The 72,089-nt window shown below is 36.7% G+C and overlaps 4 protein-coding genes across 4 annotated transcripts in view; 1 reads left to right on the plus strand and 3 right to left on the minus strand.

Moving 5' to 3' along the window:
- Positions 1 to 1,056: 1,056 nt before the first annotated feature.
- Positions 1,057 to 29,083, minus strand: LOC141818591 (protein translocase subunit SECA2, chloroplastic). The gene is made up of 33 exons (XM_074706057.1): positions 28,837 to 29,083; positions 28,626 to 28,763; positions 28,450 to 28,519; positions 28,243 to 28,307; positions 28,021 to 28,141; positions 27,228 to 27,319; positions 27,076 to 27,141; positions 26,894 to 26,958; positions 26,735 to 26,822; positions 26,560 to 26,625; positions 26,375 to 26,490; positions 25,853 to 25,943; positions 21,955 to 22,028; positions 21,513 to 21,636; positions 21,316 to 21,408; positions 21,142 to 21,237; positions 20,986 to 21,071; positions 20,238 to 20,316; positions 20,018 to 20,131; positions 19,690 to 19,785; positions 19,523 to 19,586; positions 19,003 to 19,292; positions 14,802 to 14,857; positions 11,939 to 12,056; positions 11,771 to 11,851; positions 4,426 to 4,505; positions 3,803 to 3,857; positions 3,654 to 3,723; positions 3,389 to 3,578; positions 3,168 to 3,291; positions 1,784 to 1,858; positions 1,497 to 1,698; positions 1,057 to 1,302 (listed from the first exon to the last, which is right to left on the minus strand). Exons 1-32 carry the CDS (start codon positions 29,026 to 29,028, stop codon positions 1,534 to 1,536), a joined length of 3,300 nt encoding a protein of 1,099 aa, XP_074562158.1. The 5' UTR covers positions 29,029 to 29,083; the 3' UTR covers positions 1,057 to 1,302; positions 1,497 to 1,533.
- An 18,275-nt stretch (positions 29,084 to 47,358) lies between these two features.
- LOC141818602 (putative WRKY transcription factor 47) lies at positions 47,359 to 49,555 on the plus strand. Its single transcript, XM_074706067.1, has 5 exons — positions 47,359 to 47,603; positions 47,685 to 47,912; positions 47,998 to 48,189; positions 48,761 to 48,874; positions 48,974 to 49,555. The coding sequence occupies exons 1-5, from the start codon at positions 47,451 to 47,453 to the stop codon at positions 49,553 to 49,555; spliced, it is 1,269 nt and encodes a 422-aa protein (XP_074562168.1). The 5' UTR covers positions 47,359 to 47,450.
- A 1,852-nt stretch (positions 49,556 to 51,407) lies between these two features.
- LOC141821099 (geranylgeranyl pyrophosphate synthase, chloroplastic-like) lies at positions 51,408 to 52,703 on the minus strand. Its single transcript, XM_074708465.1, has 2 exons — positions 52,026 to 52,703; positions 51,408 to 51,946 (listed from the first exon to the last, which is right to left on the minus strand). The coding sequence occupies exons 1-2, from the start codon at positions 52,647 to 52,649 to the stop codon at positions 51,530 to 51,532; spliced, it is 1,041 nt and encodes a 346-aa protein (XP_074564566.1). The 5' UTR covers positions 52,650 to 52,703; the 3' UTR covers positions 51,408 to 51,529.
- A 14,545-nt stretch (positions 52,704 to 67,248) lies between these two features.
- The window catches only part of LOC141821337 (eukaryotic translation initiation factor 3 subunit F-like), a 5,741-nt gene continuing 900 nt past the window's right edge, over positions 67,249 to 72,089 (minus strand). The window contains exons 2-6 of the mRNA XM_074708753.1: positions 70,467 to 70,546; positions 68,756 to 69,003; positions 67,937 to 68,058; positions 67,745 to 67,858; positions 67,249 to 67,586 (exon numbers count right to left, since the gene is read on the minus strand). Coding sequence (XP_074564854.1) covers positions 67,497 to 67,586; positions 67,745 to 67,858; positions 67,937 to 68,058; positions 68,756 to 69,003; positions 70,467 to 70,546 — 654 coding nt within the window. The 3' untranslated portion in view covers positions 67,249 to 67,496. The remainder of the gene's footprint in view (positions 67,587 to 67,744; positions 67,859 to 67,936; positions 68,059 to 68,755; positions 69,004 to 70,466; positions 70,547 to 72,089) is intronic.

Below are 72,089 nucleotides of genomic sequence, written 5' to 3' on the forward strand. Positions count from 1 at the left end.
ATGATTCGGGCATTTAATTTCTTTAAACATCCTAATCCTAAGAAGATATTGACCCAAATAGCTAGTATGGAAGACTTATCGCTAAATCATGCAATCACACTCTCGATGTTAATACAGAGAGGTCTTCCTACCATAGACAGACAAGATTATATGGAGGATCGATGATGCACTTTTTGTAGAGAGATATAGAAGTCACAGGAGCACATATTCTTGGATGCCCCTATTACAAAGTTATGGAGAATAATCTAAGATTGACTACACATGCAATAGGAATCTTCCAAAGTAATAATAATTTCTAACAATTGCTCCCAAGACGTAGTACAGTCTTTGATGGATGTATGATATTACTGACATAATGATTAGGGATCGATTTCAAGAGGTGATGACTTGAAGTCGATTTACCCTCGTGATCGGTAGACGTATGTCATGCTCCTAACACCTGCGTACCTACATGAACATCCCTCCATATCTGTATAGCCGACTTTAAAAGAGACCATTGAAATAGCAAATCTATTTTTTTTTATGAGAAACAACTAAACTGTGAAAAAAAAATTAAGAATGCACCAATTCATATATTCGGATCCTTAAAAGGATACTCTAATCTAAGACTTTGTCAATCATAAACCGCTATTAAAGTCTATATATGTAAATTTTATCAATGCTAAATATAATATTTATCATCACATTTAAATTGAAATTATAATTCTCTTGACTGTTCTTCTGAATAATAATTTACCACTACGTAGCATGTGGCACCTGAGTTGCATGCATAATGAAGTTAGCATTCTTTCCAATAGCTTTGCTGAGGGGAAAAACAAAGAGACATAGTAGAGAGGACAACAGATTTTTTTTTACAAGAAAAAGAAACACAACTAGAAGAAAAAAAATTAATTCACTAGCTTTATTCTCAAGAAATGTAAAATTAAATTATTAGGGAGGTGATGTACTACTAAAATTGAACCCTAAACTTTATAAACAACTGAGACAAAATTAAACTCTTACATTAACTAACAATTTTAATTACTAATTGAAAGATAATTAATACATTGAGATGAACTACTCAATTAAACTCTTACAAAATCAAAACATATAGCAATTCAAAATTCAAATGGAGGATTGCTCACTTTAATTGAATTCAGAAAGAGTAAATGATAGCAGCCACTCCCAGTCTTAGATTTGGAACCAAAACATTGCTAGCAGTCACTACTCCCAGTTAGCAGCTATAGGGATCACTGCATCTGAAGCTTCATGGTACTGTGCAAGCACAGCAGCTTTTCGCATGGACCGATACTGCATCACAGCCTATGCAGGATAAGAAGTCAGGTGAATCTTCGAGAGGGGCGACAAGCATTAGTAGTACAAGCAGGTAGTCTTTCTCGCAAAATGCTTAGGATAGAAAAGCTAACTTTAAATACATAAGCAAGAAAAGGTGGAATTCGCCGCTCCAGCGGCCCCACACGAAAATCAATAATGCTTTCATTGAGAGTTGAACTCACAACTGGGATAGAGAAGTGTAAGTGATGAGTCTGAATCCTATGGTGCATACAATTCTTCAGCCTCCATCGGAGATGACCAATAATTAAGTAATGATTCTACAGTCAGTCTCCGAGTTGCACTGAGCATTGATATGAAAAACCTGCACCCATCGATCTTATATTCTTCCAGTGGATTTCTATGCCCGAAGCTCCGAACGTTCACCTGGAGAATTATTAAACATGTGATTTAGAGATCATATAGATTCAAGCAAAATGGCAATTTGCTATAGCTTAGTTTTAGAATATACCGCAGAACTGAGCCTGTTCATATTTATCAAATGGTCCCTCCAGAAGGAATCTAATGTCTTGACAATAACTTCTCTCTGATGTATGATGAGAATAAATTATTTTTTGCAAGCACGAATAGAAAACAATTTAATTAAATAGTGCTTAAGATGAACTCACAATTATATGTTCATGATAAATGAAATTATACATGATAAGTTATAGAACTATGATTCACGTAGCATTGAAGTTAAACTGGTGATAGAACCTCATCTTGAGATAGCTTAACTGGTTAATTTGGGATCAGATTTAGAGGAATTATGAAGAAACATTTACAAAACCAGACCTAGATTCCTAGGGCAGGAACATCTTTAATAAAACCAGTCTGACCACTCTTATTTCCACTTTCTTTTTGTATTCTATAGATGTTTTTCCCTCATTCCACTTCTTTACAATTTTTCCTCCTCCCTCGTATTTGCTCTTAGCCACTCTGGTGCTGATCATTCCAAAATTAACAGCACTGGTCTAACAACTGAGAGATGATTGCCCCTTTCTGTAGCATGCAATAATTTTCAAGAAAGATTGTAATTCGTGCTTGGTTGAATAGGTTCTGAACCTCATTTGCATATTTAGAATCAAGATGGAAAGTGATTTGAAATTCAGATAAGAATTCACCACCGAGGTAAAATAAGCTGATTGGATGATCACCTATTTCAAAATTTTAACCCACAAAAACTGTTGACCTATGCAATAATATTTTCAAAATCATCACTGTGTTAAATTTGGGTTGAGTCTACGTGACAAATGGGCACACTCAATGGCAAATATCATCAATTCTAACTAATGGCCGATGTATCTCTAAAATTTACACTAGTAGCTATTTAGGTAAATTACAACAGTAGTTGGTCCAAAATTATAAACACTAGTAGCTATTTACATTCATATTGCATTATGGAAAAATAGACAATTCATGAATTTCTTTCATAATTGCATTCAAATTTTTGTGTTCCCCTCTAGTAGCAGATTACACCGAACTGTAGTGACAAGGCTTTCATGATTATACTCAAATTCTATGTGCCCCTTTAATTGCAGAGCAAAAACTATTGTGGCCTTAGATAGTCACTGAAAATGCTTCTAGGATGGGAAAATTGACCAGAGTTTAAAGTTAGCATTATACACTGGATGCACACTATTCATCTCAGGAGTAGCCCCTAATGGCCGATTTTTGAATCATTTATCAAGTGAATTAAGGACACATAGTAGAAACGCTCCAAATGTTCTTCAAGTGGCTTCAAGATACTCATAATGTACTAAACAAGAGGGAATATTTTCATACGTAAAGAATAGCATGCACAAATTAACACATAGCAACAGAAGTACCATATTTTAAAGTATGATGTAGATTACCTCGATTTCTTGAATGTATGAATCATCATAACCAGAGTCTTGTACAACTTCTAAATAGGAAGCAATCAAAAACTCTCCTAAGTACTTGCGGAGAAGATTAATGGTCACTTGGTATCTTCCTTTCCTACATGGAACCACATCTTAGTATGTATCAAGTAATATTTATTGTGCAAGTGAGAGGATAGAAAAGCATATATGTGATTTTATCAGAAGGAAATTACTTTGTTGTCTCATCCGTACAGATGCCAAGCCAACGTTTCAATGAAGAAATCTTCTTGCGGATTCCTCTGAAAGTATTTGGAGGTACAGGCAAGTTTGGAAGAGAAAAGTTCCCCACATCCACTACATGTAACCTCTGAATTTGTTCAAGAGATGACAGTAGATCCTCCTCCCTGACCTTTGCAAATGATTCTAGAAATTTAAAATAAATATTCGTCACATTTCCAATCAGAGCTATTTCAAATTAAAATATAGCATTAAATATACCAGCCAAAACACTCCTGCCAATTTGAAGAAACTCATCCAAGAGCATTCCCAAACTCCAATTCCTAGGATGCTTGAGCATAAAGCAAGTCATTTAGATGAAATGCATGATAAATTAGAAACCTCTTCAATGTGGTGACTAAGTTATTTACCTTCTCTGCATCACTATTTCCCAGGACAATTTCATCAACTACTGCTTGCATGTACCTAGAAGGAATATAAAACTTTACAACTTTTTGATGGATTAGTTAATAATGAAAAGAAAACTAGATGTAATATTAGAATTGAATAGACTACTTTGATTGTATTAGCTGAGTCTGATTCCATAATGACTCTGATTTCAGTTTTACTCAGAAATTCTCCCAAGACCAAAATTTATTGATCATTTTTTTTCCAATTATCTTTTCATTTTTTTTTCTTTCTCCACAGGGTATCAGGTTAGGGGAAATAGCAGATTCTCCATTAAATGTGACATCATTAAGGATCTGAAAAGCTCACATATTAGGTCATGGAAGGATTTAGAAAATCAATAATTCACCAATTATGATGAATAGAGTTTGCAAAATAAATGACAATGAATGAAGTATTTGAAACAGATAAAGGTAAGATGCTTTTTAATTTGCAAAGAGGGGAGCAAGTATTCTCAAATCATGACTCAAGTTTCTGAATGTGATCCTTAATCACAAAATGAAGATGAGCAGACAAGAATAATAGCTTTTTCAAGAACGCATAATACAATCACCACAGTCAAAGGAAAATGGATTTAAAAACTCACTGGAATATTTGGTCGCTGCAGCTTTCAGAGTCACCAGACAATATCACTTGCCTAAGATTATAGACATGCTTCCTCTGGACCTATTTAGTCAAATGCCTTTGCTTAAAACCAAACAAGCAAACACTGACAAGTGGATGTTATTAATTATTGTCGTGGTAGATATTGTGGCACTGAATTTACACAGATCACTTAAGATTATAAAAGAATGGTTAGAGCACAAAAACAGGTTGTTCATACCCGATAAGGCAAGATGATATCATCCATATCAGCAAGTCACAAGCGTCAAACATTCACTCAGTATCAGTTATTTAGGTTTTAAACATTGGTTAATTGATTTCACTATGAGAATAGATACAAGCTCATGTAGGGTTCACTAAATCATGGCATTAAAGTACTTATCTAGGTTTAGTAGAATCGGTTCATCAATGGTTTTGGCAGACCTATGAGGTAAATATTCCTAAAGTTTTGAAGAGTTAAGAATATAGATAGTATACGCTATATAATGTTGAAGGAGAGCTTTAGCGCAATGGTAAAGTTGCTACCGTGTGACCTGGAGTTCACGAGTTCAAGTCACGGGAACAGCCTCTTGCAATATAGGGTAAGGCTGCATACAATAGATCCTTCCTCGAGACTCTGCATTGGCAAGAGCTTCGTGTACCAGACTGCCCTTTTATACACTATATAATGTTGCTCTAATCAAGGTTCTGGACACTGTTGTAAGTTGCAGTTTCGATGCCAACCAAAATGATATGGTACTAATGCCATGTTGGGTGTGCTGGCATGCGATGCCGAAGGCACCGAAGAGAATAGGATCTATGAGGCACAATCAAGATCAGACCCTAACAAAAAAAGAAGAGCAAGAAGAGGAGGTGGCTATGGATTACCACATCAAACATCAACACAATCAGCATGAACCCTAGCATTTGTGTTGCAAGTCACTCATTACGGAAGCTTTAGCCCTCACATCCTAGTGAGGCACATGGAATGCTAGAAGAAGCATCTACCTTTGGTCGTGGTTCAAGTATGTTGGAAGCTCATTGCTGAAATTTTGCATTTCATGGGTCAACACATTGTAGAAGCTCGTTGCAGAAGCCCCATTGCGAAACTGTAGCCTTCACCTCCAATTGTAGCTCATGAAAGGCTCAACATTGTATTATTATTGAAAGATAGAAAACTATTATATGATAGATTTATATATAGGACTCAACAAATTACCCTACAAAACACCCAATACAAGACTAAATCCACAACATTAGAACTCAAATTATCCAATAACCCGAACACTCCCCCATGAGAAAGAGCATAGTTATTGTTTATGTTCAAGTTGTTATATAAAGTTTGAAAAAAACTTAAAAAAAAAAAGAAAAATTGACTAACCTTCAAAGATTAAATGATGGGCAAGATACTAGTATAGCAAAATGAAGATGTGAAGCTCCAAACTAATCTTCAAAGAGTCAATGGCTAGTTTGTGATTGTCAAGAGAGTCCTTTGAAGTTGATGACAATCTTCAAAGACCTTGATAGTACACTCCTTACATTGAAAATACTATAGCATTATCAAATTACAGAAGGTGGATGACAATTTACAAGAGACTAAAGAGAGAGAGAAAGCAATTAGGGTTTCACCATCTCCTGTTGAAGTGAATGGTTAATATTAGACAAGGGGCTACATAGTGACCGGTATTACATCCTGAGAAGAGGATGTTAGAGAGACTGATTGAAGTTTTAACATCTACTTGCGGAAAAGATGGTAATAGAAAATTAACAGAGAACACACTAATCTATCTTCTCGATGTTGAAACCAACAAAAGGAAAATATAAAGAAAATAAATGAGATTAAAGTTTCAATGGTTTGCTGGGAGGGGAGAAATGTTAATAGGAGATTAACTTGTCAATCATTTCACTCTAAGAGGGGAAGTAGATGTTGTTCATGAAAGATTATAACTAATGTTATTTTCAATCATGCACACAAATGAAAAGGATGGTGAGATAGAAATTAGTAGTTACTAAGATGAAAAGAATTGAAGATCAAGATTCTGAAAATAAATGTTCTAGATCTCTCATCAAACTTTTTGAATGCTTCTCTCTTATGATTCATCATTGTCACCACTTCTTTAACTAATTTCTTCCCTTGTTTGAGCAACTACCTCCTTTTCTTTGTGTTAAATCAAGACTACTAAAGAGGAAGAGGGAGAAAACATGAGCATTGTTCACATTTTATATAGTGGAGAAATGGAAAAGTAAGACTAAGGTTGTTTGGTGGAGGGAGGTGACAAAATTAGGGTTTTATCAATGACCAAGGAAGGAGAGAGTTTAAGAAGAAGAAAAAGTGGAGAAAGAAAATTAGGCTTTATGATGGTGAAGAAGAGAGAAAATCATTCATGGAGTAGAGGAAGAAAAAAAAGGTTGGTGATGGTGGAGAGAGGAGAGGGGAAAACGAGCAATTATGATGATGGAGAGAGAAGAGGAAGAAAATTAGGTTTTATTATGATGAAGAGTGGAAAGGACAATGTTGTTCGGATTTAGAGCGATGGATGGGAGGAAGAAAAACTAGAATTTATGATGGTAGAGAGAGGTGTTTGTAAAGAGAGAAAGTGAAAAAAGGAAATAGCGTTTAGCAGTAAGGTGGAGGACGAGGCAGAAAGAATAGGGTTTTATTAACGTTAGAGGTAGGCGAGGCCTCGCCAACTTTATCAAACTCACAACCTCCTCAAAAGGAATTATAGAGAAAAACTCTAGGCTTAAGCAAATACCCAATCTAATACTAAGTTGAAAGGGATACATTGTTGTTATTAGTATTAAGAGACAACAATCACATGATATATGTAAGACTCAACAGAATGACCTATAACTATAATTAGGACATCTAATGCAAAGTAAATTCATAACATATAGAACATTCAAATCTAATAATCCAATAACTAATTCAATAACCTAATAGTTCATAAAGTATTAACCACATTATCTTATTTTAAACCTATATAAGTATTCATATAAATTAAGTTTGTTTCTTTCACATGAGCTGGGACATTTATAACAACCTTAACTTTAAAAAATTTAACTAATCAATAAATGCATTGTCACTCCCTGAGTGAGCATGCAAAGATGCTCAATAGCGCTCACAGTATGTCCTCTCGCATAACATCATCAACAAACAAAAACACAATAAAATACACAATATTTATCTTAAAATGTTATATAAGAAGAAACTATAATGTCTGCAATAAGATATCACTCAAAATAAAGAAACAAAAAGACAATTCTAAAGAAACGTCAGCCTGAGGAAAATTTAAAAATGTCGTGCAACACTCAAATCCCTATAGTAATAACAATAATAATCTAACAACTTGTCTTAGACTAATACGAGGATAAGTACAAGATAAGAAGTGATAGCACCAGTAGGAAAATCTCTTTAACAAAAACAAAGAATAAGCACAAAAAGTATAAGAGAGTACGGTAAATACCACCATCTCTCAACTCTATCCATCTCTACATCAACTTAGAATTGTCATGCATCTCTAAGTATCTTCAAGAGTATAGGTCTTTGTTTGGTGGATCACCAAACTCTACCTAAAGGGTCGCTTCTGTGGGAAGTCAAATCTGTGGTCTTTTGCTAAAGCCAGTTGGCTATAATCATGGATATTCATCACAACTTGATCTCTAAAGTCAATTGGTCAAAAATTATTTGAAACATCATAAAGTCGTAACCTAGGACATCTAAAGTTTGTCACCGAAAGAGGAAACAACATAACTAATGATTTATCTACAATGTTTCTTCTTGGGTTTTGGCATATAAATTCCCCTCTTTTGTTTTATTACTCCCTCAATTTATAAAAACAACCATGTTTACACACGACTCACACCATCAAATGCTAGGATATATATCCTCGCCTGAATTCTAGATGATGTCATGCTCATAGATTAGCAGTTCATGAGGCATCACATCTCACCATAACTCACCTCCTTTGAAGTCCTCCCCACCCATAACTATCAAACTGGAGGCATGCAGCCAAGAAATAGGCTAAGATCCTACCTCTAATAAAAGTTTCCTGTCTTCCAAGGAAATATGAAAATTTATAAAAAAACTCATACCATGCTCATTGTCCTAAATCGAAGTATAAGCATTATAAGGGAATATTTCAACGAGAGGAGAATAAAACAACTCTTGGTTGCTAATAAACCAAGTTGTCCAAACCAAGAGGGGAAGGGAACAATTGACTTGTTTTACTCCACTAGGAGGGAGAAAATCACTAGGCCCACTACTGGTTTCAAAGGCAAGACAACCTTGCATTAGTAAAAACACACTGTTACAATATTTATCATTTATTTTAATTAACATAAATTAATTAATTTAGATAATTAAAATTAATTTTATAATTAAATTAAATAAGATTTATTAATTTAATTTACTTAGATCAGATTTATTTTTATTAATTTAATTAAGTAAAATTTAAGTTTATTAAATGAATGTTATAAGATATAACTAAATTAATTCATTTGGTTTATGGATTAAATCATATTTAATTTAATTAAACCAAATTTAACAAGTTAAAGCAGGCCAAGCTTACACTATATTATATCGATTTAATTAATAAAATGAAATTTAATGGAACTAAAGAACATTAATCAAAAATTAATTTAATTAAATTAGATTTGATTATTGTTCTTAACTATTTATCAATTACATTTTTAATTAATTATATTTTTCTTTAAAAAATCTTATATGTCATTATATAAAATCACAATGGCTACTTCAAAAGGAAAAATATACTCTGTATGAGAATATGATCCATTAATAAATCCAACACCGAAGACTATTGAATGTAGATGATGCAAGAAGATAATACATGTAGTGTCATGTTTGAAGGAACATTTAGCAGATCATAAAGAAATGAAAAGGTTTCCACAAATTGTCTACAAGTGTTAAAAATGATATGGTAGTTCATATGAAACCAAAAAAGAGAGTAAAAAAATGCATAGACATTGACCGAGGTTACAAAGAGAAATTGTTGGTAACAGATGTGAAGAAGACACTTTTTTTAGGAGGATCTTCGAAGAAAAATGTGGAGTCCGATCTCCTAGCCATGTCCCTAGCTCTACTTCAATACAAATTTGAAAACCAACTGAATCACTAAGAGAGAAGTGGAGAAGAACACTAGTTTGGAAAGAAATAGCATCAGTGTGAGAACAATGGCGAACAATATCTAATGGTGTATTGATCAAATGCCTTTAAGGATATAGAAATCCAAATAACTAAGGATTAAAACGAAAATACAAAAGGATTAAGCCAAGGCAAGAACAGTTGAACAGTTAGTGTTAGTGTTGATTCTAAAACCCAAGTGGAAACACATGAAAGTTCTCGCCAATCAAGCAAAAATATGGGTGTTAGTTATGGTGGAGATGCGCCTTCTTACTATGTGATAATTGTACTATATATATATATATATATATATATATATATATATATATATATATATGAATATATATTTGATTTTACAAATGTATATAAAAGGAGACAAAAAAGAGATAACCGTGATTGCTGCACTAACCGTTAACTAATCAACCTCTAAAATGCCATTATAAAGTTCCAAAATTGAGTGGTGGTTCTACTCTTTATTATTGATAAGATCAAATATATAAACAAGGTTTTAGGGAGCCAAACAACAATAGTAATGTGCAAAATCAAACCTTACCGTTTAACTCTACGGTATTAAATTTTTTATTTTTTTGGTCTACCACATTGCACCACTTACGTCCTCATTATGCAGGATTTAATAATCAATGGTGAGATATTTTTTACTTCTTAAGATTTATTCTTTAATATAAACACACATAACGTGTTCACATTATTTTTTATTGTGAAATAAAATTTAAAAAAGATATAGGAAGTACAATATGTATATATAAGAGAGAGATATGGTAATGGTCAAGGTAAGAAAAACTATCAATTTTCTTTTATTAAGAACATGTGTACAATAATTACATTTTAGACAACCAAGGTCAAATTTACAATTATAGAGAAAAATAAGAAATGATTTTTCTTATATATTCATCACAAGAATAAGGTACACACCTTGCACAATTTTCAAATCCATAATTAATGCAAATCAAGAATTTCATTTCCAACGACTCTCGATTTTGGAAAATCCTCTTGTTTACGAGCATATGTTATTTAATTTAGTTTTTAAGATGGTAATTGTTTAATCTTAGGATGTTAAATAGTTTTGTTATGTTTTAGTTTATAAGCTAGGATAGTGTTGGTTGGGGACTAACGTATATTGATTTATTTTCTAGTTTGTTTAGAATATGGTATATAAAGTAAGGCCTAATTCTCCAACGTATAATAATCATTTACTGAACAGAAATGTTTTATTAAAACGCTTTGTTCCTCATGGTCCTTTGTTTTGTTCGAGAATTTAGTTCCTCTCAGTGGAACCTTCAGCTCACTCAACGTCAGAGGAACATAGTTGAGCACATAGTAGAGGGTTCATGAACCCCTTGCTTTCTGCTCATTGTCCTCTTGTATGAATCCCACATTGTCGCCCACCTTAATTCTAACAGGCTTCCGTGAAAAGAATCTGAGACTTTCACATTCCCCTTCTCTAATCCGGCAAGCAACACCCCGTTACTATGCATGAACCACTCAAAACCAAACGACAACTCTTAGCCAAAATTGATTTAAATTTTAAAATCAGATTTAATTAATTAAAATTTTTAATCAATTTTAGAATAGAATTAAATTATAATTAAATTTAATCGACTTTATATCTGAGCTAAATTAATTTGAAATCAAGGTTAAATTTAATCAAGAATTAAATTATTTTAGAATCAGCATATAGGGTGCATGATTTTTGAGCTTTCTTAATATCTATTTTATTTATTCATTAAATATTATTATTTTGTTGTTTCATTTTCTTTTCTTTTTATATTTTTTTGAATTTTTTATTGAGTTCTATCTGACCTATTAGATGCGGCCGATAACTAAATTTTTTGAAACTTCCAATACTAATACAGATCTGGAACCATAAATTAAGGTATAACAGCCATTGTAAGCAAGATAAGGGAAAAAATATAGGCAGGTCATTAATAAAAGTGGTGTTATCCTATTTTAATGCAATCTATGCTATTAATTGCAATCCATAAAAGTATAGAACCAATTGGTCATGAGATAGCTATAACAAGAAAGCTGATAGGACCTCCTATGACATATTATAGGCCAGTACAGTGTAGAGAGAACAAAACTTCTGCTTATTAATGAGGACTTTAGCATGCCTACTTTATCAAAAGATCAATATGATTTGAACAAAACCATACTTAAGCCATCAACAAAGCATATAGATTGATACCTCCAAAACTTCATCAAACTCCACGAGGCTCTTTCTTATGCCAAAGAAGTACTTCTCTGCATTAATTTGAAGGGCCAAAAGCTGTGCAGTTTTGCAAACAAAAATTGAGCACCGAGAAAGTTGCTTGTATCAAATAGGGTAATACAGAATGAGGGTTTCTGGAAAAACCTGCTTTACAATAGTTTGACCTTCAATCGGTATATCTTCATTGTTTGTTATTTTTGATATAAGTTTCACGGCCCACTCTGTATCAAAATTAAATTTCTGGAACATTTCATCCTGTAAGCTATTCAATACATTAAACTTAGTCTGCAGCAATAATGAGGAATAATTTTCCAAGAAAAAAGATGCACTGTTGATTATATAAAAAACTCCTTGTTAAAATGAAGTCTATCACTGCTTATTAAATTATTAGATTGAATGCTGGGGGTTATAAATATGGTGCAACCATTCACTTTAAATGAATTTCTCTTTTCATTTCAACAGCTCTAGATTGTCAACTACTCTTATAACAGGTCTATGCCAATCAAAAGACCCAGTCTCGATGCATCATTGACCTTAATGGTAAAAGTAGTAGCCAGACAACATTGCCTCAACAAGTTTATTCCCCTCCTCTCCTCTTATTGACTACCTTTACCCATTAACCACCACGTCTCTCAATCCTCCCCAAAATTCTCTAGTAGGATTTCATGAGTTATCACCTTAGCCACATTCCCAACAAGGCCAATCAACTCACTCTTCTAGATGGTATTTCTGCTACATCTCTGCTACTGATGTCTTCTACAAGGCAGTCAACTGACTCTTCTAGACCATATTTCTGCTACTGATGTCTTTTACAAGCCTGAATTTTCTGACAATTACAGTGCTAGTTGCCATCTCATTCACCATACAAAGGTTTAAATGCTCAAGCCATGCTGGAGATTTCATTAACTGAAACAGTATTGTTTGGTTTCAGTACCACACCGTATCATGCTAATATAATTTTGGCATTTATTTACTTTTAAATTTAAGTCTATATCAATTTAAAAAATCATTTACATTAACATTTTAGAACAATAAACTAAAAGTTTCTACTGGCATCTCGACTACCTTGCTAATAACAAAAGAAGTATGCTGTTTTGAATGGGAGCATCACTTCTTACACCATCCTCGAGAGATAAATCATATGGTTTTCCAAGCCCTAAATTAAATAATTCTCCACATGTCTATTAACATATCTTGGTTTATCACTAAGAGTTAGGCTTGAATTATCACCAGTAGCATAGGTGAACGATACAGATCCAGATATATCCTTGAGCTCTAATACAATAGATCACCTTATAAAGCATCAAAACCTTGGTTAAATGAGCAACAAATGTCCATTGGAATTAATCTCAACTAGGATCCTGCATATCCCGAATATGTTGGTCATGATGCCTCGCACAGCTCAAATTATAAAACCATGCTTTATACCAAGATTCCTCCTTGGCCCTGGGATCAAGAAAGTCCAACTGTGAACCCACCCACAGCTCAAAGGTCAAAAGTGAGAGCTACATGAAATGCCACCACAACTAGCTACATTTGTTCAGAGATTATCAAATTAGAGCTCCACTTTCGCATGAATGATTCAATATGCAACTTGCTCCCACCATCATTTAATTCATCAATAATAGTCAACCTGTACTATTATGTTTGGCAATTCAGAAACCTTCATGCAATTGTATCCCCTCTCAAGCAAAGCTAAAGTGTTTCTCCTTGTTGCATCACCAACACCCACTTTATTTGTCTATTGGTTTGCCTATGGGCTATAGGTTTAAAGAAAGACTAGGTACTCCCTGCTTCTTTCACTACTCTTTTTTAAAAGAGATGTTTGATTCCTATCCTCTCTATTTCCCAACAACACATCCTTGAGCTCTCTTTTATAGGATGAAGCTAACTCTCGGCATTTTCTCATTATCTCGCTCTTCATAATGGAAATGCTGGAATGTTACTGATTCTAATCCAGTAACATCTCCTTTTATCATAACTTTATTCTCTTGTAACATTCTCTACTCTGTTTAAATGGAAAGCTCTATTTATTTTTCAGTGTGCTTTTCTCTGTTAGGATTTTTTTTTTTTTTTGGGGGGGGGGGGGGGGGGGGGGGTTCAAGGATTTAAAAGATGATTTCAAACGATAGACCATCAGCTCACCACATGGCACTCAGACGCACCTAGGCCATTGTCATTAAATTAATATTAACATAAAATAGAAGACTAAATAAAGAAAAATGACATATATATAGATAAACGCTCAATTAACCTTTTTTTGTTTTTAGATGTCTTAATCTCAATATTTCACACATGTTTGTTGGTCCAAAGTTGTAAATATAGTGAGGGACTGATTCAATGTGCATTATGATGACAATGGCTATAATATATGTGGTAAACTCATATCTACAACAATGTACAAATAGATATATGAGATAGCATAATATATAGCATACATTATCACTAACAAAGTGTATTAATCAATAAAACAAACAAGTTTGCAATCAGAACTAAATAAATGATAATAGATAAGTATGCACATCACAGAATAATAAACCTGACCATATTTTACATTATGACGATAAGAATGCATAGCACAAACAGGTAAACATATAGCAGAAAGAAAAAGGGATGTGATAAAGATGGATAATTAGGGTGTTGTTTGAGTAAACCAATTAGATAAATAAATCTGTTTTCTTAATGAGCTCACCTAAGCCTCCTAGGTAGATCGCCTAGGCAAATCGCACAGAATGCCTAGTCAGACCACCTAGGATGTCAAGGCAAACCCATTTTTAGAACCACTTTAAGGGACTACTTAATCACTAAGCAAAATGGTCCCTTCCATATTCACTTACGCGGCCACCAAAAGTGCTTTTTAATTCAATGAACTTCATGTTCCAATAATATATTCTGTTCAATAATGGTTATGAAGAAGGGATATTGTGGATATCAACTTTTAGACAGATTGTCATCACCCTATATGATTGTCGTGTTTGCCTCAATTAGCATTCGAACAAGATAGTACCTAACCATAAACCTTGTTGAACCAGGATCACCTTGCCTCCCTGCTCTACCACGAAGCTGGAACAAATCAAAACAATAAAATAATTAACACACAAACACCAATTAGATACAATGAAGATGCAATTACATGTATAAAAACATAAGGTCAAATAGATGAATATCTTGAGTGTATTTTAAATTTAATGTCAGTCCTACAATGATAGGAAGTACTAACCTGATCAGAGGCTAGTTCTCATATTTTCTTTGTTAAATCTTGGTGGAAAAAAAAAAGCATGCTCTAAATATAGGTAGAGTTTCACCACTAAGTTACATGATACAAGAGCCTATGAAACAAATTGGAGTGTGAGCAAGTCTACATTATTCCTTAACGTCCTTGAAGGTGTTGTTTTTCATGAATCCCTCTCTCTAGGTACTTGCTATCAGTAATGGCAACAACAATTGCATCTTTGAGACAATACTCCACTAGCCAAACTTCTCCTAGATTCTTTAATTACTGTGAGTTGCATTGTTCTGGGTACTAAGGCCCCAACTAAAAACCAAGGTTGAGCTAGGCTCAATCTAACAGTATGTGTGATGCAATATAGAAGTGGATCAAAACTCATATAAAGATTTCATACTGTTTCAAACGGAGAAATAAATGATCTCTTGCACACACAGGAAGAAAATTCTATTATGCATTACATTCAAGTCTAAATGCTTCAAATTTCCAATCACTGCATGAAAGTTGTTTTTCCAATGGTGGCGCTCATTAGTGATTCCACTTAAGCAAAATGATGGGTGAAAGTTTATCTGCATTGGTAGTCCTAGAAATTCATCAAGTAAAATGTGGCTTAGCCATCCTTTACCCCATGAGCATGTGGCGCATCAGAAGAGAGGGCAACTGAAGCAATTAACCTAATATTTTTTTCTCATGTTTAACAGCAGTTAAATTAGTTTTATAATCCTAAATATATATAGATTTAACGGTTTACTTCAACTGTACAACAATCTTAACTATACATATATAGATGAAGGTTTGAGCCATACCGGATTTTCGAATTCTGATGGGAATGATATAGTTTGAATACCATATCATGTCGTGTAGACTTTCGATAATTAAATTATTAATAATAACATAATTAATTTTACTTAATATAAGTTATATATTTTATTTATTTATTGAATAATTTGATCATCTCGGTCATTATAAAAAGATAAAGATGTTTTACATAGGATACAAGCAGGCTGGTTAAAATTGAAGAGCGTAAGATATTCTTTGTGATTATAAAATACCTCTAAAACTTAAAAAGAAATTTTACAAAACAACGATTAAAGCTGCTGTGTTATATGGAACTAAATGTTAGGCTATAAAGCAAACACATGAGCAAAAGATGAGAATTGCATAGATGGGAATGTTAAGGTGAATATACAAGCATACGAGGATAGATAGGATAAGAAACGAGAATATTAGAGAGATTCAAAATTGTGCCTATTCAAGAGACGCATTTAAGATGGTGTGAATGCATACTTAGATGTCCAATAAATGTCCGAGTTAAATAATGTGAGATCATCACAAATATGCACATTAATAGAGGAAGACCAAAAAATACTTGATTAATAATAATAAATCAGCATAATTTCTTTTTAAATATAAATAAGAATATAATAGGGATCAAGCCCAATGATGCAAAAGGATCCATATAGCCGACCTCACTTAGTAGGATAAAAGATTGATTGTTGCTATTGTTATTTGTCTTTATAAAAAAAATAAAAAGTTTGCAACCAATTCAATTTTAGTGACTTGTAAAGTATGAACTTCTTCTATTTTATAATAATTTACACTTATAGTATATTCAACTTCAAAGGTACGGCACTAGAATCTATAATAAAAAAAAATGAAATTTTGCTTAGTCTTCTAGAAGCTATGGTATGCTTTACTTTCAAATTCTACAACATTAGATCTATTTCAGATTTGAAGGCCTGAAAAGTTCATTGTTGAGAATATAAATTTGCTTGAAAAAATATTTTTTTATAGGTTTATATAATTGCATTTGAAATTTGTTTATAAGCATTTGATAAAATCGCACTTTGTTTATTATATTTTGTTTAACAAAAACTTAAAGAAAATTCCTAAATGTAGTGAAATAATTCGAAACTCTATGACTTGGTTTTAGACTCATTTTAATTTTTCCATGTAGTTATAATTATTAAAGTGGACAACAATAAAGAGAACTAAAATTTTTAAAATTTTTGATCCTCAGATATTATACTTTAGGTTTAAATTAATTTTTAAATTTTGTAATTAAATTTATTTAAGTTTAAAACTTTTAAAAATTTATGAAACTCAATTCAGACTTGAAATCAATCAAATTTGAAAATTTTAGATTAAAGACTTTTTTGATAAAATCAAATTCAAATTTGAAAAAAATTTATACTTCAAATTAAACTAGATAAATTTTTCAAAAAAACAAAGTTAATCAATATGATAGTACACATTTACTCCTTTCATCATTTTAAAATAATAAAAAATAAAAAATATCTTTTTAAACTTAATCAAATAAAAAAAATTATCAAAGCATTGTGTCGAACCACCCTCATTGTTCCTTAATGCTCGTACCAAAGCTAAGAGAAGATAAAAAAGAGAGCAAGAGAAACTTTGACAATGGGAATGATCTCGCTAAATCATAATTTTCCAATCACATTTTCACGCACGATCTCTCTTAGTTTCCCTTGACATCACAAAAGATAGAACACAAAGAGAACCTTCATTGTTGTTAGATATTAAATTTTATCCTATTTAATTTTTTTTTTACATTTCTAATTATTTTTAATAACTAATTAAGGCAAATAATGAAATATTATTTTGAATTTCAAAGTCGACCAGAAGTTAGTTTAGACTTAGGTGGAGCTCATTGAGTAGACCTGATGATTATGATCAAGTAGTTTTAAACTGCACTCGAGTTGGGTTTATTTTAGTTTAGTTTAAGATTGAATCTAGTTTTTATATAGCATAATCTAGTTCAAATGTATTTAATTAAATAGATATATTTTCAAAAAGTTAAGAATTATCATCTCCCTCATGACCTGCTGCATTTGTTGTCCATCATCACACCCACCCCCTATTATTCTGTGTCTGTCGCTCACCATTTCATAGGTTGTCACACTCGTCGTGCATGTAGCCTGTTCTCTTTGAGGTAGTCTTCTCCTGTTCTCTCTAAGGTAGTCTTCTCCCCCTTAGTCTCTCTTCTCTACCTCTATTTGTTCCTCTCTCTCCCTCTTTGGTTCCACCGCGATCTCTCCCTCTTTGTTTCCACTACAAACCATCACTCCAGTACTAGTACTAAAGCATCACGATGTTCATGCAAACTAACACAACTTGACACCTTAATCCATGTATAGATGTAATGATTTGATCCTAGTATACAACGACAGAAATTTTTTTTTCTTTCTTTCTCAATAACTAATTTACATTCTTGGTAAACCTATCTTTTAGGAGTGCACGAAACAAATAGAGGTGGATTATTAGTTATTAGTTATTCATGATGTAATCATGACTCCTTGTATCCCTACTAAAAACTTATCAACAACATAATTTAACTAAGTTTTTTTGAGCATCCTAATTGAATAAGTTATGCTCCAACTAGAGGGGAATGTTAAATTAAACATGATTGATATCTATGCTCCAACTTGAGTACATTAAACTAGTTCCTATACATTGTTATAGATTCTATTTTCTTGTATTCTTGTATTCAATGAAATTTTTCTTCCAATTGAACAAATAGGGCCTTGCAGAATTTTCTAGAAACAAATAAGAGCCCTTTAAATTGTTCTTGAGAGTTGAGACAAAAGTGTGCCTTAAACGTTGATATCTCCCATCCACCCAGATGAAACTATTTAAACATCAACCACTTTCACCTAGATGAAATTATTTAACCACACCTTTTTGTAGCGACCAAAATAGTGTTAGTTTGGTCCATGATTGCTTCTATAAATTCTTAAACTAAAAATGACTGAGACTGTTTTTTAAAAGAAATACAAGTTGGTGACGCTACTTGTTTTCCAGTCTTAATAAATATTTGACCATACTCAAAATTTTTTAACTAGAATTCCTTATTCAGAGGAATAGAATCACTGGATATTGAAAAAATTCATATTGTATAAAACAAAATAAAAAAAGTTATATTTATGGTGACTTCTTCAGATTTTCAAGAATAGGAAGTTACTTGATTATCTATTCGGCGAGACTCGTGTAATGATGTCCCAATCACATGAAGCCCGCCCAACATTTTCACTTCAAGTCCTTCATTCAAACAATGTGCTTCACAATCCTTCAAAACAGTGAGATAAGCAAGTCCTATCATAGTATTAAGGGGATATATGGTTGGATCTTCAGCTAACTGTTTTTCCAGTTCTGCTACTCCAAGAGATTGGCCCATTTGTATGGACTCTGATATAATAGACTGTGCTGCCTTATATGACCAATCACATCCCTTGCGTTTGCACACTTGCTTTGCTACAAATATTGCAAAGCAAAATATATACTTTCTATTAGGAAGCTAATAATTCTATCTGGGCAGGACCAGTATGCTACATATTCAATGAATGTGAAACTATAAAAGAAAATACTTACAGATAACAGCGAGCAAAATATATACTTTCTATTAGGAAGCTAATAATTCTATCTGGGCAGGACCAGTATGCTACATGTTCAATGAATGTGAAACTATAAAAGAAAATACTTACAGATAACAGCGGCCTTTGCAACCAAAGCCAAGGATGAGGGTCCTATTTTTACTCTTGAGAAACTCTATTTCATGTTAAATAAAAATATTGACAAATCTAAAACCATATTTAGAAAAAGGGAATGGAAGCAAAGAAAGATAATTTGTATAAGGAACATGACTCAGCACCTGTTTAGATAGTTGCTCCATATCAGTTTTGCCACTAGGAGTCTCTTGTGACATAAAAGGAAGCAAGTTATCCTCTACAATTTCTTTTGCTAGCATCTTGAGGTGGCAAAAGAAAAGACAAAAGCAAAGAATATCATTGAAAGGTGTACAGAGATTTGAATATGCTAATCCATAAATTGATAATTGAGCAAAATTATGCAGAAAATGATCTGATGACTATTAAAATTACAAAAATTAGAGTCAATAGACAGCCATCTCCTACATATCATGGATGGATGTTCATCTCCATCCATGTTAGACAAAATATTGAATTTATAAAATGGCAGACCTTTGGATTACCACCAAGGATGATATCAGTGCCTCTTCCTGCCATGTTAGTAGATATGGTAATTGCATACTTTCTACCAGCTTGGGCAACAATTTCTGCCTCCCTTGCAGCATACTGGAGAAGAAATAGAACAATCAAGTATAAAAGAAACGTTACGTAGAAATTTTCATGAAAAAATTAGTCAGAATGATTATGGTAGATTCAAGACAACTGTTGGAACCTTTGGCCTCGCATTGAGAACATTATGAGGAATATTTTGTTCTTTAAGAAGATCAGATAGATATTCAGAATTCTCAACACTGCAATAAGAAAATATGTTCATAAACAATGGTATTGAAACTTATGCAAGCATAAAATGGTTAGTTTAGAAAAATTAATTCTGCAAGCTTATGAGTCAATATCATACAACATGACCAAACAAACATTATAATTGGAAACTTGCATTTCTTAAGAAAAAAGTAATCAGTATCACTCATTATTTAACTCAAATTAGGAATTGTTGGATGAGAGAGAACTAAGGTGAAGAGCTTATCCACTATAAAAGTGGTCTACCAACCATCTAAATGAAACCATTCTAGATTAACAACTCTTATATAACACCAGGATCTATCACCATTTTGCCCTAACCAGTTTGTAAATTAAATTGGCATAAGAGATCTTTTTTTGGAGATAAAATGCATATTACCTTCTTATTCAAATCCCTAATTGCAGCTAAAATGAGAATGTCGAGATAGACATGTTCAGTGGTAGGTAGGTCATTAAAAAAGATGAAATAAGAGATTGACTTTGTGGGTGGAATATGAACCATCATGTCAAAGTGAAAAACAAAAAACAAAAATATCATTAATCAAGACTGGATGTTTCAACAGTAATAAGGATATAACTGCATGTTGTCTTGCATTTATTTTCAAATGCATGGAAATTGAGATAAAGTAGCTGAGAGACTATAACTGCATCCCAAATTTTACCTAGTTGTTCCAACTAATACAGGGCGACCCAATTGATACATTGATTCAACTTCTGCCCTCACATAGTCCCATTTCCCACGGGCAGTCTGAAGTGGCATGCAATCATATAACCAAGCGATGTTCATTTACAAGGATTTGTCAAATTGAGATCCTTACAGCAAAAGCTTGAATAGGTAAATCACATCGAATGTTGGGTAAATTTGTAGGAACTTCAATAACTGGCATCTGAAACATTTTCAAGAACTCTTTCTCCTGCAGATGTCAATAGCAGCAAAGCGTGCTCAATGGTATAGGTTATAGCTTATGTATCGTTAATTATGTGGATCATACTTCAGTTTTAGCAGTTCCAGTCATTCCTGAAAGCTTAGGATAGAGCTTAAAAAGTGATTGGTACGTTATCTGAGCGACAACAACTGAATCAGCCTGCAACGACCAGAATAAATTCTCAAATGGTTATACAGCTTAAAACTGCATTACTTGTTACAACATTATGTTTGTCTCTATTTAGTGTTTTAAAATTTAAGTACCTGGATTTTCAGACCCTCTTTTGCAATTGAACTTTTGGTCATAGGTTGACTGCAGATGAATAAGACCACCTGCGTTTCCGACTTGTCCCATTTGGAATGGCATAGTTTTGACCCTCCCTGTAAGCTGGACCAATTTTTAGCTCTAATTATATAACAAGAGGTCATGTTGGCGGCCAATGCAGTGAAACATTATGCAACAAAAACAAGCATCATCTTTATCAATTTTCATGCATTTTTAAGTCATCAAAAGTTAAAATAAAATTAAAATCTTTTATGATGATATTTAAAAATAATTAGTCATGCATTACAAATAATCTGTACTATGAAGGATACTCTTCATCTTCCTAAATTGATTTGCTGGAGAACATTAAATCAAGTAAGAAGATTTTAGTTTGGAAAGGAAATGGTCTTGCAGTTCTCCACTTCACTTTCCTGAAATGACCACAACAGCAGCAGAAAAGCGCATGCTCGATGAAGCAGGCCGCCAGGCAGATAACACCCGCACCAGGCCTCCCACTAATAGAGGAAAGAAGCATGTGATAAAAGTTAATTAAGGTAGTTCCAAAGTTCTAGATAGAAGTAAGAAAAATGTGACAGAGATATTAGCAGTCGAAGGGGAAAATGAGGTAGCTTCAACATCTCCAACCACCAAAGGAATGATACACTTAACAAATACTGTAGTTGGAGGTAAGAAGCAAGTGAAGACATTAGTGGTTCTAGGGTCGAACAAGGTGAAATCAGCAACTTCAATATCAAATTGGATAGTGAAAGACAGTGATCTTAGCAATAAGGGATATAATTTTGCTAGCAATCAAGAATCTGAGCAAGCTGGAGAGCAGGAGGCAGAAAACGAAGGTCGAAGTGGTGAGCATCAAGCTATTGTCCAAGAAGAGGGTGGGATATAGCAAAATGTCAAAGAAAGATGGGGGACTTGGCTCTCACCTTATTGGCAATCCAATTCCAGAGGCCAAAGCTAACCAACGTTGGCTGGAAAGATACTAGAAGAAAAGAGTGGATGATCTGGTATTGTTAGCAAGTCAATATTATTTGCAGGCCATAATGGATGGAGCTCATTACAAACGTTTATGATGATGCATATGCTAAGAAGCACATGAAGGAGAGGCTGATTATATTGGTCATATAATTGAGTTTTTTGAAGTTATCGATAAAGAATGATATGGCTTAGTGATTTTTTAGAGAAGAAGGCATATGATTATTAAAGAGCATGTCCATTGCATGATTGGAACATGATTCAAGGAGAGAATTCTTTCTTGTTGGAGGGAAAACATAACAATGTTGTATTGGATGACATTATCTCCAAGATACAAATCCAACAAATAATGACTCCAAATATTGATTTGAAATCTAATAAGAAAAGCATCCCCGCCTTGTGAGCTTTATTGTGACATTTCTTATTCTTTGGCATACTCTACATTTACTAATTTGCCTGATTGATGAAAATGTTAGGAACAGTAATGGTTCTCCTAATTCTTCAAAACAAAAAAGCACAATCAGATTTTGAAGCTACATTTCTAACATATGCTAAAGCACATGAAGGAGAGGCTGATTATATTGGCCATATAGTTGAGTTTTTTGAAGCAATTGATAGAGAACTACACTTTATGGCTTAGTGGTATTTTAAGCAGAAGACAGACACGATTATTAAGGAGCATGTCCATTGTCATGATTAGAACATGATTCAAGGAGAAAAATAACAATGTGGTGGACAACATCATCTCCAAGATACAAATTCAACGAATGACTACAAATATTATTTGGAATCTAATAAGAAAAGCATCCCTTCTTGTGAGCTTAACTCTGACATTTCCTAGTCTTTGGCATTCTCTACATTTATTCTTTGGCATACTCTACGTTTACTAATTTGCCCGACGAAAATGTTAGGAACATTAATGATTCTCCTAATTCTTCAAAACAAAAGGCACTACCAGATTCATTCTGAGGCTACATCTTCTAATCAAAAGAATTGATGTGATCAATATTCTTGATTTTTATTCACATGATGGGGTAATTGCGAGGCAATATCCACAGGTCTATGCTTGGGTGCCAATTGTGTCTAGCATAAATTCTAAACATCTTAGGCAGTTGACTTAAATGAATATGCAAGTCAAAGCTTAAAGTTGAATCATCCAAAGGCTGATGTGCTCTTTTGATTAAATGGTAGGAAAAAATGCACACAAAGTACTGTGTATGCACTTAGCAACCAAATTTTGTATGGAGAAGAAAGTGATCCAAATGGTTTGGATGATGAACCTGAAGATTCTAATATGAACCATTTGAACACGTTCTTCTTCATGCAAACTTTGGACACCAAGTACATAATACATACTTCAGAGGTACAGATTCTTTTTAACACAGGTAGGATTTATAATCCTAGACCTCCTCTCTACTATGTTAGAGTTGATGGATTACCACTATTCCCAAAAGCTCAAAATGTTAGGAAAGGAGCCAATTTATATATTTATATTGTTATACTTGATTGGTCCAACCCTGACATTTTTTGACAGATGGGATTCAGATCTCTAACCTCTTGATTTGATATTATGGTTTAAAATTTCGAACCATATCGGAGTTTCAATTTATAACCAAAATAATATGGTTTCGGTTCCATATCATACTGTACCGATATGATTTCAGTATTTTTTAAATATAAAATATCTTAATTAAAAATATTTTTAAAAATAAAATTTTTAACTTAAATATTAATAAAATAATAAAATAATTTTAAAAAGAAAAAAATTGCATGGTGCCTCAGCAACCCCTCGGAGGTCGCCATTAGATCGCGGCAACCCACGGTGTCGGTGCTAGTATCGGTGCCAGGCGAAAATGCGGAATGATAAATTTTGGATATATCGTCCGACATGGTATGAGATTTTAAACCTTATTTGATATCATGTTGAATTTGGTTAACTAACTACTTATCCTAAAACCTTAAGTTATTAAAAAAGAGGCCAATTTATATTTATATTTAAAATGGATCACCTCACTTTTCCACGTGGGAGGAATGGATGTTGAACATCCTACAACAATCTTATTGGACACTAAGATTATATTCACTTGTCTTGGATACTCATGCCCAAGTCTAAGTTGCATAAAGCCTAGTTGGTACTAGATTTTCAAAATTGTTATAATTAAGTTCATTTGTCAAATTTACTATGCCAACCGACAACTACTATGGCAGTAAATAAGCATCCATGTCAATTTTGAGTCCCTAGAAGCAACATAATTGACTAGGTCAGTAAAGATGATAGGCTGGATGGAAACTGTTAAAGGGTGGATAATTATAATGTTCACTGCAAAACAATGGCTATCTTCTAGCGAAGTACATGGTAGATTGACCAAAGCTTGTAGCATAGAACCTGTTTTCAAGATGAAATATTAATGCTTTTTCACAATCATTTGTGAAAAAGGTTCTAAGAGAAAATGAACACATTCTACGGACTATGCAACTCAGTATAGGTAGTCTCAAGATAAAAGTCTCAATATAGGAGGTGTTTAAATATTTGTAATGGTTGATTTTCTTAGAGCAGAACAAAATTAGCTACCAGCATCAATCTAAACAAATAAATTTTATCATTTATATTTAAATAAATTGTCTTGTTTTATTATTGCTAACCAAGTTTTTTTGTCTTCCTCTTCCTCATTTGATGTGCACTTTTGTCATAGTTTCACATCATCTAATTGAAATATTTATTGGTTGTCTAAGTACATATCCATACCATCTTAAACGAGTCTCCCGAAATTTTCCCTCAATAGGTGCAATTCCGATTTTCTCTCTAATATTTCATTTCTTATCATGTTCATATATGTCGGCACATCCACCTTAACACCCTCATCTCTGCAACTCTCATCTTCTTCACATGTGCTCAAGTCATAGTCCAACATTCAATTCCATATAACATAACAGGTCTAACCGTTGTTTTGTAAAATTTTTCTTTTAAGTCTTAAATGTACTTTGCGATCACAAAAAACATCTAACGCTCTCATCCATTTCAACAATCTTACTTGTATTCTATGTAAGACATCTCGATCCCTCCATTCTTTTGCAAAAATGATCTTAAATACTTAAAGCTCCCAGTAATGATCATTTTTGCAAAACGATGGACGAATTGAGTGATGAATTTGCAAGCATAAAGTATGTTGTTTATGGTACATTTTCAAAAAGTGAAATTAGTTGAGTCAGCATCAATCATCACTGATAGCATTTGGATACATAGGTTCCTAAGAAAAATAATCAAGTTTCAAACAAATATCTAGATTAACTGAAACATAAAATACATAGTTCAACTACACAACATATCCCGAAAAAAAAAACTAATCACCTCATTTATAATTAATGCTCTTCCATTCCTAACAATGTATTGCACATCTCTGCGGTAAAATTCTTTAGCCTTCAAAGCATTCATCACAAATCTGCAAAAAATCACACAAAGCAATGGTACAAATGAAGGAACCAAAAGAAAGGGGCATAAACTATAGCAAATTAAATTAACAAATCTAATTTAATATTTACATTAATTTTTACATATTTATATATTTATTTGAATGATCAATTTATTTTGTTGGGCAATGTTAATCCATGCATCCAACTCAGATGGTCATAAGTTTTGCAATAGAAATTAAAGTTTCTTGGCTTTTTCTCATAAGCAGATTCAGGGAAACAATACAAATTCTTCAAATTTTAGAAAAGCAACATAACTACTAGTTCTATACCAGATTGAACAAAAATTATGTTCAAACCCACTAACAAGTGTCAAGCCAATAATCTGCAACTCCAATATGTACAGTGGGATATCAAATTTAGCAATGGAATATATAATACAGGAAAAATATCTTAATGACACCTTGCCCATGGATCCTTATCATCCCACAAGTCATTTGTTTCAAGAGCCATTTCAGCAAGAGCAACTCCTTCCTCAGTCAAATCCACTGAATTGTCTTTTAACTCAATATTGTAATGCTGCAGAAAAAAGTTAATCCGTCACAGCAAGCTTCAGTTGGCAAATGAGAAGTAGAAAATTGAACTTACGATGCCTCGTTCAAGCAGTTCAGCAACTTTTGAAGCGACCGGATATCTGGCAGCATCTTTCCTATCCTATCAGCAAAACATGATAGCATTTTCACAGCGTGACTACAAATTCTTAGTGATGAAAGTCAAAAATCAGGCAAACATGGAAAATAGATGAATGCACCATTCCAATTACCTCACCACTGATTAATAATGGATTTCTTCCCTCGTCAATAAGAACTGAATCAACTTCATCAACAATTGCATAATGAAAAGGCCTTGGCCTATTTGACACAAAGCTACCAATAATAGTTATCATTAATGAGAGAGAGGTTATGAAATTAAATATACAGACCATCGCATAACTAGTTGCCTTCTATTTCCTGAAAGATTGTCACGAAGATAGTCAAATCCAAGTTCCTGAGAAATATACAATGGTTGCAATTTGAATGTACAAGTCAAAAGCAATGGCTAACACATGGTCATATAAATAACTCAAAATGAACCGAAGCTAAACCATTTACTCCAGGCCCTTACTGAATTATTAGTGTATGTAATGTCACAACTGTAATTGGATCTCCTTTCATCTGCTTTCATCCCTGCCTGCAGTTATTTTCAATGAAGGCATGTCCTGCCTCTTAGTGCAGTGTAGTTTATCTAATATCAAACACTTAGAACAAGGAAGCTACCTGTATGAGACCCACAGAAAGACCAAGGAAACGATGAATGCTTCCCATCCACTCAGCATCACGCTGAGCCAAGTAGTCATTGACAGTCACCACTGTGGACATACGGGAAATAGTAATGGCATACTATCAGAATTTTTTTAAAAAAATGTCAATCATGTTCTAACTGAGAAATTTCTATCACTGCATCTCTAATCTCATCTGAGGCATTGAACTTCAAAGATTGAAGATAGACCTTAGGTGTGTCATTTGAAAAAACATGAATATCACAGCAGTTAAAGCCATCAATGTTGTTCCCAAGCATGAATGAAAAAGCAATTAAAATCTCTAACCCTATGAACATGGAGAGTAAATGTATATGTTAAATGGAGGGATGTGATTCAATGTACCCAACACAAAATAGATGGGCTTACACAGATTGCTGATCACTTCTAATGCCCTTAAGATCTCATCTGCTTTGTTATCTTATTGCAAGAATGAAGATTTTAAAAAAAAAATGCTAAGCCAAGAAGCATGAACTAAACAATATATTTTGAAATGTGCAAGTACAAAAAGGCATAATAGTTTTCCAGACGTATATTAATTGAAGAGGCAAAGCTTCAACTCATTTACAACCTACTCCATAAATAGGAGAGCTTATCCAATCAGTTACCCAAACAGAGAATTAAAGTAATAATAATAATAATAATAATTTCTAACTTAAACTGCAAGGATAATTGTGACAAGATCTTCTTCCATAGCAGCCAAACATGCAAGCCATGAAATTAACAAACTTTTTCAACCAATCATACCATACCATGAACTCCATTTCCTGTAAGCGCATTTAAATATGCAGCAAGTGTTGAAACAAGTGTCTTTCCTTCACCAGTTTTCATCTCAGCTATGCACCCATCATGAAGCACCGCTCCACCAATAATCTGACAGAATAAAGCAAATAATTAAGATTTTCTTGTAGAATTTGTTTTCCTGATCCTTACTTTCAGAATAAAAAAAAAAACAGAGTAAAATTACTAGGTACCTGAACATCATAATGTCGCATACCAAGCTTTCTTCTGGCGGCTTCCCGAACAACAGCAAATGCTTCTGCAAGTAACAAAGATAATTCTATGAAAGGCTTATAAATTGAGACGTTCCATCGCACAGAAGAAAAAGAATACGGAGTAAAATTTATCAAAGAAAACAAATGAGAAAACAAATAAAGAAACCAACGATACAAATCGTTAACCTGCTTGGATATCGGCAAGGGTTTCTCCTTGGCTCAACCGTTGGCGGAACTCAACAGTCTTTGCTCTAAGCTGTTAACAACAGAAATGTCAACGCGTACACTAAAAAACAAATGGACTATTATATCTTCTTTCAATCCCTCCCTCCCTCTGCTAATCTTTCAAGTATTCTCACAACCTGTTCATCGGTGAGACTTGTAATCAGGAACTCGAGCCGATTGACTGTTCTAACGAGCCGATCGTAATCACGGACGACCCAGCTGTTGAGGCTCCAGAGGTCGTTCCATTTGGCGCTCTGCAAGTGACCGACCGTCTCCTGGAACCACAGAGAGGAAAGTGTAACCTAGCGACGTGCACACGGTGAGGGTTTCAAAGAAAGAAAACCGCACCTTCAGCGACTCGACAATTGAATCGGAAGAAGAAGAAGAGCTGGGCGGGGAGATGGAGGAAATGGCCGAGAGCACGACAAATCGCCGCTTCTGGAGGAATCGAGGGGAAGCAGAGACTGACGAGATAGAGGGTCTGGCGAGGGAAGCAGCCGAAGGGCAGGAGGAGAGCGGGACGACGGACGCCATCGCCATGGGAGAAGGAAGAGCTGAAGTGGTGTCGGTGATCGGAAGCCAAGCCAATCCGTAGCCCTTTTCTACTTTCTTGGGAGAAGACCAACGGGCGGCAGGGTTAGAAGCAGGTTTTGGACGTTGAGATTCGGGAAATGCTGATCGAGATAAACGGCCATGATATGATAGAATATTGAGATTTTTATTTAGCCAAAAGTTTGTAAATGAATTTGCAAATTGAATTTAGTTTGCAAATTTAATGTTCAGTTGGGTAAGAATTTATCAATATTGATTTAATACATATAAAATTAATTAAATATAAGAGATTTATATTTTTTTTAGTGATTTAATACATATAAAATCCAAAATTAAGTGTCCAAAATTAGACTCAAAATCTGACTTGAAATATTTTTTTTAGTTAGATTGGATTTAGATAGATTCGAATTGACCTGGATTAAGAATTAAGAATAAAATGACACTTTTAATTAAATGAACAAATTTAAATAATATATATTTAATTTATTAATATTTAAAAAAAAAAGATTATAAATTATTTGTGGATAATATTTTTGAATAAAATTTATCAATGATATTCATCGATAAAACTTTTATCACTATATTAAATAAATAAATAAAATTCTAAAATTAATAAATAAATTTATATTATTAAATTTAATAATTAATTAAATAAATTTAAAATTAAAAAATAATCAATAAGGTTGAATTGAGAATTCGTTAACTTCTAAAAAAATCAAACTTTAGCCAAATTTGAATCAAAACTCAAGTTTAAAAAAAAAATCAAATTTGAACAACCATTTTGATTACTTGATTCAATTTAGGTTCGATTTAATTTAGCTGGACTATCTTATCAAATAAGTTTGAACATCATAAAGTTTAACTACTCTGTGTTAACTTGGATCTCTTATCCCTTTTATTAGACTTTGATAATCGCCAGTTATTTTTGAGGACAATTAAAAATGTGTCAATTCAAGTAAGTCAGATAGAAACAAAGGGACTATAAAAAATTTTCAATCCGAACCTGACCTAAACTCTAAACCAATCTAAAAGTTATAAACTCAAACCCGAATAAATCTGAATAATCCGATCATCCGATCTCATCTTTTACTATATGATATTATTTTTTGATTTTTTTATAAAATAATTAAATAAAATTTTAAAACACACAATAATAATAATATTTTAATTTAAAATACAAAATAGCCAACCTCACTTAAATATGATAATTATATTTAATATATTTAAATATTTAAATTTAAAAGTTTAATTGTATAAATATTATACAATGAAATTTTATAATATCAATATAAAATTAAAAAAAAATCTTCCACATCACAAAATAACTAACTTACAAGTTTCATACAATAAAATTTTATAATATCAATATAAAATTAAAAAATCTTCAGACATCACAAAATAACTTAGAAATTTCAAATTCTATTTCTTCATCATTTTACCCTTGATTCTTAATTGAAATCAACCTACATCAATTCGAATCCAATTCGATCCAAAAAAATTTCTAAATTAGATTTCACGTTCAATCCTATCTGACTCTAGCCCTAAAATCCTCAATATTAATTTAATATTTTTCATATCCTCAAGTCGGATTAACAGATTAGGTTTGTTTTTTACATCTAGTATTGGCCGCCGTTTGCGCTTCCCGATTTACCCTGATGGTCGGTGGAAAACTTCGTGGGGACCGATTGAGTACATGAGGCCATTTTTTTTCAATAGATGTGGCTACTGGGATTATCAGATTTTTTTTTTTTACACCCTAGTCATCGCGGATTGTTAGCAAGCTTAGCTGGGCCTAAGTGGGCTTTGCTAAATTCTATTTGTGTTTCTTACGGGCCGTTCTGTTTTTTTTTTTTAATTATTTTGTTTTTTTGTTTTATAAATAAATTAAGACTTGTAAAAAATTTGTTTAATTTTTTATAACAGTCTGTTAGAATTTATTAAAAAAAATAGAAATTGTCTTAGAAAAATCAGTTATTTCATAAAAAAAATATATATTTTTAAAAAAATTCTATTTGTGTTTCTTACGGGCCGTTCTGAATTTTTTTTTAAAAAAAATTATTTTGTTTTTATGTTTTATAAATAAATTAAGACTTGTAAAAAATTTGTTTAATTTTTTATAACAGTCTGTTAGAATTTATTAAAAAAAAGTAGAAATTGTCTTAGAAAAATCAGTTACTTCATAAAAAAAAATATATAGTATTGATCTATAAAAGGGGAAGAGAGTTTAGAATCGCATATACCGAACAAGAGTTTTGTGCTTCGACTTCTATTTTTCGAGGTAAGTATTATGCCTCTCTTTTCATTACTAGAATTGCTTGATAGGCGTTTCGGTTTATTGTAGACTAATATTCGATATCGCTACTGATTTTTTTTAGATTTTAGAAATAAGTCCAAGGGTTTATAAAAAGTTTATTTATTTATTTTTATAATAGTCTCTTACGTTCTGTTTAGATGGGGTGAAAGAAGATTCATTAACAGAAGGGGAAGAGAGAGGAAGAGAAGGAAAGGAAGGGAAAGGAAAGTATTTATATTCTTCTTATTTGAAGAAGGAAGGGAAGGTTCATTAAGGTAACATGTGTTACCTTGTTTAGGAGGAAAAGGAAAGAAAATGAAAATTAAATATATAAAATTATAAAAATACCTTTACTTCTTAAAATAAATCTACATATGAAAAAAATATGTATAGTTCATTAAATTAATATAAAATTTTTCTTATCAACTACTTTGTGAGACCAACTAAAATAAATATTTACGACTTAAATAAATAAAATAAGTTAAAGAAATAATGAATATACATACAATAAGCATGTGAAATATAAAATATGTATATTTTGGTACGATAAAAAATAAATCAGTATTTTTACGTATATTTTTATAAAAATTTATTTATGTAAAAAAGGAGTGAAAAGATTGTGCTCAACTAGAGAAATTTAAAAATTTTAAGCTAAATAAATTATTTGAGAATTAATATATTAAAACAGGATAAAATTGGAACAAATTAAATGATATTTAAAATTATCTTCTCCTTCTTTACACCCCAAATTGGAGTGTAAGCAAATCTCTAATTTTATGGATAAGAAAGGTGAAAACTTATCCTTCCTTACCCTTCCCTCACTCCTTTACAAACAACGTTTTAATGTTTTTATTAGAATAATTAGAAGTTTTTTTAGTTTCAATTTTTGTTTATCTTTTAGTATTGAAAAAACTAGGTGAGCATCTAGTTACTGGGCTGCTATTGGGCTTCACTGGGCCATGAGTGGGTGGTACTAAATCATATTTGGGCTTCTTATAGGCTTAATTGAATTTTAATTAAGCCGTTATTTTCTTAAAAGAAGTTTATTTATTTATTTATATTTTAAAAATAAATTGGGGCCTCGTAAAATGTTTTTTTATTTTTTAATAAAAATATGTTAAATTTTTTACTTTAATTAATTAGGATTTTTATTAAACTAATTTTCATTTAGTTTTTATATTTTAAAAATAAATTAGGACCTTATAAAAAGTCTGTTTATTTTTTTGCAACAGTCCGTTAGTTTATTAACAATAATTAGAAATTATTTTAGGAAAATCAGTTATTTCACAAAAAAAAATTATTGTATCCATCTATAAAAGGAAAAGAGAGTTTAGAATCTCATATACGGAACAAGTTTTGTACTTCGACTTTTATTTCTCTAGGTAAGTATCTATAATCGATATTGATTTTTAAAAGTTATTTTTTATTTTTTATAGATTTTAGAAATAAGTAAGGGTTTATAAAAGGTTTATTTATTTATTTTAATAATAGTCTCATAGTGTTTTTATTAGAATAATTAGAATTTTTTTGAGTTTTAATTTTTGTTTATCTTTTAGCATTGGAAAAGCTAGATGCGCATCTAAGTACATCGCAGGCTGTTATTGGGCTTCATTGGGCCATAGTTGGGTGGTACTAAATCCTATTTGGGCTTTTTATGGGCTGTATTGAATTTTTAATTAAGCTGTTGTTTTTTAAAAGAAGTTTATTTATTTTTTATATTTAAAAATAAATCGGGGCCTCGTAAAAAGGTTTTTTTAATACTTTTTAAAATAAAAGTCTGTTAAATTTGTTACTAAAATAATTAGGATTTTTATTAAACTCCTTTTTCTGTTAAAAGAACTTCATTTAGTTTTTATATTTTAAAATTAAGTTGGGAAGAAGTCTCTTAGATTTTTTGTTTGGATAATTACATTTTTTATTAGAAAAATATGTTAGAATTTTTATTAGAATAATTAAAAAAATTATGAGAAAGATTTATTATTTATTAAAAACAGTTAGGTGTGCTGCATAAAAAAAGCCTTTATTTTAATTTACAAGTTTTTTTTATTTCATCCTATTAATTTTATTTTCTTAAAAAATATTATAACTAATCCATTTATTTGTTGTTGCTAGGACGAAAACATATCTATTGAAGAAGATGGCAAATTTCAACAATTTCAATCCATACTCTTTCATGGATGATCAAGGATTGCAACCCTCGCAACATAACGATCAAAATGCCCTCTTAGGAGCCACTACTTCGTCTCAAATTCCTCCCGCTCTTCAAAATCAAAATCAAGTCGCGCTTGTGAATTCCAATTCTCATTCAGCAGACATTCACATCGACAACCCTCAGTTCTCAAACCAAATCACATACTATCGGAATCTCGATGACTCTTTGGTAAAGATATCCAAATTTTGCTCATCAATTTGCATACGATAACATTAGGTATTTCAAAAACAAGTGGATGCATTCACTAACTAACCTCTTTTACTGATTTTCGTTTTTGTAGAACAATGGAATCGGTTTCGATGATGCATATGCTCAAAGGATGCACTCCGATGAGCTTCTCGAATCGGTATTCACCCGTTGTAGTTTTCGGTAGCCTTGCCTTGTAGAATTTTGTGTAAAGTTAAGTGTTTCCGAAGAAGCTTATATTTGATTGATCAACAGGAACAATATGCACTAGCTATGCGTGTGGCTGTTTTGCCGGAGCAGACGCAACACGAAGAGTACAACAACGATAACAACAACAATAGTGAAAATCAGCTCGAAAATCAGGTTGTGGGCGTTGTCGCTGAGCCATTGGCAAGGGAAGTTTTGGAGGGAATCGGGAATCCACCCTCGGACGGAGAGAATTGGAGGAAATACGGGCAGAAAAAGATTAAAGGCACCAAGTTTCCGAGGAGCTACTACAAATGCACAAATCCGGATTGCAAGGCAATAAAGAAGGTCGAATACTCGGCCGAAGGCTATGCCGTGGAAATAATCTATAAGGGCTTGCATAATCACCCCCAAGCTAACCCCTCCGACGATCTTGTTAGTGTCTATTTAGCGCAAGCATTGGCCTACAATCTCGACGGAGAAGATAATTATGACTCAAGAAAAAGGTTAGTTAATTAGTTAGTTAGTTATTTTAAGCCCTTTTCTCAACTTGTTTGATTGTTTTAGGATGTTGGATCGATACGTTGCTACCGCTCAAATGAGCTCATCTTCGAGATCTGCTCGCCAACAAAAGTGCACGATTGCAACGGAAAGCCGCCATGAAGTGTTGGATGATGGATATCGTTGGCGAAAGTATGGAAAAAAGATTGTGAAAGGAAACTTAAACCCAAGGTAACTATTATACAACTACTTAATCTCTTAGTATATTCTCATCTATATTTAAATAAATTTTATCTTATTTTATCGTTACTAATCAAGTTTCATAAGTCGAGCAAGAGATTAGCTTCTTATATTTTGATTTTAGAAAGATTGTTGATTCTAGTTTTGGATATTGCAGGAGTTACTACAAGTGCACTTATACTGGATGCATAGTGAGGAAGCACATCGAGAGAGACGTAGATAACCCTAACCTACTATTGACGACCTACGAAGGCAACCATAACCATGGAGTTCCGACGACAAAGCACAATAACAACAACAATCAAGCTAACAATCTACAGCTCGTGACGAGAGTTGAAGCACCAATAATGGCAAACCAAGAAGGGTTCATGAGATTTGAATGCCCTAATCCTCTCAACGTGGTTCGTGTAGAAACAATTAGTGTGGACCAATGTCCTCGGCCTGACTTGGCTTTTCGGCCTATCGATACGCCTTATGTGGGCCTCCATGGGCCTCTTGGGCCGAGCGTGGTAATGCCCGCAATGCCAAATGTAGAGCGCACACAAGAGCTCAATGCTTCCTCCTCGAGGACACAATTGCATATGCAAGCTAACGTTCCCGAAGGATCGATATGGTCCGACGGTGACAATGGCACACCTCGATCATGTCGGATGTAATTTATTTTATAAATAAAAAGTCATAAATTTTTTGTATATATATATATATATATATTTGTTTTCGCTATTGGTTGAAAAACAATAATTGAATTTTTTTTATTAACTAGTAGACTATTAGCAAGAAATCAATTGATTGTGAAATTGAAACATTAAAAAGTTTTAGTTTTCCACATGATCAAGTTCCAAAATTAATTATTTTATATATGTAAAATTATTGATACATCCTTAATTTTCTCATCGAACTAAGACTCACATCGAAAATTGACTAATTCTAAGTAAATTAATCATTATGATTTTGGCAAAAAAAAACTTTGTGGATAATAAAATTTGAAGTTAACTTAGTTTCGCAACCATTGCCCCCATCTAAAATATTTTCTATCTCTATATTTGTATTTGAGGGTGGAGAACTTGCCGATCGCATTGCTATTGATATCGATTGAGCATCCACTATCACGAGTACAATCGACAAATTTCGCAAATTCTTTACATCTAGAGTACATGATTGGTGCTAGCTTAAGATGCCTAGGGCTCAATTTTATTGGGACCCATATTTTTTAATATTTTAATATTATTTATATTCATTTATTTTTAAAAAAATGTTCATTTTTAATTTTATCTATTATAAATTTTTTTAAATTATATATCTTATTTTTTAAAAACTAATCTCTTGATCTCTAAACAAATGTGTGCCATAGTCGTCTCCGATGATCTCGTATTCATTTACTTGGTGAGGACCTCAAATATAATTGAGACGAAACAACACATTGTGGGGATATGGAGGGGTGGGTCATGGAGGACTACTTAAGGTCCCTTTTCCCGCCTTGTCCGCGACCGACTTTTACGCTTTGCTTGTTTAGAACGGCTAGCACCTTTTTTTTTTTTTTTTAGCCTTCCGCATTCTCAATGACAAACCTTTCGAGCCCTAGCACAATGCCTTAAAAGAGAAAACATTGGGCCATAAAGCCACACATCCTTCTCCAATGTCCACTTCAAAGCATACCTAATTTTGTTCATTTCTCTCTGTCTTAATCTCACCAACAGAATGAAGAACAAAGAAATTAAATGCCTTGTGCAGTTTGATGGATTCAAGCTACCTTGTCGCGCGTATTAAATATTAAATTGTTCCTGTTCGTTCGTTCGTTCGTTCTTTCTTTCTTTATTGTGTATATGATCAGGGCTTTGAGATCCTTTTCATGTCAAACTTTTGAGCCTCAAAGTCTCTCCTATCTTTATCATTGATTTTGACAAATTTGTACTTGCATTAATCTCTAGTTCTAGCAATTGTTTGAGAGGAGCTTTCAGTCGTCACCCTTATCGGAAATAATGTGTCGATCGACGTATATAAATGTCGGAAAAGTGAATAAAAAATGGACGAAGTCGACTCCAATAATGAAAAATGGGGCAATAGTTTCACATCGGAAGTCTCATAGCAAGAAGGCTAGTTTATGTTGAATCACAACTTTGAAATGTTATGAATATGCTTGGATGAGAGGCTTCTACTCGTGTGTGTGTGCGCACGCTAGAACTTGGATTGTACTAAACTAAATTGACTCGTATGCAACCAGTCAAAGCAAAAACTGCAATGTATCTTAGCTTATGTTTCAAGCCACAAGAGACAATTAATGGTTAAATAATGATCATTAAGCGACAAGAAGCAAAAAATTAACTTGTATTTTGATCCAACAGAGGTAGTTAATGATCGAATAATGATCATTTAGTGACACGAGATTAATGAAAAGTGATAACAACTAATTTTTGGTCGTAACGTGGTGTAGCTAGCTCTTGCATCCAATGAAACAGACGTCCATTCGAACTTCTAATCATAATTAGAAATGGGACAAATCCTATTTATCATGAGCTCCGACTCAACTTTCGAGTTATCTTGCAATTCTAGCTACCTACTAGCTGTAGGCAGTTACCGTAACTGCCCACCACCACCACGCTCGTCACGGAGTGCACAACGTGGAGGATGCGGCCTCTCCCTATTAATAGGGAGAGGAAAGCCTTGATCGAGGAGGAGAGGCAGCGCTGTGGATGCGTCCAAGTCCAAAGGTGCTGCGCCGGAGAGAAGAGGAAGAGAAGGAACACTACCGATCGGAGGATTTGGTTGGTGGAATCCGAAGAGCTTTCCGTCCTACGTGATCGTTCCTTCGACGCGAGCAATCCCAATCGGAATCACGCAACAACAGATAAAGATTTACACTAGCTCCTCTAGAGTCGATTAGCAGTTCGGCCTCTTAACTATCTTAGTTCAGCTCTCTTGGGCAATTGCTAAGCAAGTAATTTTGTATTCCCCAGTCCAATAAACAAAATGATAGATAGGTAGAGTGATCATTTAATCAAACTCTTGGATTAAAAAGAAAATGGTTTAAGGATTTGGAAGAGGACAAATTAAGAGTTGTGTGGAGAGTGATTGAATAACTTGCTTCCAACACAACACATGCAAACTAAGAAGAGGATGACTAGAAACTAACCAGACCTAGCTATGAGTCTAAAGTCTAATTAATGATGCTATATATTTCACAGTAGTCACAAGGGAAGGGAGAAAGAAGAAGACAAAGAAGAGTTGCTTTCTAGCTAGGTCCCCTACCTCTTCAAAGTCTTGTGGGACAAGTTCATAGAGAGAGACAGAGAGAGGTCTGTTTGTATTGTTCAAAAATGTTTATTCCTGAAACTTGTAGTTTTTGCATGTGTACAAGAGGATTGACTAAAGAAATATTCTCTCCTTTTGTCCCTACTCTAAGCTTATGCACCATTGCAAAGCACACAATGCCTTTGTCTTGAAGGTGGACGATCTTTTCTCCTAATTTGTTCATCTGATAAATCTGGAAGCATGAGTAGCTTCTAGTTGTTCCAATAGTTTGAGCATTGTGGACGTAAGATTGTCCTACATGAAAATCGAACCCTCCATATATAGGAAACCACCGTACCTATTACCGTTACATATGACAATAATAATAAAAATTAAATTTCTATCCTATTAAATAAGATCAGCTATATATAAATACATTTATATGATCCTTTAATAGATTTTTATTTAAATAAATTTTATCTTATTTTATTATTATTATCTAAGTCTTTTTATTTTTTCTTTAATTAATATGTGTATTTGTCATGGTCTAATATTGTCTAATTTGAATATTTATTTATCGTCTTAAATGCGTCTCTTAGAATTTTTTTTCAATGGATGCAATTTTAATCTTTTCCTTAATATTTTCATTTTTTAGTATTCTTACGCATATTTTTTATCCTATTCATTCTCGCTTACACATGTATATATATCTTATAACATCTTCAAATTTACAACGGATTTCTCATCTTTTACTTGTATTTTCGATTCATAACCTAATATTTAATTTTATATAATATAATATGTCTAACCTAAACACTTACGTTCTCCTTCATTTCAGCTATCTTTCTTATATATATCCTATGTAAAGTGATGTGGAGCCTATAAAGCGAACTTTCAAAAATCATAACTTTTGACTCGGGTGTCAGTACGAGGCTCTATTTTTTCATACGCGGAGCTCTTTTAGATATCTACATTCATTATCAATGGAACCCATAACCACCCACTTTCGGGTGCAATCAGACATCGTTTAATGTCTTTTTAGAGGCTATGAATATTTTATTTACTTTTTTTAGTATTTTTTTGGATTTTAAGATTTAAGGGTATTTTTATCTTTTGCAAATTAGGGTTTGGAGTCTATTTAAGTATCTATTTAAGAGTTTTGAGATAATTTTATTGATTAATAATATTTTTGCCGTCTTCTTTTTCGAAAAGCGATGAGTTTCTTTTCCTAATTCCTAGTATTCTTCAGTAGAATCAACAAATTTAGAAATTAGAAGATTACTTTCATATTCATGTTTGAATCAACGGAATTCAATAGTTTCCGTTACGTCATAAAATATCTCTATCGACATCTCCATCCTTTTATAAACATAAATTTAAATACTTAAAATGACGAAGGAAACAAATTGCATCAAGGAAAAAACAATACACTTCCTGAAAAATGATGCAACAAGGTCTTAGTTCATGAGACAGATAGCTAGGCAGTCCCTGGAATTAAGGTGATAGCATGAAGGGCGGAGCCAGGTATTATTCTACCCGGAGCTTTAGCTGGGGGCCCGACGGATTTAAAGAAAGAACTACCATTTAAATTTATTATAAAAAATAGAAAATATATGTGAGAGAGGAAGATTGTCTGAGGACTTTCGATCAAATCGGGATTAGCCCAGAGGCTACAAAATTCCTTGACTCCGCCATTGGATGGCATCATCCATCGATCGATCGATCAGAAAGAAAGATGGGCACACAGGTGGTGACCGAAAGCTACCACTCAGAACAAATTCTTCCCAAGTTGGGAAGAGGAAGAAGACAAGACAAGAATCTGTATACCTGTAAATTATATATGCAAATTAAAGTCTCCAAGATCAATCAATGCATAAGCATGTTTCATGCCTAATCTCACTGTTATCCAGTTGAATGCCCAGTTGGCAACATGTTGGCACCCATGCAATTGCTTCCTCACAAAAGTCATCATTCATCAAGCAAGTAGCCAGGGAAATTAAAGTTATAGCGGCGAGAGCAAACAATTATGCTCCGGATTTATTCGATAGACGAATCAAAAGAGACGACCGTCTATCTTCAGAATCAATCAGGAAAAATCTGGGCATTTAGATTATCAAAAAAGTTTGTGTGGCCTTGTGTCTCTTCTTATTCGAGAGGTTGAATTAAGGGTGAGGTCCAAGTGCTACTTCTAAACTAGTGACAATCAAGGTGATCAACTCGGAAGACCATTTTGTCGCGGAGTGTCGTTACTTGAGCCATTTGCTTGCTCACAAAAGTCATCATTCATCAAGCGAGTAGTCAGGAAAAGTTATAGCGAGAGCAAACAAAGGTCAACCTATACGTATAAGTTGTGTTTCAGATTTACTTGATAGATGAATTAAAAGAGAAAACCTTCTATCTTTAGAATTAGTCGCGAGCAAACAAAGGTGAGCTTGTAATTGTGTCTCACCTTGATTGGAGGAGAATTGAGTTGAGTGAATTCAAATAGAAATACTTGCATGGAACTTATCCATGCTTACTTTGAAGGCTATGAATAGAAGAGCAAAAGGGTCCTCGAAGACAAGAAATTGATAAGAACTCAAATACTCAATTACACTCATTCATGTACTACATGAGCACTCTCGTAAGGTTTTCTTTCTTGTTTTAGTGTTGTATCTCTGACATACTTATTATTAAGATCCGTGTGAACTAAAGGAGTGAATAGTTTCGATCGCACAAAATAAATGAATTTTATTCAGTTCACTGTCTCCCAAGATAATTACTCCTAGACCTAGGCCTAGTGATCTACTACTACTATGATCTTCTTTTTCTCAAATACCTTTTGGAGACCGAGAAGTCTCTTACAACACCTATTATTACAAGCAAATACAAACAATACAAAATACAAATGGAAATGAAAGCGAAACCACTTTACAATTGCAAAATTTTATTTTGGATGTTTACTTATTGCTTTAGATTGTCTCTTAATGGTAGAAAATACGGCAACACTTCGTCTCCAACACTTCAAGATCCAAATTACCTAATGTCAGATGAACTTCCTATTTTCTAGAACTTCCTCGTCTTTATCCACCCTTGCATTTCAACTTGCACTGACTTCCTTTTGTCAAAAATTTCATCCCCAATCTTCTTAGACTTTCCTTACCTTGTATCCGGTCAGAAGTTAGATCTCATCTCAATAGCCTTACCTCAAATGTTAATTATCAAACATCTAAATTATATTACTTGGATATGATTGCATCAACACTTATTTCATTTTATTCTTCTAATAGAAAAAGAAATAGATTTCTCCATCTCCGAAAGTAATTTATTTTTATAGTGATTTTTTTATTAGAAGTGACTCACACAATAGGACAAGGTTCTATTTCTAGCTATCCCACTCCCCACTCTAGTTTGTGCAATAACTTAACCTCTTTACCTAATACATCAAGGTGTCTTAATTATCCCTTGGAACACAATTACACCAACATTAATAACCATTAACATAGGTCATTAAATAATCTTAAGTTTGAATATAGGTCTCGATTCAATCGACTTGTTCAATCGGATTTCGCCACGTCGGACAAGGATAAGCTAATCAAGTCGATTAGGGCAGGCTAGTACAAGGAAATTAAGATGAGTCAAAACTATTTAGGTGGCCATTGTTTCTATTGTTTAAATTAATTATTTTAGCCAAATTAATTAATGCTTTGACAAATGCCATTTTATGTTAGATCATGATCACGCCAAGGCAACGCCATCGAGGAGCCTAAGCGGCCTCTAGTTAGGTCTTCCACTTGCAAGACTATTTGGAAGAAAAAGACAAATTTAGGCTAATAAAATAAATTAAATTAAAAATAAATAAATAAAATCTTTAGGTGAATCGCTTGTCACCATCTGAATATCTTGCAAAATTTGACAAAATAAATGGCTGTGGTTAACGGTCAAAACAAGGAAAATGTTACGGAGACTGTTCGATATTAATATAGAGATGTTCTACATTAATTGCATATTGCCACAAAAGTAAAAGATTCTGTGCATAATGACGGAGCCAGAAATTTTGTAGCCTCCAAGTTTATCCTGAACTGATCGAAAGCACCCAAGCTATCTTTCTCTTCCACATAAATTTTTTATTTTATCTATAGTAAACTTAAACTATAATTCCTCTTTAACCCTTTTGGGCCCCCGGGCTAGAGCCCAGGTAGGATAATACCTGGCTCCGCCTGTGTCTGTGCAGCCCTACGGAAAAAAATATCTATCACTTCATGAAGTGAATATAGAAAAAAAAATAAATGTAGATACAAAGGTAGAAGACTCATGGTGAAGTGAATGACAGATCATGAATTTTTATGAGATTTGATCCCTAACTGTTATATCAGAAATATCATACGCTCACCGTTTACGTTGCACTCTAGGAGCTTTTGTTCAGCCATGTAGAAATGATACAACTGTAGATTCATTGATTGATTTTAGAGTATTATAATTCAATTCTTAACTGGTATATATATTTGATGAAAAAATTATGGGATGCGATACATATATATATATATATATATATATATATATATATATATATATATATATATATATATATATAGAAATTCTCTGCCGCGCGACAAATGCCGCGCGACGCCGTACGCGACAGCCGACCTTCCTCCCTTCATCGTCGCCGTTCGTCGCCGTCCGATCACCGTTGTCCACAATTTTGGACTCGTTGGAAGCGCAACTCGACGGCGCACACATTGGCATCGGATTCCGGCCGGATTGTGGCCGGAATCCGGCCGGAATCCGGCCAGAAACGCGACAGAGACGCTGTTGGCCGGATTCCGGCCGGCGCTGCGACCGCGGCCGGTCTCCGGCCGCGATTCGGCCGGATTCCGGCCGATTTCGGCCGGAATCGGCCAACAGCGTCTGTTGGGCGATTCCGGCCGAAATCGGCCGGATTCCGGCCGAATCACGGCCGGAGACCGGCCGCGGTCGACGCGCCGGCGCCGGGCGCGTCGACCGCGGCCGGTCTCCGGCCGTGATTCGGCCGAAATCCGGCCGATTTCGGCTGGAATCGCCCAACAGACGCTCTGTCGCGTTTCTGGCCGGATTTCGGCCGGATTCCGGCCACAATCCGGCTGGAATCCGGGCCCGGCCGGAGCGCCGGCGAGTTGGCCTTCCAACGCATCCGGTCCGGTGGCCGTTGGTGGCCGGACGACGGTGAACAGTGGCGGAGAAGCGGCGAACGTCGGAGGAGAAACCGGCGTCGCGGACGGGCGCGCAGGGGTTTGTCCGACGGGCGCGGACGGACGCCGGTTTCTCCTCCGACGTTCGCCGCTTCTCCGCCACTGTTCACCGTCGTCCGGCCACCAACGGCCACCGGACCGGATGCGTTGGAAGGCCAACTCGCCGGCGCTCCGGCCGGGCCCGGATTCCAGCCGGATTGTGGCCGGAATCCGGCCGATCCGGCCAGAAACGCGACAGAGCGTCTGTTGGGCGATTCCGGCCGAAATCGGCCGGATTCCGGCCGAATCACGGCCGGAGACCGGCCGCGGTCGACGCGCCCGCGCCGGCGCGTCGACCGCGGCCGGTCTCGGCCGTGATTCGGCCGGTCTCCGGCCGATTTCGGCCGGAATCGCCCAACAGACGCTGTTGGCCGATTCCGGCCGAATCGGCCGGAATCCGCCGAATCGCGGCCGGAGACCGGCCGCGGTCGACGCGCCGGCGCTGGGCGCGTCGACCGCGGCCGGTCTTCGGCCGCGATTCGGCCGGATTCCGGCCGATTTCGGCCGGAATCGGCCAACAGCGTCTCTGTCGCGTTTCACGTCCGGCCGGATTCCGGCCACAATCCGAGCGAATCCGATGCCAATGTGTGCGCCGTCGAGTTGCGCTTCCAACGAGTCCAAAATTGTGGCCAACGGTGATCGGACATATATATGTTTTTTTGGGTAGATTGGACTACCATCTAACGGAGCGGTTGTGGATCTACAATTCTAATATTCAGATATGACGTTGTACAACGATGGATCAATTGTGAAAGTTGGTTGTTGGTGATTTTAATGTGAGTACTTTTCGGATTTAATCTGATAGTCGATAGGAAATTTCTGTAGGTCAGATGAATCACCTTAAGGATTAGTCGGTTCGAACAACTGAAAACCTAAGTTATAAAAAAAATATCTATTATAATTTGAATAGGGATGAATATTATTATAGAAATCAGGAGAGAAAGTTTTGAAGGATGAAACTTGAAGGATAAAAAAATAATTCTCATAAAGTTGTATTAAAATTGTTCTAAAATCGATCATAAAATATATATAAATCTTGAGTGGAGTGTTATTATTATTATTATTATTATTATTATTATTATTACACAATAATTGAATTTTAAATCAAGATGTATATCTATATATTATTATTATTATTGAACGGTGGCCTTTCTTTTTCCACCACGATGAAAATATGAAGTTTTCTCACGTGCAAAAAAAAAAAAAATGTCTCTAATACCACTTGCCTACCCTAAAAATATCAAACATGCTTAATTATCAAAATTATTTCACTAAAATTATTAGGACAAAAATAAAAAAGATGTTTTTTGCTTCAAATCATTAAAGGGGTCACACTCGATCTCACGACCATTGAGGAAGTAAATTAAAAAATTATAGTTGGTTTATTGTCTTTTTATATCGAAAAACTACAGTTGGTTAAAAATATCCCACTCCATCAACAACTTATATACAATTACTTAACTGTCATCTCATACTATTCTTATTATTATCTCTCATTTAAATTTTCCATCTAAATCTGAATCGATTAGGCATATTACAGAAGTTACAGTTTTGTAACTACTACAACATGAATATTAAGTGAGAGGATTGAATATGTGTTATAGCAGATACAATTTTTTAGTTGGTACAACGTAAATGATAGGTGAATAAGATTGAATCTATATTGTAACAACTATGAAATTACAACTGCTACAACGTAAATATTTTTGAATAAGTTAAATATGCATTATAACAACTACGAAATCGTAGCTATTACACATGTTGTAACAACTATGATTTCATAGTGGCTATAATATGCTTGACCGATTCAGAATTTAAGTGAAAAATTTAGATCTAAGATAATAATAAATAATAAAAGATAGTTGTGAATTGAAAGACATACAATGTGAACCATCTTTTAACTATTGTTACTTTTATTAAAATTATTATAATTAAAAAAATAATTTGAGAAAATTAGGGTGTTTTTTTCCCCTTAAGGAATCCAAATGATCTAAATATTTTTTTTAAATACTTATGATCTCTATATTCACATTATCAATCAAATATCTCCTTTTTCAAATATCTTAATTAATTTTATAATAAAATATATCACAAATCAAATATCTTTTACTCTCATTTTTATTTTTTATAATATAATAATTAAAAATCATTGGACAAAATTTTTTATTCGATGATTTTTAATGCCTTGAGAAATATCCCCTCTAAATGAAGGATATTTGATATTTAGAGATATTTATTCAAATATCCCTATCAAATACCTCATGCCCTTATATTATTTTCTATCTACAAACTCTTTCATATATTTTCTTATTATTTTGATCTTAATTTAATACTAAATCTGATATAAAGTTTCGATATTATTATTTTAAAAAAAGATTAACTGATGATTTATCTACAAGTCAAATCATCCTTTAATTTATTCATGTCATTGACATGTGGTCAGCTTGTAGGACCCACTTTGTGTTTTGGGTCTAAAAGGTTGGGAATTATCTACTAATTATGGTAATAATACTATCAAAAACACTATATTATATTTTTAAAATCATCAAAATGTAAAATTAACCTCATTTTAAACCCCTTAAAAGTATTGATAATTTTATCATTTAATTTGGAGAAAACAACCTTATTTATTAAAAATCCTATCGAATTTGAGCCAAATTTAAATTGCTTTATCAAACTCAACTAACAATATTATTATCCTTATAGATTAGTTAAATATCTATCTAATTCATATAACATATATTATTTTTTATTTTTTTAATATATTATGAATAATTTCATATTATAAAAAATTAAAATTATTTATAAACTTTATTTATAAATATTGTTAAAATTTGGTGCAAAATTAGATCTAAAGCACATGAAAAAATCATTATTTAAAAAGGATTAAAGATATCTCCATTGGCATGAGGCCTTTTGGGGAGAGCCCAAGAACAAAGCCATCAGGGCTTAGGCCCAAAGTGGACAATATCATGTCATTGTGGAGATACGAACATCCTTTTGGACCCAACAAGTGGTATCAGAGCGAGACCACTCTTCACCGGACTAACCGCCGGATGAGCCATGATCCATAATCTAACCATGTGGTTTGAACCTTAAACAAAAGAAGTGGGTGCTTGTCATCAAGAGGACCAGACACCAGATGAGAAGTCCTAGAGGTCGGGTGGACCGAGGGGCAAAAAGTCCTAGTTGCGGCTAGGTGGAAGTCCTAGTAAGTCAGGTGGATCGAGGGACAAAAAGTCCTGGTGGACCGAGGATTCAGACCGGGGGGCCTGTGGTCCTTTGTTTGAGGGGGGATTGTTGAGTTGCAATGGTGCAAATATAGTCCCACATCTAAAGTACATGGAAAATATCATGGGTTTAAAAAGGATGGAAGATATCTCCATTGGCATGAGTCCTTTTGGGGAGAGCCCAAGAACAAATTTGAGGGCTTAGGCCCAAAGTGGACGATATCATGTCATTGTGGAGATACGAACATCATTTTGGACCCAACAAATATTAATAGTATAAACCTGTAATTAAACTACTAATAAAATTTTCAATTAGTTAAAAAAATATGATAAATTTTATTTAAATATAAATGATAATATACTAATAATCTAGATATTCAATTTTTTGAATTTATTAATTCTGAAGGTGATTAATTCGATCTCTCATAAAATTTTCATTGACTGTTTAGGTAAATTCGAGGAAATGCTCGTGTCATGCTTTAGCAAGGTGGAATCCGCTACCTCAACGGTCCCACACTGTGTCAGCCTTACGACTACAATTGATCATAACGGGGAATGTATTGTCTCGGTTTTACTGAAATTCAATTCTTACCGACCTACTTTAATAAATTTATCTCGTCGTAACCAATTCAACTACTCAGCTCGGACATTGTTTATCACCGAAATATGTTATGCATCGTGCACGAGACATTTAGTCAAAAAGTTGTACTTAGAGATATAATTTAAAGCAGTTTCATGTGAGACAAGTCTAAGTTCATGACCATCCATTGAGACTGACTCACCAACGTAAAAGGCTACCATTTAAGCTCATTTTCTTCCCCCCTGACTTATCTTTTTCCCTTTTCTTGACTTTTGTTAGATCAAACAAATCGACTTTAACCAAAACAAAAACAAAAACAAAAAAAATCAATAAAATTGGCGTGCAGGAAATTAAAAATCAATATATAATCTGTAAAAATGCTTTTAATTTGCTCTTCTTCTTCATCTGATCACCTACTTCCTCTCCTCTATCGTTATAAACCTTCTCTTCCTCTCTTCCCCATCTTTCTTTAATTTCTTTGTCTGATCCACTTCATATATCGATCTCCATGGAGACGAAGACGCTGTTCCCGTTCCATGACGCGGCTGTAGGCGAGCCCGTCAAGGAGCTGGATCTGTTCTCCTGTTCCACGCCCACCTCCGCGCCGCCGGAACTCCTCCTCCTCCGCCGCCGTCGCCGTTCTTGTTCCCCCGACGTCGATGTGGGTAACGTAGATCTGTGGATAGATATGTATGTATAGGTGATTAAGCAAGCGTGGATATATCGATCGATGTTTTTGTAGATTGGGCTGAATCTGGCGACGATTTCCGGTACTGGTCGAGTCGTAGAGGAGGAGAAATCTACCAAAAGCAAGGTGATCGAGGTTAAAGTGGAGCTGAGGCGAGTGCAAGACGAGAACCGGCGACTGAAAAGCATGCTCGATCAGCTCGCCGGCCGCTACGCAGCCCTGCACAGTCGTCTGGTTCATCTCCTGCGGCAGAGAGATCGCCGTCGAGCAGCGGAGAAACCGGTAATTATTATGCTTTAGCTGGTTGATCGATCGAAGATCGATCGATGGATTTCGTGAGCTTGATGCGTCGTTATGCGAATTGAAGGATGCCGGAGGGAGCCCGGAAATGATAGTACCATTTCCAGATCATGATGAAACGGCGAGGACGACGACGGCGGCGGCGGCGCCGACTAACTTGGTGCAGCAGGAGAACGACAAGAGCGACGTCGGTGCAGTGCCGGAGCTCCCTCGCCGGAGGGCTCGAGTTTCAGTTCGGGCGCGATCGGACGCGTCGATGGTAATTAATGTTAAATATAATTATGACTCCGATTATCACAAATTAATTATAATTGACGAAGACTAATTCTTATTATTATTATTATAATCTTAATAATTATGACTCCTTATCCTGCGCTCCCCGTGCGCATCATCCGATCTATCGCCGCTGCCGGCGCTCCCGCTTCGCCGTCTAACCACCTCCGGCCGCCGCATCACGCCCGATGGAAGCGCGACTCACGGGTGCACCGTCTGGCACCGGATTCCGACCGGATAGTGATTGGAATTCGACGAATTCGATCGGAAATAGGCTGCCACTGTCGAACGACCAATTTCGACCAAATCGCGGTCGAAATCCAGCCAAATTCTGACCGGAATCCGGCGCCGAACTGTGCACCGATGAGCTATGCGTCCATCGGACATGATGCGACGGTCGACGGTGGCCAGACGATGAAGCGAGAGCTATGGGTGCGCATAGGGAACGCAGGATAAGAACCGCAGACTAGTATTTTTTTAATTATAAACTGCTATTTTTATATATCATCTTTAACATTGATATAGAAAGTTCCATTAATAGAAAAGCTAATGTTCAGATCGGCGATGGATGCCAATGGAGGAAGTACGGACAGAAGATGGCGAAGGGGAATCCTTGTCCTCGTGCTTACTACCGCTGTACCATGGCCGTCGGCTGTCCGGTGAGGAAGCAGGTACTGTACTGCGTCCTTTATCTTAGAAATTTTCTCTCTCCTTCGCCATGGATGGCGGCGGCGGCGGCGGTGGTGATCGGAGAAACTGTGAGTGTGTAGGTGCAGAGGTGCGCGGAGGACAGAGGCGTGCTGGTGACGACGTACGAGGGCATCCACAACCACCCTCTGCCTCCGACGGCCGCCGTCATGGCGAACACCACCGCAGCAGCCTCCGCCATGATTCTCTCCGGCGCCGCCAGCAGCAGCCTGAGCGACTCGATCATGGCGGGCCTGCAGCAGTGCCCCTTCCCGTACTACGCTGCTGCTTCCCCTGCAGTGGGCGGCGCCGCCACGCTCTCCGCCTGCGCGCCGTTCCCCACCGTCATGCTCGACCTCACGCAGTCCTCCTCCTCCACCGCCGGCCTGCTCCGGAAGTTACAGCAGCAGCAGATGCCCCTGGACTTGCGATGCCTCCTCCCGCAGCCGCCGCCGATGGCGGAGACCGTCACGGCGGCGATCACCGACGACCCGAAGTTCACCGCGGCCTTGGCGGCCGCCATGGCATCCATCGCGAGGACTCCGAGGCCGAGCAGCGCTGGCCCAAGTAATTGGGCCTTGTCCTGGGCCTTAATTGGGCCTGGGCCTGGGCCTTCAATGTTGGGCCGCATCAATTTCCCAACGCTTGCACCCCCTTTTCCTTAATGGAGGCACGAGAGTGAGAGAGATTACAAACACCCACCTTCATTTGTTGTGTTCTTCATATGTATAATATGTATAATATAATTAATATTAGCTCGATCAATTATTATAACTTAGCTAACTTCGCTAACATTCAAACACAATCGATAAACTACGATGATCGTCATAGATGAATTCCCCGTGCGATCTACTTGTGAACAAGTATGGGTATGTCGATCGTTGCAAAACTATCACTAGTGATATCCAACCCTAACAACAAGAACACTTCTTGGAGTAGTATGTTGTTTGTGATTTGCAATTTACAAATAATCTAATTTATGTTATCACCTAATGAACAAAAAATACCCAAAGATGAGATATATAGATAGATAGATAGATAGATCGTTACATGATTAGATTCAAACATAATATCGAAACACTTTTCGACATAGAAATTACCCTTCTATGATTCATACAAATGTAATGTTCAAACTCTACTTTGTGTTAAGATGATATGATAGATTATTCTAATGGAATCTAAGTCTCCTATTTATAGAGATTATTCTAAAATCCCCGGGGCCAGAGACATCCAGGTTGTCACATTCTAATTCAAAATTTCTTTTACTTCCCGATTTAGCCTGGTGGCCCTTGTCACTCAGGGATTGAGTCAATTTAGATTATCATTTTTTTATTCTAAAAAATTTTGGGCCTTGATCTATATTTAATTAATTAAAAAGTAAACACATCGAAGTCTAAGTTAGCTAAGGATGACTTGATACTTAGCTGTTAGAGAAGTCCAAATATGTAAAAGGTGATTAGGTATTTGATGATTAAAAGTCTTATAAATCAAGGTTGATTAGATATCCAATAAATAAGAAAGACCTAGAGTAAGATAGATTTCTTACCAGATGAAGAAGTTTCAATGAAACTTTTGGTGGATAAGAAAAATCTAGAAGTAAGGTCTCGAGTTAGGGATGACAATTTCCTCTGAACACAATGAAGAATCCGATACTCAACCTGAATGAAGGAGGGTACAAAGGAATTTTTTTTTGACGTTAGACACTTTATTTGATTTGCAGATCAATTGTCTATAAAAAGATTGAGTCGAGTGAAATATCTATTATCATGTAAAAAGCTTATGTGATCATGAAATCAGTCGATTGGAATCATATAGAACAACATATCAAAACTTATTTGGAGACAACTTGAAAGCTATAGATAAAAAAAAAGCACAGGGAGCTCATCAAAGCTAGCACAAGGTGTTTAAAATTGCACATTTTATTGCTCTCCTTATTGAATTTGTAGTCATTTTTTTATAGCTAAAGGTCTACTTTATTTATTTTTTTCATTAAAAATAATAAGATAATAGAATTCTAAGAGTCGACTCTCTCAGAATTTGAGAGCTTTTATTTTTTTCTAATTTTATTATTTAGTTCTTGCAATTCAATCTCATGAAAATTTTCTATTAGCATAAATAAATCGAAAAGCACGAATAATGCATCATTCTATAGCCAACATTCTAGAGTTGTTTTTCCACTGAAAGAAATTAATCCGCAATGCACCGTAATTAAAAATTGGCTCATAGATACTTGATTAACTACAAAACCACTTTGTCATTGCACTATAACCCAGGATACAAAGAATTTGAGAGCTTTGAATCATATAAGATATCCATGTTTGCATTGTCTATTTTTCTTGTTGCTTACTATTTTTTTTATTAAACCAGTCATTTACAAATAAGAGTGGGATATCTCGATTATCGCTCCTGAGAAACAGTAGAGTTGGTTATTACAGAACAGATTTATTGAAATGGACAATAGTCGAATCTCGATGAAGCTGAGATAATGCCCTCTCTTATAACACCTAACTGTAATTGTAATTTTTCAATTTACTTTCTCATTTTAGAATCAATAATAATAATATAATAATTTTGGTGACCCTTTAAATAATTTTTTAAAATATAGGGTCCTCTTTCTCAATTTTCCCCCAATAATATCTTTAGCTGTGGCGGGTGGCTATGAAGCGGGCGAGGTGGTAGAGCGGCGCCGCCCGGGCGGCGTCGAAGGCGGCGAGCTCCCCCTCGGCCTGGCGGACCAGCGTGTGAGCGAATTCCCGGGCGCCGTCCAGCCCGAGCAGCTTCGGGTAGGTGGTCTTGTCGCTGGCCAGGTCCTTCCCCGCCGTCTTCCCCAACTCTTCCGACGTCTTCGTCACGTCCAGGATGTCGTCCACCACCTGGAACAGCAGCCCCACGCTGCGCGCGTACCGCCGCACCCGCTCCACCTCCGCCTCCTCCCCGCCGCCCATGATCGCCCCGCACACCGCCGCCGCCTCCAGCAGCCGCGCCGTCTTGTGGATGTGGATGTACTCCAACACGCCCATGTCCACTTCCTTCCCCTCGCAAGAAATGTCCACAATCTGCGAATTCAGAAGAAAAATTATTCATTTCTGAATAGAAATTTCAGGAGAAGATCTTGGAATTTGATCGATCGATAACCTGGCCAGCCACTAGGCCCTCGGATCCGAAGGAATTGCCGAGCTCGAGTACGGCGCGGACGATGCGCTCCGGCGCCACCCCGGCGGCGTTGGCGGCGACGTGCTCGAAGGCGAAAGAGAGGAGGGCGTCGCCGGCGAGTATGGCGGTGTCCTCGCCGAAGAGGACGTGGTTGGTGGGCTGGCCGCGCCGCAGGTCGTCGTTGTCCATGCAGGGGAGGTCGTCGTGGATCAGCGACATGGTGTGGATCATCTCGGCGGCGCAGGCGACGGGCATGGCGGCGGCCTCGCCTCCGCCGACGAGCTCGCAGGCGGCGATGGCGAGGATCGGGCGGACCCGCTTGCCGCCCGCGAGGAGGGAGTGGCGCATGGAGCGGTGGATGAGCTCCGGGTGGCGGAGGGGCACGGCCTGCTCCAGGGCCTCGTTCACCCTGCGGGCCTTCTCCGCCATGTACTCCTTGAGGTCGAACCGCTCCACCACCAGGCGACCGAGTTCCGGCGGCGTCGAGACGCAGTGCACCGCCGCGGCCAGGGGGCGGCGGGAAGCGGCGCCGGCGGCTGCGGTCCTGGCGGCCGGCTTCGCTGCCATGTTGGTGGCGTAGGAGCAAGCGGCGGTGGCGTAGGCCATGGCGCAGTGTGCTCTTGCTCTGTGGGCAAGGGGTCGATTGAAGCATTAAATAGCAGTATCCTCCTCCTTATCCTTCTCCTTTGACTCCATTGTGGATAATTAATATTCACCTGATGGATTGGAGCTAGAGCTTCTGGCGCTCCTCCTCGGAGATGGTGGCGAAGGTCGCATCGCCCTGCTGCGCGCCGTCCTTGATGGGGGTAGTTGGCGCCGACCTCTTCTTCTGCAGCGAGTGCAGCTTGTCGATGGTCTTCGCCTTCACCGGCGGCCCGCTGGCACAGATCGAGCGGCGGACGAAGGCGAAGGAGGCGGCGGCGTCTTCTTGGTCTTCTTGCGGCGGACGAAGGCCCAGATCGGGCAGCGTCTTCGGCCTCGGTGTTCTCGGGCGCAGATCTGGGAATCGGGCAGGGAAGGGAAATTTGGGAACGGGATTCTTAAATTTGGGCGCCGCGAGAAAAATTTAAGCTCGTCGCCACGGAGGAAGCGGAGAGGAATTCTCGTTGTTTCGGCCAGTTTGCCACGGCGGACGCGACGCGGAGAGGAATTCCCAGCCACGTAGGCAGTCGCGGACGAGGAGCGGACGAAGCGGCGCGCAGCAGAGAACTAATATATATATATATATATATATATATATATATATATATATATATATATATATATATATATATATATATATATATATATATATATATATATATATATATATAAAATTGATATTCTGCGCGACTCCGTACGTGATATAGCCGACTTCCGTCGCTTCCAGCCGCCCTCACCGTGCCGTTCGATCACCGTCGGCAGCCGACCGGACCCGATCGACGTGTCACTCGCTGGCGCGTCGATCGACGTTGGATTCCGATCGGATTGTGATCGGAATCCGATGCCGGCCGACGCGTTGGCGAGTGGCGCATCGATCGGGCTCGGTCCGGCAGCCGACGGTGATCGGACAGCGAGGTGAGGGCGCCTAGAAGCGACGGGAGTCGGGCGGGGGTGAAACACTATGCATTCCCACTTTTGGACAGTCAGATCCAACTCACGATCGCGTGATAGACGGTGGATCACGAGTCGCGCATGGGCACGCACGAGGCAGTCGGCAGAATATCAAAATCGTGTATATATATATATATATATATATATATATATATATATATATATATATATATATAATGAAAACAAATATCTTCTTTCGAAAATGATCTATCTCTTTCATCGTCAAAAACTTCAAAAATAGAAACCCTACATATCTAGTTCTACTCTCATCTCACGGCAAGTGAGTTAAGAATTTTCATCGAAACACACCTAGTGATAAACTTTTCCTCTCACATTCAAATTTAAGATTTAATTTTGTCTTATCATCGTGTGTCTCGACACTGATGTAGCTCATCTCCCTCCTTATTATAAACTATATTTCTGTTTCAAAATAGTGTTAGAAGGTATTTCAACCTCTTGATCATCTACAAATATATGTATTTAGTTCTAATGTAGCCCTCATTTATTGCACATATTTAAGGTTTGTCTTTCACATTAATTTGTATTTTTTGATATTTTATAAGGTTTAGGGTTTTGTAGTTGCACGCGACCTCACTGTTTAGGGTTTAGGATTTAGAGTTTATAATCAACATTCATTGAATTTCAAAAATCAATACTACTGTGGTGCTACTATTTAATAACCAACATCACTTTGGTACTGGATTTCAAAAAACACCGCCACCCTGAAGAGCAATTCTTGGATATTCAGAGTAAGGTAATTCTGGATTTCAAAAATCAACACCATTGTGGTGGTTACTATTCAAAAACCAATACCACCCAATTTTTAAAAATAGAGAAGTTAATCCAACATGGTTTTGTTTCTAAAAAACCAATATTACTAGGGGTCTGTAATGTGAAAACTAGCAACAATATATTGCTAAAGATAGAGAAGTTAGAGGGCATGGTGTTATATCAATGTCAAAATCCTATAATCATTGTTTATGCATTTGAACATTTGTTTTTTTTATGTTAATAATTTATATTTTTAAAAATTATAGCCATCAGTTGATGTTGATCAGAAACTCCAATGGACCAGTGTTTTAGGTTATTTTAATGATTTTTTTTGCAGGACTCCATTAAATCGACTTAGCTTCTGCGTCACCAATTAAAAAAATATATATATATATAAATATAATTTAGTGAAATAATGTTTTATCCATAAATTTAGATACTTTTGTAATATTATTTTCTGTAATATAAAAATAATAAAATAAATAAATTTAGAGGCAAACTTACTTCAACACGAAGCATTAGAAAAAAAAAAGTTAAATCCCAATTAACCTCATTGACTATCCCTGAAATAATCGGTCCAACCCCACAGAAGTTTCCTACCGATCACCAGGGTAAATCGGGAAATGCACGCAGCGGCCAATCCAGATGTCCAACATCCTTTGACTGCGCTCTCTATTTTGGAGGAAAATTCCTGAGCATCTTCCAACGGACCATGTAAATTATTTTTAAAGGAGTGTTACTTTCAATAAATTTAATCGAATTCTAACGGAGATGAAAATACCCCGCTGAATATCTCAACCTCTATAGATGTTATTATTGTTAAGGGTGAAGTCTCTGTGATTTACCTTCTTTCAGGTAGTCTGGAGAGATCGTCAAAATGACGATTTCACTTTTTACTGTCAATTATAGATCTCTCTCATTATGGCCGCTTTTGTACAATGGTAAAATATTTAGGAGAATAAATAAAAAGATTATATTTTGAATTCTAATATAGACGAATATTCTATAAGTCGACTTCTAAGTGTACATAAATTGTGTTTTAGAATCGTCTACTTTTAATATTAATCGGGTGAAACATTAACACTTAAATCATAAAAAAAAAATTAAATACCTTTTGATGTGGTGAGTCTTGCCCCGATCCGACGTGGCGAAGGAGTCAATGGGGGGTTCAACCTGGTTGGTCTGGGGGTCTTTGGTCAACCTCGCCTTGAAGGCCAGACCCAGATATCCTCCTTTTGGTCTATCAGGCCTGTCCACTGGGCCCGGCTTTCAGACCAGCATAGTCCATCCTATCTGGCTTAGTTTAATCAAACTACCCGGACTAGCCGGTCAAGGTCTCGAAAGCATTTCCTCTGATCGGCTAGGCCTCGACCTTGCTTTTCCCGGGAGTTGTGCCTCACGAATGCGCACCAAACTCCTTTGCTCGGTCGGCTCACATAATACAACCCGGACTGCCCGGCTGACTCTTTGCATGCGTCTCATTTACTCGACTAATCCACTGCATGGCACATCCCGAGTACTCTACCTTTTGTATATATGCTAACTCCTCAGTTCATGCAGCTTTCAGTAAACTGCCCGGTCTACCTGGCTTATCTGTACAGGAGCTCTGCGTACCCGAGTAAACCTAGATACATCTGGTCCCGGGTACTTTGCCTCATCAGCGCTTATCAGCGCCCCATTCTCCTGGGTCATCCCGTCTACAACCTGTCCCGGACAATCTCGTCCCACTCCGGCATCCTTCTAGCTCAAACTCCAGTCTTCCAGTTAACAAACAAGCAAACTACAGACAGCCAACCATGCGAATCGTCATATAGGGACAGGATGACAGCTGCGCCCCCCATGATCCACCTCGATAATGCTGCCCGATTTCCCTCCAGAGTTAAGTGACAAAAAGAACATGGGATCGCATGGCGGCTACGGGGTATATTGCCTCGGTTCTCCAAGCGCCTCCCTATTGGTGCAAACAGCGGCGAAAGTGCAGATCCTGTCCCCCTAGCTATGGCCATAGTCTGCCACGTGGGCTGGAGGAATGTTCTATTCATAGGTATATCAACTCCTACAGAGGTATGATTCGAGGACCTAAAAACTTTGACACACAGCTACTACTATTCTTCTTCTTGCTCTTATCTTCGCCGAAAACTAACTTGAGCGTCAGAGTGGCTTGCCGGGACTCCCCGGCACCCTCTAACCCCTTCGCTTGTGTTGATCCTTCCAGGTTTCCATCCTCCGAGGGCCCCACAAAAGATTGAGGTGGCATTCCCTTGACTGGTGGATTGACTGTTGACGGTATTTGGCCGAAACAAAATTGGCGCCGTCTGTGGGAACTCTGAGCTGAACGTAACGATGGTCAACACCAGACGCACCATCAACAATCGTGAGCCTGCGGAGGAGCAGCCTCCGGAAGGACTCATCGCCATATCTCGCGAAGCTCTGCGAGGAATGATTCAAGATGTGGTCGACTCCGTACATCGACGGGCTCAAATGCAACCCCCTCTTGTGCCAGCAACCAACATCCCGTTGGGGACCCAAAGGGCTTCCCCGGTGGAGGAAGTCTTGTTGCCCATGGGATCCACCAACAGAGGGGAAGGCCCATCGGAGGCCGATTCACACGGTCCTCATGTTGGTATGGAGTGTTGGCGATCTGGATCTCCGTCCTGCGTTTCCGGATTCTATCCACTCCGAAAAGCATAGAACTTTATCCCGCCTAGATCAATTGACAAAGTCTACAAAAGACTAAGTCAATCGATCCTTCAGGATCGCCGATTCCTAAATTATTAACTACGGTTTACGACTAGTTCTAGGTATAAAAAAACTGCGGAAAATAAATCATACCAGAACCTTTTAGATGACCTCGGAATCTTCCTCTGTATTCCTAACTTCTTCCTGGACGTTGGGTGGACAACGGACCTCCAGAAATAAAGGAATTGCAATTTCCGGATGAAGATGACTTGGATCGCCTTGCTTCTTCTCGCAGCAGTTTCGCCTTTTCTTTTCTTCTTTCCAGGATCCGGCCACCAACCTTAGGAAAAGGTTCGGCCACCTTGAGCAAGAAAGAAAGGGGCGGAGGAAGAAGAAAAAGAAGAAGAAAAGAGGGAGGGAGGCGGCGGCACCAAGAGAAGAGGAGAAGAGAGGAGAGAATTCTGAAATCGATTCGATCTCGTAATCCTTGATCTCTTGAATGCTCTTGCCGCCCATCCCCTCCCCCTCTTTTATAGCCTCACGCCCAAGACCAAGCTCTCTTTGCCAATTCAAAATTTTTCTTTAATTTTGATTGATTCCGCGAACCAATTCGAAATTATAGAAACTTCTTAAATCCTGGCCTTTAGATTGTCTTACTTGGTTTCTAGCCGTTAGATCTTTTCAGAATTATTTAAAAAATAATTTCAAACCTTATCTTAAGTGGCCAGCCATCTTGGATGGTGATTTGGTTCAATCCGTGAACCAACTTTATATTGAAGAAGAAAATAAAACCGAACCGAAGAGATCTCATCCGTCGGATGCAACTTAATCTCATCTAACGGTTACGATATAATCTTCTTTAATATAACTTAATCCCCTTGATCCAATGGCCCTGATTAAATCATTTGGGCGTGTGGTTCAATGAACCATGCTTGGTTCACCTGATGAACCGGTTCTTCCTTCCAAAGAGAATTAAAACCGAACTGGAGAGATCTCGTCCATCGGACGCGACTTAATATCATCCAACGATTCTAATCTATTCTCTTTTATTCCTCTTTATTTATTTCGATCCAATGGATGCAACTTGATCTAATCCCACGGATACAAACTGATCTCATCCATTAACTAATCCTACGGTCGAGAACTAATCTCATCCAACGGTTGAGATTAAATCTCATCCGACGGCTGAGAACTAATCTCATCCGTTTGATTGCATCCTTTTGAAGATGTCTTTAGGCTACAGTGGGGACCTCGAGGAGGTATTAGATCTGACCTTCTGATGGATTTTGGATCCCGTATTCAACTCCGAATACACACCTACATCCATCCATAACGATCCATTCCATTAGAGGATCATTATTGCACTACCAATCTAATCCTCAAATTACGTTATAGGTTCCTTCTTATTATTTTATGTATTGCTCCCCATGTTTAAGATATCGTATGTCCGTCAATTATCTGAGTTCACTGACAACTCAATAATCGACATCTAAGACCTTGAATAGTACCACTCAACCTTATTGTCAGCCGGACCAAGTCCACTTGCAAGTTTTGACTTGACAATCCTTACGAGCTCTCCAAGGGGACATCATCAGCCCTATTGGGACACGGATTCCTTCTATAATTAATGACACACCGTATAAATAGCATCATCACCCAACTTATCGAGAATATTTGATCTGACGGAAAGATCTCACCCTTTGGTAAATCAAAGCAATAATTACTAAGTATAGGTGCCCATTTATTACATCGGGATTAAGAGTGCATAATTATAATAACAGAGGTCTTGTTCAATTTACGAGTCAGTGTAAATCGAACAACCTCAATGGTCCTACTCAATACACACAAAGTGCACTAGTGTAATTCTACAGTCAAGACAGACAGTCACCGAATTACACTACAACCGTTTCTGATGGTTTGTTTAAAGTCATCTTGGTTGTGAGCCTTAGTTTATAATTCACAAGGGACCGATAATCATGGTCTTCTGTGTCTCACAGACACCAAATTATCTACAAATGTAAATTAAGAGGACTTTATTGCAAAATACACTATTGCAATCATTTGACCAAAACATAATACTTTATTTCATAAATGTTTATATACAAAAGAGCAAGTCTTTTCAGTATACTTCCTAACATGGAGCGGCGTGACGATCGTAAATGCAAGGCTCCTATGCTATTTGCGAAGGAGAAAAAGACTCCTTTCTCCAAAGAAATCCTGGAGCAAGAACTGCCTAGTCATTTTCGCCTGCCCTAGGTCGGAGAATACAATGGGTCTACTGATCCTGAAGATCACCTCGGTCGCTTCGAAAATGTGTTGCTGCTCCACTAGTACGCCGATGGAGTAACCTGCCGTCTTTTCCTCAACACTTTGGCTGGATCAGCGCAATGGTGGTTTTCAAGACTACCGCCTTCCTCCATCCACTCCTTCGAGGAGTTCAAGGAAATTTTCTTGCACCAGTTCTCATCAAAAGACCCCTCTCACTCTTTTTTCCATGAGGCAAAAACCCAAGGAAACCTTGCGGGAATACTTGCTTCGCTTCAATGAAGTCGTATGGGAGGTACCCTCTGCCCCCTCTGACATTCTGACTAGTGCCCTGACTCAGGGGCTACAGGACGGAGACTTCTTTCGTTCCCTCGTGAAAAAGCCTCTGCCTAGTTATCCCAAGCTCCTCGATCGTGCTTCCAAGTACATTTACTTGGAAGAGACTCAACTCGCTCGCCGAAACGACACCATCCCTGCCCCTACAACTGATCGACGACCAGCTCTTGCACCTCCTCGCCAGGACGCCCCCCCCCCCCCCCCCCCCTCGAGGCCTCTCCAACATCCCCCGCCCCGACGGGAGGAGTGCGTCGTATAGGCGGTGGATACTTTTCCTCTCCCAACCGAATACAGGAACCCTGCTGGGAATGGCCAGCCAACTCGTTTCTGCGTCTTCCACCAGTCCACCACCCACAGCACGCAGGAATGCCGACAGCTGGCCGAAGAAATCAATCGGGTCATCGCAAACCGACAGCACGCCCGGGTGAACCCTCCCCCAGGAGGAAATCGCTTGGCAGGCAACCACGGCGGGAGGGAGACCAGGGCCGCCGGACCATGCCCAGACGTCCTAGTCCAGCCCCTAGGTCTGAGCCTCTAGAAGAACAGCAGCCAGCCCCTGCCGGTAACCGATACCCGACCCAGGACGACCGACGACGTGAGCGCATGCCGCCGCCAGCACCGCATCTTGAGGAGCGCCAGGACCCCCGGGACCCCCCAGCAACATACCTCACCGAGGCACCATCAACATGATCGCTGGAAGCTCTACCGATGGGGATTCCAATCGAGCTCGTAAGGCTCACGCGCGTCGATTGGAGTCTTATGGCATAGGCTCCGGCTCCACCCCGGCGACAGGCCCGTCCATCTCCTTTGGGCCTCCAGATCTGGAGGGAGTATCCCTCCCCCACGATGACGCGTTGGTCGTCAGGGCCACCATTGCTAACTATGAGGTAGCCTGCATTTTTGTTGATACCGGAAGCTCGGTCAACGTCCTCTACAAGGACGCCTTTGACCGCATGCAAATCGGCGCGGAACAGCTGCTACCCATGACAACTTCTCTTTTCGGATTTTTTGGGCACGAGGTCCAACCCCTTGGGCAAGTACAGTTGCCCTTGTCTCTTGGAGAGGAGCCCCTTAGGAGAACCCGTATGACGCTCTTCACCGTCGTGGACGCTCCTTCCGCCTACAACGTCATCCTGGACAGACCAGCCCTTAGTTCTTTTGAGGCGGTCGTCTCCACATATCACCAAAAAATGAAATTTCCTGTTCATAATCAGGTCGGCTCGGTCAGAGGAGATCAAGGTGTGGCTTGAAGGTGCTACATCGACATGGTCCAAACTGACCTCTGAGCTGTGAAGAGGAAGCCATCAGTGAAAGTGCACGCCGCCCAAGAAGCAGATCCTGCTCGACTCCTTCCCGAGAAGGTCAATGTGCAGATTGTCTTCCTGCTCGGCTCCTTCCCAAGAAGGTCAGTGTGCAGATTGTCCCCGAGTACCCAGAATGGGTTACCCAGATAGCAGCAGATTTACCCTCCGAGCTAAGGGGAACAATTGGTCAGTTGCTTGACCAAAAATCAGAACATCTTCGCCTGGACTGCCTCGGAGATCACTGGCATCGCCCGCACCGTCATGGAACATCGGCTTAACATCCTCCCCCGGCGCCCGACCCATCCGGCAAAAGTGGCGGCACTTCTCCACCGAACAAAACAAGATCACCAGGGAAGAAATCAACAAACGGTATTTGGCCGGAACACCTTTTAATTTTAATCAAAATTATTTTAATTATATTAATTTTAATCAAAATAACTCTAAATACTATTTGATCAATTTTATTTAAATTAAGATACATTTTAATGAATATTTGAACCATTTCAATTAATATTGATATAAATTTAATCAAAGTCACTACGACAATAATAGATTAGGAGTAATTTAGTGAAACGGACCGATCGGACAAATTGATTAACTAATAACTCCAAAATGGTTTCCTGTCGGAACACTGCTATAAATGCACAGATCAAGAAACACATGTTCTTAGAGCATGAACGATGATGCCAAAAAAAAGAGATTAATTCATGTTCCTTGCGTTGACTATCAAATTGAACGAGTATACAGCTGAAAGATGCAGCTCCGTGAAAGCATGATTAACGCTTTATTTGGAAGGAGGTGAGGATGAAATTAAAGCATGATTAATGCTTTATTTGGAAGCATGATTAACGCTTTATTTGGAAGGAGATGAGGGAAGAGAAGAAGAGGGTAAATAAGGAAAAGAAAAATTTTGATCCTTGTTTGAGATGAAGTGAGTTAAAGAAGAGAAGGGTAAAATTTATCATTATATATATATAAATCGTTAGAATTTTTTATACTCCGATTTGGGACGTAAAGAAGGAAAAAAGAAACTCAAAAATATTTTATTTCAATTTTATCCTTATTTTAAAATATTAATCCTCAAATTAATTCATCTATTTAGATATCTTGGCATTGCGCCGTCACTCCTCACACAATGTAGGCCATCACCGCCTAGAGTGGTCACTCGTACTTCACGATGTCAACGTCTGCGTCGATCCTCGTTGCAAATCTTTTCCAGGACAAGACTCAAGAGGACAGAGACAAATAACCATAATTTTCTTTTTCTTCTTCTCTAATAACATAGACTTATCCAAAAAATATATATACGTTGTCCATTTTAGGACCTTATGTATCCCAACTTTTTATATGCAATATTGACAGAATTTTATAGTTTTCCATCCTATTCTCTATATACGTTATTTTTTTTTAAAAAAGTAAGGATATGTTTATAACTTTATACATTTAATATTCATTCCCCTTCTTTTTCTCTCAAATAAAATAACACATATTATGTTAATGAACCTTCTATCCTTTCCAAACAAGGAAAACATAAATATTTTACGAGTAATGATAGGTAGCATGAAAATTGTAGCATGAATGTAGTATGACACACTCAATGCATGAATGTGGGTCCCACTGCATATCAATGGGACCCACTTGTATTGAGTGTGTCATGTTACATTCATGCTATAATTTTTCATGTTATCTATCATTACTTATATTTTACTTCCCTTCTTTTTTTCCTTCCTTACTTTACGTTAATCAACCTTCTTTCACTTCATCCAAACCGAGCATAATGCTCCTCCCTTCCTTCCTTTCTTCCTTTCTCCCTTAGTAAACATCAAGTTGGCCGGCGTTAGGGGTGGTGCTTTGAAAACCCTTAATTATTTCAAAGGGCATGTTCACGAGGCCATGCATGCTTAGCTCACATTATTTTGGAATACTAAGATGTGTTTGAAAAAAGTTTTCAATCAAACTTATTTTATGATTCTAATTTGTTTCTGAGTGTGTAGCTGCATAAGCTTGTCAAACTTATTTTATTATGGATGTTGAAATAGGGATGATAATTTCTTTTGAATTCATACATCTGATACTCGGTTAGAATGGAGAAGGATATGAAAAGAATTTGTAGACTTAATTAAATAATAGAATTTTTGAATTTAAATATGGAAACGAATATGATAAAATTCTATCCATACTTGACCCGTATATCCGATTAAATTATAATATATATTAATTTTTTTAATCTTAATTAAATTCTAATATCTTTTTGTTGAATGATAATAATTAGATGGAAGGAATAAAATTATTAATATATAGCATAATAGATGCTATTTTTATAAGATAGTATTGGAATAAATTATTTTTAATATTTTATTATTTCTTCTATGAGGATTAATTTGTTAATTTTTTTCTTATTATTTTCATAACAATTTGGTAAATATTCATGACTTAATCAAAATAATTCAAATTTGGAAGAAAAAAATATAATTATAGGTTGTAATAGGATATTTTGGTAGAGTACGGATATCCAATCCTCTAATGGATATAAGAATGAAGATGAATATAATAAATGTAAATGGAGACAAAGGATATAAAATTTGATTCAAATATGACCCATTGTCGTCCCTATACTAAAGTGAAAGATTAAGAACTCAAGATATCAAGTGAGTTGAAGGCTGAAGGAGTAAGGTTGATCCAACAAGCCCATCAACCTAACTCGACCCAAACCAATCTACACATGCCCATCACTTGGAGCTATAGCAAAGTTGTAACCGACTCTATTTATTTTCTTTCTAAGTAATGATACGCTATATGAAAATGTAGCATGAAATTCAACATAACATACTTCATGCAGTGGATCTCACATCCATGCAGTGGAGTTCATATCCATGCAGTTGAGTGTGTCATGTTGAATTTCATGTTACAAGTTTCATGTAGCATATCATTTTTCTTTCCACTTACTTTATCGTTTGCAGTGAAGTTCTTCCATTGCTTCTTAGTCTGACGATACTCAAGTTTTTCTCCATCAGTATCTCTGGGCATCTCACAATCATATTTGATAGAGAACATGATATTGAAATCAGTTCAAAAAAAAAATCCTCCATTTTAGGTTTCCAAAGCGTGAAATAACCTTCACATCTAGGTGGTTGAATACTTGATTTAGTCATGTCTTTACTTTCACCTCGATCCTCTCGATCTAATTGCTCAGATGACGATTAATCCTTCTAAGCGATCCTCTTCTTATACTAAGGCTATGTTTACTTGCAAGAGTGGATGGCGGATGGATGAAACACACCTAGGGAGAAGGAAAAGAGAGGGAAGGTGGATAAAATCCATCCTCATCTTTATCCGTTTACCTGACGAAAGGAAAGAAAATAAAATTTATTTTTATGGTCTAAAATACCCACCGAAGCTTCTTCTCCGCGAAGCCATCTTCATCGAAGTCATCCTTGTCTTCGCCGTCCTCATCGCCGGCGAACAGGAGCCGCGGCGGCTCCTTCTCCGACGACGGCGACCGATGGCACGGCGGCCGCGAACAGGAACCGGCCCCGTGCTCGATCTCCAAGAAACCCCAATGCGGCGGAGCCACGAAGGCGGAAGAAGAAGCAGAAATCTCCTGAGCCGCCTGGCCTGCCGAGACAGAAAGATGCGGAAGCCCCCGCCGCGGCCGCCCTGCTCGCCGAACACGTACGCGCGTTGTAGTCGGCGCTACCCACCGCGACCCACGGCCCGCCCTCCGGGTCGAACTCCACGCCGCAGACCGGCCCGCCGGCGCGGAGTGCAGGCGAAGGCCGCGCATGACGGCGTCGCGCGCCCGCTGCCGCCGCACCGCTGTTCCCACAGCTGCACGGTGCCGTCGTCGGAGCCGGAGGCGCCGAGGTCGCCGCGGGCGGAGTAGTCGACGCGGCGGCCGCCGTGCTCGTCGCGCGTAAGTTTGGGAGAAAAAGGTAATTTTTCTTTCCTTTCTCGCTTTCCGCCCGATTTGGGAGAGACGGTTTTTGAGGGAAAAAGTATCAGCAGATGTATTCCATTTCTTTCCTCTCGTCAAAATTTATAAAAGTAAACAGAGGATGGATAATTACGGAGGAAAACTTTCCTCAGTTTTCCTTTCCGCCCCTCCAAGTAAACGGAGCGTAAGTGTTTGTGTGGCGGAAGCCTTTGATTGCAAGAGGAGGGGATAAATAACAAACTTGCAAATTAAACTTCTCTTTCTCTTGCTAATTACTTAGCAAGGGCACCCGTTAAAATGGTATTTCAAATCAGGTTATCATCCAGGCACATGCGGTTCGATCCCTAGCTACAACATATTTATAAAAATTTTCTTTCAAATAGAGAGCGCAATCAAAAGATGCTGGACGTCTAGACTGGCTGCTGCGTGCAATTCCCAATTTACCCTGGTGGCCGATAAAAAATTTTCATGGGACCGAACCAGTCATCTTTAAGGATAATCAATAAAACTAATTGGGATCATTTTTTTTGTTAAAATGGTACTTCAAACCATTTTAGTCAACTATTTTATATTATATCAATTTTAACTTAAAACAGTTTTATTTTAATAATTTTAATCAAAATTATTCTATTATAGCAGTTTTAATCGCAATAGTATTTGATCAAAATCGAGCAATTTTTATTCATATTTGAACACTTTTAATCAAGTGGCACTAATTTTAATCAAATTAGAGCACTTTTAACTAATATTCAAATAGTTTAGATTCAGGTGATTAAGTTTTGACTAAATTAGAGTAGTTTTGATAAATCTTAGAACAATTTTAACTATAACCACATAGTTACTATTTCGAGTAAATTAAAATAATTTTGATCAAAATTACTACAACTACATAGTCGAAAACTTAAAAATAGGAGTGTTTTAGGGATATTAGCATCCTTTTGATATTTTTTTCAAGATGGAATACCCTTTTAATGACGATGAAAACAAAGGATGCCCTTACGCACATTAAATGAACATCAAGCTTAGAAACGTTCGATTCGTTTTTACGATCCTCAACGGAAGTGTTTTAAAGACATCTTGAAAGGAGAAATGGACCGACCAAATAAAATCATTGACTAATAAACTCCAAAATGATCCAACAAAATCGACAACCAGATCACCATGTGAACATGACTCATTTGTGCTTTTTAATTTATTATGGTTCTTTTTAATAGATCGTGAGCTAGTCCGCCTAATTCACAATCCGCCTTGAGTTGAATTGGAAATTTCCTAACACGCAACCAGCTGACCTGCGCCACCCTGCCCTATCATATAATGGAATTTTAAAGATTGGCCTGCCCCATCATAAGTTGGCCGGTTTGACCACAGTAGCTTTAAAGTTGTGCCTCCAATGTAGAAGTTTACATAAGCTAGTGTCAAGGGATGATGATGGTAGATTTATAAAAAAAAAATGATAAATCCTAATTAGTCTCATGGACTCAATCTCTGGGAGTAGTCGGTCCAGTCTCACGAAAATTTCCCATCGATCACCAGGATAAATCGGAAAGCGCATACAACGGCCAATCCAGATGTCCAACGTCCTTGATTGCGTTCTCCATTTGAAAGAAAATTCCTACAAATACGTCGTAGTTGAGGATCGAACCGCGGATCTCTGGATCACAATCCGAATGTCCTACTGTTGCACCATTGTCCCGGGGACAATGATGGTAGATTTATACATCATACGTTGAGTAAGATTAAGACTTAAAATTACATGAATATATATATAATTTTTTAATAGATCATGAATTAATCTGTCTAACTCGCAATCCACTTTGAGCTGGGTTAAAGATTTTTTAAAATGCCAAGATGACAAGCCGACCGACCTTGTCCCATCCCATCATATGATGGATTTTTAAGGATTGACCTGCCCCATAATAAGTTGGCCGGTTTGACCACACCATCTTTAAAGTTAAGCCTCAAATGTAGAACCTTGCATAGGCTAGCGTCAAGGGATGATGATGGTAGATTAAGACTTAGAATTACATTAAATATTCATATTATCAATGTTGTTTTATTTTTGCTACTTATATTTAAGCAAACTAGATCAGATATGCACTTTGTTACTAATAAATTGTTGAGTTACAATCCATTCATCCCCTCTAGTCGACCAACACAATCCTACATCAAAGACATTGTCATCTTTCATCATCCAACTTCTCCATGTCTACAACCTTCTAGTTTTAACTAATCCTTCTATCGACTACTCATTTAATTGACACTCAATGCCTAAGCTTAATGAAAAATTCATAATTGTAGACATAAGAAAGATCAACATGTCATGTGTCATGGTGTACTAGGAAGATTGCAAAGCTAGTAAATCAAGTTCGCCAAGCTCGTCGACAACGATACTATGGAATATAAACGGTATCGAATCTACTTGGTAAAGAAGCACAGGCAATCGGAGCGAAACTGAAGACGGAAAATAGCAATGTCGATAACTAGGACAACTTCAACATCACGCCATTAACAAGAGAGCATCACAAACCTGCATTGAGACACTGCCATCTTCGTCGCAAAACCGGTGATGCTTTACAATATCTGAGCGGCCGTATTCAGCTTTTCGGCAATGCCGAGTTGCGTTTTAACGAGGCTCGACAAGTAAACTAAAGCGAGATTGTCCTGTAACAAAGAAAATTGACGGTCTGTAATAATTCCAGTGGGACGAAAACAAATGCAGGTGCATTTATCTGGTTGCAGGAAACACTTGATATGCATCTTGTAAAGGATACAAACATTTGGAAGACAAAAACAACTATGATTTTGGAAGGAGATTTCACCTGAATCTTGTCATTGAAGACCTTGTCAAAAGCTGCAGGAGACATTCTTGGAACTGAAGCCAATGTGTCCGCTAGAAATCTCCCGATATCGTTATCTGGGGCTACTCGTCCCTCCTGGAAAACCATAGAAAATCTACATTTTATACCTGCAGATGGAAAGGTACAAGGACCATTGACAGTTGAGACCCTTACCACGACATCGTCGACATATTTGTAAATCTCATCGAGCAGAGAGTGCAATCTCTCCATTGAAGCTTCCATTCCTTCGAGATCATTGGGGAGCTTGTCAACGACGGTTGTCTTCAAGATGTCAACTAGCAAACCCAAAACAGAAAGCAGTTACTTTGTAGTTCAAATGAAAAATCCATATTACAGAAAGGATGCCGCTCTGTTATTAGTACTGAATAAATGATGCAAAAAAAAATCCATATTACAGAAAGGAAATAAATAAACAAAAGATGAAGTAAGAAAATTTCGTAATATAAAAAAGGAGAAAACACATCCTCACAAAATTTAGAAGATGTAAAGTAAATGTATCTTTTGGGGCTATAGCTAAAAATATTCTTATTTAGCAGCGCTTTCGAGTAAATGAATATGGATGGTTCAAACAAATAGTTAATAAATGCACCATTTCCTGGAACCGTAATCCTAAAACCATAGAAAAACTGATTCAGTCAAGCTATTCCACATGACATTGCATTTAGTTGTATGGTTTTTGCCTATGTTTGAGATGTTCCATCTGTCATGATTCATTAATGGAATTTGATTCAAAAACATCCAAAAGGGCAAACATATAAAGGGCATGAATCAGCAAGCTCAAAGTAGATACACATCATACCATGTTCTCACTGTAGAAATAGCATTACTAACTTGTATTCTAGACAGGCCAATAACGGCATAAAATCGCAAAATGTAAAACTAGACTAGCCCAAAGGTCAAATATTCAGCCTGTCCTACTTCAGTAACAAGATAAATGTAAAATATTTAAACTACTCAAGTCAAGGATCGTACATCCAACCCGTTCTGCTTCGATCATCCTCAAATCCAAGGGAATTTCTTGAAATTGTGCAGCAAGTGGTCTATCTCCAAGAGACAAATTAGAAGAGACATAACCTTTTATGGATGCCTCCCCATTTTTGAACCCAGTATCAACAGTGAGATGGATAGGCGGAATGGAACTCTGTGCTTCTTTAAGTTCTTTTACATAGAATTCATGTATCAATGCACTCCCACCAGAAACACCAAAACCAGTAGAAAACCTGAGATTAGGATAGCAAGAGGCGTCAGTAGCTTTCAAGATGAGAAAAATCTAACTCTTTTACCAGTTGCTTCAGTGTTAATAATCATGACAGTGACTCAACCTTCGATTAGGACATGAACTAAACAGATTTAGCTAACTACTAGAATTGAACAAATTAGCACCACAACAGCTGGTTCCAAGCACCAAAGATATTGTTGGTAATACAGAATCATGATTAGTTACAAAATACAAGTTGACAAAATCTTGTTATATTGACAGAAAACATTTATGCTCAATTTACTTGGGAGGACAGATTCAAAAACTAAGGAAAGTTTTCTGCATGGAAAATTTTCTATTGTTTATTTTGCAAGGAAAGATGGATTATTTATCCTTTCCATCGTTTACTTGATATGAAATAATCAACAGTCCACATATTGATTAGTTAACAGATTTTTATCCACCCAAAATCGGGCACAAGGCCCTTCCTTCCCGTAGCGTCATCTCCGCTGGCCCTGCGCAACCAACCCAGCACGGTCGCTTGTGACAAGGCCCCCGCACAGCCGCTTGCAAGCACGAGCTGTGGGAGTCCCCACACAGCTGCTCACGAGCGCGAGTGGCGGGATTCCCCGCACAGCAGCTTGCGCTCACGGCCTCTCGTGAGTGCGAGAGGCAGGCATCCCGGCACGACCTTCTCTTCCTTCTCAAGTTTGTCTTCCATTTCACCTTGTCTTCCATCTTCCCAAGAGATTCTTTTCTCTTCCTGAGGGATTATTTTCTTTTTCCCTTCTCTTCTTGCAAGGATATTTTTCCGTAGTTGATTCCTTTCCCTCACTCATCCGCCCGTCCAAGTAAACTAAGCATTATGGTGAAGTCAAATCTTACAATAATGGTAGAGTATGTTAAAACAAAGATAAATTACTCAGGAGCAATAGTTCACAATCACATTAGATGAAGTTGAAGCAGTATAGGATACAAAAAGCCAATGTTTGTTGTAGTGAGGCAAGGAATCCAGAACATGATGTCCAAGGAACAGTGATCGTGTTAACAATAGAATATATCCTATTTTCGATAAACATGTAATGAGCAATTAAAAATGTGCATTATTAACTTGAAGAGGAATGCCTGTCCGTATAGAAAAAATTAAAGCAATAATCATGTCAATTTTAGTTGGAATGGCTAAGAACTATTTGATGGAAATGAAAAGCTTCCAAGAAGAAAACCATATGATCATATAAATAGCTTAAGAAGACACTATCTAGAGAGTATATGATCCCCATAAGACAGTAACTATCAGAAAAATTAACCTATAAATTTTGTATTCCATTTTTAAATTAATGCAAAAAAGGTGAAGAATGGTAACCAGTGAAAAAAATCATAGGTTTTGTATTCCATTTTTAAATAATAAAAAGGTGTAGAATTAAGAAACTATTAAATAAGAAAATTATATACATGATAACATAAAAAACCCATAGACTAACCTACCATCCAACAAGTACTTCCTTGGGATTCACTTTTAGGTGAGACAAATACATGTTGCGATGGTAATCGACATCCAATGCAACCTGAGATCAAAAGTTGAAAAGCAATCATAAATGTAGAGGTTAAAAAAGAACATATAAATGTCTTTCTGCTAATACTTGAGATAAAATAATAATTGAAATCAATCAAAGCAACATGACAATCACATTTGTTATAGATTCTCAATGAGTCATTGAATCGGGATTTTGAAATGGCCAATTACAAAGCAATAATATTCATTGAATTAAATTTGAAAAAGGTTATAGAATATTAGTTTGAAAATTAATAATTTACTCATGGATGTTACAGGAGAAATCCGACAGTTTATAATAGAGATAAATAAAACATAAGCTTGTATGATGTTTTTAATCATCAGATACATAATGGTAATAAGTCCATACTGAAAGTTCTTAATAAGACTCACTCACTCAGTTTGGGGTTGACTGAGTAGTGCATTTGTTTCAGCATAATAATAATGTATTTAAGTGGATTTGCTGTCAGGTTTAATTCCACATGTGCATTAGCTAAGTAGGTAAAATTGTCAATGTCAAGATAAGCTATGTTGCTGTACCTAAATTAAAACAGCTTATCTATAAGAAAAAAATACAACAATGACAAACGAGCCAAAAGTCCCAACTATTGGGGGTTGGCTACAATAATATCTTATCCCTTATTAAGCTGCAGACAAAGTATGCAGCACAAAACAGTGGTTAATGTCCTTTGGAGCAACTGATGTGGTAGAAATGCAGCACGGGAGATTAAACAACATCACTCAGAGAATGAAATATGTCCAACTTATTTAAAAATACATAAAATCTCCTAGAATGAAGTTCTCCTTGGTAGGGAACAATGATGCAGTTTATGAATAGAAAGATTCAGTTTGGAATTTCTAAAATAGGTATTAGATTTTATAAGTTTTATAAAATTCATAAGATTTATTTTGAGGTAGGAAAAAACAACATATCTTAGTAGGATAAATTCTTTTAGGAACTAGTTATTTTGTTTACCAAGAAATTAAGCAAGCGATTATTTCTTGCCTATTTTTTAGGAGAATAAATAAATGCAGGGATTTTTAAAAGGGACCTCCACCCCCTCTGGATAATGGATTTTCTAATTAATGAAATTTCAAATTCTGTGTGCACTACATTCTCCATGTGAGATTGTTTATCCCCTGTTCCATATCAAGTAGTTTAGACCCCTTGTAACTAATGATGCACAGAGGCCCCTTGGTGAACTGCTTGAATAAATGTGTTTATTTACAGAAAATCAAAACATCTTTCTCTTGTCATTACCAGATTTATTTCATTTTCAACATTTTATATTAATCCGTTACCTATTTTTGAAGATCAAGCATCTTCAGTATTAAAAAAAAACACTTTATAACAAAATGGTGTCAAAAGGTTGATGAAATGTTTTTTTTTCTAATTTTCAATTTTTTTTTACCTTTTTGGAGAACATAAACAAGAAACAGCTTTCATGAACCAAAAATGCATACATTTTAGCCATATCCTAGTCTTCAAGGCTCAACCTCTTCTGCTAATAAATCTTGATGTATGCTTCAACAATAATATTATATTGGCTTTTAAC

Source organism: Curcuma longa, chromosome 2 (assembly GCF_044706935.1).
Source record: "Curcuma longa cultivar G26 ecotype Majalengka, Jawa Barat chromosome 2, ITB_CL_G26_1.1, whole genome shotgun sequence".
NCBI classification, from domain to species: Eukaryota; Viridiplantae; Streptophyta; class Magnoliopsida; order Zingiberales; family Zingiberaceae; genus Curcuma; species Curcuma longa.

Excerpts from the sequence above, each read along its gene's own strand:
- LOC141818591 (XM_074706057.1), bottom strand. The coding sequence starts at position 29,028 with ATGGCGATGGCGTCCGTCGTCCCGCTCTCCTCCTGCCCTTCGGCTGCT. Across the intron at positions 27,142-27,227 it reads TTTCTGTGGGTCTCATACAG|GCAGGGATGAAAGCAGATGA; the intron begins GTAGCTTCCTTG and ends AAATAACTGCAG. Across the intron at positions 21,409-21,512 it reads AAGAGGGTCTGAAAATCCAG|GCTGATTCAGTTGTTGTCGC; the intron begins GTACTTAAATTT and ends TGGTCGTTGCAG.
- LOC141818602 (XM_074706067.1), top strand. The coding sequence starts at position 47,451 with ATGGAGACGAAGACGCTGTTCCCGTTCCATGACGCGGCTGTAGGCGAG. Across the intron at positions 47,604-47,684 it reads CTTGTTCCCCCGACGTCGAT|ATTGGGCTGAATCTGGCGAC; the intron begins GTGGGTAACGTA and ends ATGTTTTTGTAG. Across the intron at positions 48,190-48,760 it reads CGCGATCGGACGCGTCGATG|ATCGGCGATGGATGCCAATG; the intron begins GTAATTAATGTT and ends GCTAATGTTCAG.
- LOC141821099 (XM_074708465.1), bottom strand. The coding sequence starts at position 52,649 with ATGGCCTACGCCACCGCCGCTTGCTCCTACGCCACCAACATGGCAGCG. Across the intron at positions 51,947-52,025 it reads AGGGCCTAGTGGCTGGCCAG|ATTGTGGACATTTCTTGCGA; the intron begins GTTATCGATCGA and ends CTGAATTCGCAG.